Source organism: Lethenteron reissneri, chromosome 10 (genome assembly GCF_015708825.2).
Source record: "Lethenteron reissneri isolate LAM-NWPU_2019-01 chromosome 10, ASM1570882v1, whole genome shotgun sequence".
NCBI classification, from domain to species: domain Eukaryota; kingdom Metazoa; phylum Chordata; class Hyperoartia; order Petromyzontiformes; family Petromyzontidae; genus Lethenteron; species Lethenteron reissneri.
In genome coordinates, this window is record NC_083788.1 from 5,427,417 (window position 1) to 5,499,505 (window position 72,089).

General features: G+C 50.3%; 1 protein-coding gene across 1 annotated transcript; it reads left to right on the forward strand.

Annotated features, from left to right (window-relative positions):
* The first annotated feature begins 8,518 nt into the window (after positions 1-8,518).
* Positions 8,519-55,959, forward strand: LOC133340721 (matrix metalloproteinase-21-like). Its single transcript, XM_061549111.1, has 12 exons — positions 8,519-8,669; positions 12,383-12,428; positions 13,068-13,155; positions 40,342-40,762; positions 40,951-40,957; positions 42,233-42,483; positions 42,716-42,855; positions 44,162-44,251; positions 44,321-44,369; positions 48,786-49,040; positions 54,202-54,374; positions 55,588-55,959. Exons 1-12 carry the CDS (start codon positions 8,519-8,521, stop codon positions 55,957-55,959), a joined length of 2,043 nt encoding a protein of 680 aa, XP_061405095.1.
* The last annotated feature ends 16,130 nt before the right edge of the window (positions 55,960-72,089 follow it).

Here is a 72,089-nt window from a genome sequence, read left to right on the forward strand (position 1 = left end):
TCTCCTAGCCACCGTGATGATGATGAGAGAGAGACACGCAGACTCCAAATATACAGCAGCAGGAGTCAGGATCGGGATGGAACCCACGACCTCCTGCACACCAGGCGAGGTAGTTAACATCTCCTAGCCACCGTGATGATGATGATAGAGAGACACGCAGACTCCAAATATACAGCAGCAGGCGTCAGGGTCGGGATCGAACCCACGACTTCCTGTATACCAGGCGAGGTAGTTAACATCTACTAGCCACCGTGATGATGATGAGAGAGAGACACACAGACTCCAAATATACAGCAGCAGGCGTCAGGGTCGGGATCGAACCCACGACCTCCTGTATACCAGGCGAGGTAGTTAACATCTCGTCAACGCAGGGCCCATCAATCACGCACGCACACTCAGCCAGTGTGACAGGGGTACGATGAATGTGGCCACGTGTCAGCATCAGATAGCCCCATCAATGCGCATGGCCACGACGCCCCGTTGTACGGGGGCGGCACGGTTCAAATCCCGGCACAGGTCTGAGCGTATCGGACCAACGTTTCATTCCCGCATTACCCCAGGTCTTCTTTGCTCAAGACATGTACGTGTCGTATCGGTCCAACGTTTCATTCCCGCATTACCCCAGGTCTTCTTTGCTCAAGACATGTACGTGTCGTATCGGACCAACGTTTCATTCCTGCATTACCCCAGGTCTTCTTTGCTCAAGACATGTACGCGTCGTATCACCTGGTGGTAAAGGGCGTGCGTCTGTGTGCAGATAATTCGGGCAGCGCTGACTGCGATCCATCCGGGGATTTACCAACCGGACTGCGTTCCAGTGTCAGGAGCTCACGTATCTCGATTTAAAGCTTTCGTGACTGCAGGGATTCATCTTCTTGGTTCTTTCGGTAAAGTCACGTAGAAGGGAAATAATAAAATAATAAAAATAAAACATAATAAAATAATTTTCACGATGTTTAGGACGGCTGCTTGCGTCGTGGCCGAAACGTCGTGAGAATTATTTTATTATGTTTTATTTTTATTATTGTATTATTTCCCTTCTACGTGACTTTACCGAAAGAACTAAGAATATGAGCTCACATATCGTTTGAAAAGTCTGGACACAGTCCCCGTCGTTGATCAGCTTCTCCGGCAAGCGAAGCTCTGTTGGCTGGGTCACGTAGCCCGCATTTCCAGCCACACGGCATGGCCAAGCAGCCTTTGCTTGGCCGGATATGGGGGACTAAGCAGGCGCGGCACGGGCTAGAGAAGTGATGGACTGATTGGATCTGGGCACTCCGTGGGCTTGCCCATGACTGATACCAGCGGTGTCAATATCGGCCTCCGCAGAGGAGGCTCGTGGAGGACGCTACTGGGGAGTTGGAGGCAGGCGACCCTCAACAACAGCGGAGGGCGGAGGAGTGACGCTCACAACAACGAGCGGAGCGCCGGTCGGATAAAACACAGCACGTTGGCACAGTAGGGGGCACAGGTGGTGCATCCGCCAGTCATCTGAGTCAGTCGACCCGTGGCACCTGCCGGGCCTGTCCCGTGAGCTCCTGACGGCGGCGAGCCGTCAACACTTCACGTGGCCTCAAGGTGCACCTAGCCTGGCACAACGGGCCGTGGTGACGTCACCGCCCCTTAGTGTTGTATATTTTAAGTGCGCAGATGACTTCATATAGCGGTCGTGGCTGTCCCCTCGGTCGACTCAGCTCGCCAACACGACGTAACCCGAACAGTCTGCTAAAGCAAAAACCAGGCTACATGGGTGACATCTTCTTGGTTCTTTCGGTAAAGTCACGTAGAATTGAAATAATAAAATAATAAAAATAAAACATAATAAAATAATTCTCACGACGTTTCGGCCACAACGCAAGTAGCCGTCCTCAGGTGGAGAACATGTCTGTCGAGGAGACAGAGTCTGTCTCCTCGACACCTGAGGACGGCTACTTGCGTTGTGGCCGAAACGTCGTGAGAATTATTTTATTATGTTTAATTTTTATGATTTTATTATTTCAATTCTACGTGACTCTACCGAAAGAACCAAGAAGATGAATCCCTGCAGTCACGAAAGCTTTAAATCGAAATTTTACATGGGTGACCTTTGTCTTTGTAGATGGTTGGGGAGCGGCAGTGTTTCTGATTAGCGCACTGCGCGACGGACCCGGCCAGACCCGAGTTCGATTCTCAGTTGACGATCGAAGTCAAGCACTCACTTAAGGCTGAGTCGACCTAGGGTAGGCAGGCCCACGACTGATTGAGATGTTATCCGCGAACGGGAATCGACTATAGGAACCGGTCCTGGGCTTCCCCTAGGTCGACTCAGCCTTCAAACTGGTGCGGTCTGCGAACATGAGCACTCGGGCGAGCGGGCGTGGTTTTCGATCAGTGGTTCTTAACCTTTTACTGCAGCATTGCACCCCTTTGGATCTCAATTATTAATACATACACAGGGTTTGATTAAACAAAGTAAGTTGTAGCTTAACGCACCCGTGCCTGAGTTGTGTTTTCGATTATTTACCTTCTCAAAAAAATTCTGCTACGTCTCGCACCCCCAGAAAGGGCATCTCGTACCCCGAGGGGGTTCACGCGGTCTAACACCAAAAAGACTATATTATGGATGATATTGGTCGCGAAAGCCTACGTGTTAAACTGTGAACCACTGTTCGAGAGTAACATGAACATCTTATTACGCTTTCTGTTTAAATGTCGTGGTTTTCAAAGTTTTAACTGGAGGATAACCAGTGCCGGATTAAGCTAGTGCGAGGCCTGTAGCATTATGTTATAAAGGGGCACTAAATTAAAAAATAGGTAAATATTAAAAACACAAAAAAATTTTACTTGCATAGTAAATTGCATTTTTTCATTTGCTATACAGCCGGATAATACGACAAATCGCTCACCTTAAACACCCAGTCGTCCATACAAGTTGAAGGCAGTATAGTACTATAGTAATAGAGCAAGTGCAGAATCACTGAACCGGAATTGATAGCTTGAAAGCGTTTAGCGCGGGGCCCTTGAAAGTGCGGGGCCCGTTGCTACTACATGTGTTGCTACTACACGTGTAGTAGCTACTACATGTGTAGTAGCTACTACACGTGTAGTAGCTACTACATGTGTAGTAGCTACTACACGTGTAGTAGCTACTACATGTGTAGCTACAACATGTGTAGTAGCTACTACACGTGTAGTAGCTACTACATGTGTAGTAGCTACTACACGTGTAGTAGCTACTACATGTGTAGCTACAACATGTGTAGTAGCTACTACACGTGTAGCTACAACACGTGTAGTAGCTACTACATATGTAGCTACTACACATGTAGCTACTACACGTGTAGTAGCTACTACATATGTAGCTACTACACGTGTAGCTACAACACGTGTAGCTACTACAACGTGTTGTAGCTACTACACATGTAGCTACTCCATATGCAGCTACTTGTGCTACTGGGATAATCCGGCCCTGATGATAACAATGCGTGTAGAGGGTTCTTGGCTTCGAATAAAGGCGCCTTAAAGAAATGAATGTTGATTTTCATCCACCCCACTCCCTCGACAAACCTCCATGCCTTGTCGAATGTTGTTTCAAACACAGTGTGTTACCCCCCTTGTTTGCTCCAACATGGTTTCTGAGAAATAAATGTTTTGAATAATGAACCTCAACAATTTCACCAGTTGCCCATTTTGTGAGGTATCCAGACTTAGCAAAGTGACTCCAAGCGAATAAAACAACAACAACAACAATTCAACGGGCATTGTTCCCGCTCGCTTGTTAATCTTGGCAGCCAACAAAATTGCTCACGATCAATGCGTTTAGAAAAGGTCTTTTATAGCGTTCGAGGTTACCACGTGGTTTTTTTTTAAATCGTAGATATTCTTTGGGTTATTTCAGTAAAGTCACCGTGTGTCTTTTGTGTGTGTGTCTCTCTCTCTCTGCACGTGTCCCCGTGTCTGTGTTTCATCATTCATTCTCACCTGACGACGGTTGCATGTGTTGCAACCGAAACGTCTCGTATTCTATTACTATTTGATGTTATTTTCTACGTGACTTTTACCGAAAGAACCAAAGAGTAATTCATGCAGTCACGAAAGCTTCATAAATCGAGTTCGTAGCCGTTTGATATTGGCAGATTCGCACGTGAATCGTGTACCGATGACTCTCACGTACGATGCCATTTCACACGTTGAGACATCACCACACGGATCCACTGGGGTCCCCAGTTGAGAACCACTGGCTTGGAGCACTTTCCTCAAAAGTGTGTTGAGGCTATACGGGGGGGGGGCTTTATCTTTGTATGGAGGCTGTAGGCGGGGCATCAGAAGCTCGGGCGACGTGAGTCAAAGAGCCCCGAGGGTGATGAACCCTGTGGGGGGGGGGGGGGGTGATGAACCCTGTGTGTGGGGGGGGGGTGATGAACCTTGTGGGGGGGGGGTGAACACGGGGGGAGGGTGATGAACAGGGGGGGTGATGTACAGGGGGGGTGAACGGGGGGGGGGGGATGAACATGAGAGGGGAGGGAGCAGCAGCCACGCGACTCGTGCGTCCTTGAAGGCGCGAGTAGCTCTCCCTCGCCTCTCTCTCTCCTCTCCCTCGCCTCTCGCTCGCAATGAGCGAGAGGCGAGGGAGAGAGAGGCGAGCGAGAGGGAGAGGCCTTGGACGCGCTCGTGGTGGAGAGGCGCGGTGCCAATTTCCCCTTTCTGTGTTGCACGGGGGAAGAGCGAATAAAGGAATTCATAACTTTAGACACCTTGAATAGAGTGCGCGTGTGAGAGTGTGTGTGAGAGAGAGAGAGTGTGATAGAGAGAGAGTGTGTGTTAGTGTGCGTGCGTGTTAGTGTGCGTGCGTGTGTGTTAGTGTGCGTGCGTGTTAGTGTGCGTGGCTGTTAGTGTGCGTGCGTGTTAGTGTGCGTGCGTGTTAGTGTGCGTGTGTGTGTTAGTGTGCGTGCGTGTTAGTGTGCGTGCGTGTTAGTGTACGTGCGTGCGTGTTAGTGTGCGTGTGTGTTAGTGTGCGTGCGTGCGTGTTAGTGTGCGTGCGTAAGAGTGTGCGTGCGTAAGAGTGTGCGTGCGTAAGAGTGTGCGTGCATAAGAGTGTCCGTGCGTAAGAGTGTCCGTGCGTAAGAGTGTGCGTGCGTAAGAGTGTGCGTGCATAAGAGTGTCCGTGCGTAAGAGTGTCCGTGCGTAAGAGTGTGCGTGCGTAAGAGTGTGCGTGCGTAAGAGTGTGCGTGTGTAAGAGTGTCCGTGCGTAAGAGTGTGCGTGCGTAAGAGTGTGCGTGCGTAAGAGTGTCCGTGCGTAAGAGTGTGCGTGTGTAAGAGTGTCCGTGCGTAAGAGTGTGCGTGCGTTAGAGTTGCGTGCGTAAGAGTGTCCGTGTGTAAGAGTGTGCGTGCGTAAGAGTGTGCGTGCGTAAGAGTGTGCGTGTGTAAGAGTGTGCGTGCGTAAGAGTGTGCGTGCGTAAGAGTGTGCGTGCGTAAGAGTGTGCGTGCGTAAGAGTGTCCGTGCGTAAGAGTGTCCGTGCGTAAGAGTGTGCGTGCGTAAGAGTGTGCGTGCGTAAGAGTGTCCGTGCGTAAGAGTGTCCGTGCGTAAGAGTGTCCGTGCGTAAGAGTGTGCGTGCGTAAGAGTGTGCGTGCGTAAGAGTGTGCGTGCGTAAGAGTGTGCGTGCGTAAGAGTGCGCGTGCGTAAGAGTGTCCGTGCGTAAGAATGTGCGTGCGTAAGAGTGTGCGTGCGTAAGAGTGTGCGTGCGTAAGAGTGTCCGTGCGTAAGAGTGTGCGTGCGTAAGAGTGTGCGTGCGTAAGAGTGTGCGTGCGTAAGAGTGTCCGTGCGTAAGAGTGTGCGTGCGTAAGAGTGTGCGTGCGTAAAAGTGTCCGTGCGTAAGAGTGTGCGTGCGTAAGAGTGTCCGTGCGTAAGAGTGTGCGTGCGTAAGAGTGTCCGTGCGTAAGAGTGTGCTTGCGTAAGAATGTGCGTGCGTAAGAGTGTGCGTGCGTAAAAGTGTCCGTGCGTAAGAGTGTGCGTGCATAAGAGTGTGCGTGCGTAAGAGTGTGCGTGTGTGTTAGAGTGTGTGTGTGTGTTAGAGTGTGCGTGTGTGTAAATGGGGAGCGGTGGTGCAGTGGTTAGCGCGCTGCGCTCCGAACCCGGCGACCGATCCTGGGCCTCTCCTGGTGCGTTAAAACATCGCCACTGGGGAGACAAAGGCGGTCGGGCGTGGTGCTACCCACCCACCTCCTCGTGTGCCGTGCCGGCCTTCATAGGGTGCTCGCTAACAGCACTTGCCCGAAACAGTCTATGCAGTCTACATGGCGGATCTTTGTCTTTGTGTCAGTGTGTATATCAGGGACATTGCAAAATGTTCCCATTTGCCCAGGAATGTCTCCACGAATGCTCTCGCTCTCTCGTCTTATTCTCTCTCTCTTTTTCTTTCTTCTCAACTCCTTCGATTCCACATTGTTGAGTCTCGGCGATGTGAAGTTTTAATTCCTCGTATCGTTTTCAATTTCCCGTCTCCGGTTTCTCCTGCTCAGTCCGAGAGCCCATTCCACATTCGTTGTCGCGACCTTGATGGATATAAAGGCACGAGAATAATTTACTTTCATTCGAGATATGTACGTATTTTAAGCCAATTATCTCGTTGTGCTGCTGCTGCTGCTGCGTTGACAAACGATACACACGGAGAGTTGAATAACAGCAGCGACGTTTTGGGAAATGTCCCTTCTTCAAAACACGTAGATGGAGAGGGCAGAGAGATGGAGTTAATTAAAGTTGTAATCGCGCGCTTTGTACTATGGGCTCACCCACTCAATCATTCACCCACCCACTTACACACTCACTCACTCACGCACTCACTCACTCAATCATTCACCCACCCACTCACACACTGACAAAGATCCCCCGTGTAGCCTTACACACTCACTCACACACACACTCACACACTCACTCGCACACTCACTCATTCACACACTCACTCACTCACACAATCACTCACTCACACACTCACTCACACACTCACACACCCACACTCACTCACACACATACACTCACTCACACACTCACACACCCACTCACACATTCACGCACTCACTCACACACTCACTCACTCACACCCACACTCACTCACTCACACACTCACACACCCACTCATACACTCACGCACTCACTCACACACTCACACACTCACTCACACACTCACATACACTCACTCACACACTCACTCACTCACTCACACCCACACTCACTCACTCACACACTCACACACACTCACTCACACATTCACTCACTCACTCACTCTCACTCACTCACACACTCACACCCACACTCACTCACACACTCACTCACTCACACACTCACACCCACACTCACTCACACACTCACTCACTCACACACTCACACCCACACTCACTCACTCACTCACACACTCACTCACATACTCACTCACTCACTCACCCACACACTCACTCTCACTCACTCACACACTAACACACTCACCCACACACTCACACACTCACCTGAGAACGCGGTCATCAAGCTCTCGGCTTACGCAGACGACATGATGCGTCGTGCTCAACGACGCGCATCACGTCTCTGCACTCTGCCAGGTGTTTGCCGTGTATGAGAGGGCCTCCTCCACCAGGGTCAACTGGCCCAAGTGCGAGGCCCTCTCTGTGCTTGGGGTCACGAGGCGGCGTTCGCTCTGTGCTCCTCCCAGGAGAAGTCGTTTGGGGGGGCGACGGAGTCAAGTACCTGGGGAAACCCCCACGACGTCGCTCTGAACAATTGGACCGAGCTGGCCGACACAATCGAGGCTAAATTACTAACATGGGCGCACGCCTCGCTCCGCAGATGTCATTCAGGGGCCGAGTGCTCGTCGCTAACACCCTGGCTGCATACTGCGTGCTGTGGCACAAGACCAAGGCCCTCCAGCCTCCTGCTTGGCTACTCACCAGAGTTATCTTCTCACTCGCGCACACTTCGTCTGGCACGGGAAGCACTGGCTCAGGCCGGGCGTTCTCTGCCTGCCGGTGGGCGAGGGCGGTCAGGGTCTGGTGGACGTCGCCGCCAGGGTCATGAGCTTCAGGGTCACGAGTTTCAGGTTCATGGCAGTCAGGCGGCTGCTGTACGACCGGGAGGAGCTACACTGGTAGTCGCCGGCCCTCGCCCTGCTGAGGAACGCAGGGGGGTTCCCGGGGTACGGAAAGGAGCTCTTCCTGATGGACCTGAGCCTGGTCGACTACACGAGGCTGCCAGGTTATCACCAGAGCCCCTTAGACGCGTGGCGGAGCTTCGAGAGGAGCAGAACGTGCGTGGCACCCTACGACCTCGCGCAGTTCCTGAACGAGTCCTTGTTCTGAAACGGACTTTTCCAGGGAATCAGAGGGGAGAGGGCCCTGGCTCTACGCCTCACATCGGCAGGGCTGCGGACAGTCTTCCACCTCGTGCAGGGCCACCAGCCCAAGTGGAAGACCGCAGCTGAGATCGCCAACACCGCTAGGGGACACCGCTCCATGCTCGCCGGGGAGAAACCGCTGTGGGACATCGCTCCGCGCCATGAAGGAGCTGCTGCAGGCACCAGGGGATGGCGGTGCCCCCCCCTCCTCTTCTTTCCCGGAGTTGTGCTTCCCCTGCGCGCAGCCCCCCGTCCACAGCGACTCCGGCAAGCTACTGAAGCTCCGAGGCTGCAGGAACGTGCCCCTGAAGAGTGCCCAAGCAAAGCGCTCTACACGTGCTGCGTCAAGGCGCTCTACACGTGCTGTGTCAAGGCGCTCTACACGTGCCGTGTCAAGGCGCTCTACACGTGGCTGTGTCAAGGCGCTCTACACGTGCTGTGTCGAGGCGCTCTACACGTGCTGTGTCAAGGCACTCTACACGTCCTGTGTCAAGGCGCTTTACACGTGCTGTGTCAAGGCGCTCTACACGTGCTGTGTCAAGGCGCTCTACACGTGGCTGTGTAAAGGCGCTCTACACGTGCTGCGTCAAGGCGCTCTACACGTGCTGCGTCAAGGCGCTCTACACGTGCTGCGTCAAGGCGCTCTACACGTGACTGTGTCAAGGCGCTCTACACGTGCTGCGTCAAGGCGCTCTACACGTGCTGTGTCAAGGCGCTCTACACGTGCCGTGTCAAGGCGCTCTACACGTGGCTGTGTCAAGGCGCTCTACACGTGCTGTGTCGAGGCGCTCTACACGTGCTGTGTCAAGGCACTCTACACGTCCTGTGTCAAGGCGCTCTACACGTGCTGTGTCAAGGCGCTCTACACGTGCTGTGTCAAGGCGCTCTACACGTGGCTGTGTAAAGGCGCTCTACACGTGCTGCGTCAAGGCGCTCTACACGTGCTGCGTCAAGGCGCTCTACACGTGCTGCGTCAAGGCGCTCTACACGTGACTGTGTCAAGGCGCTCTACACGTGGCTGTGTCAAGGCGCTCTACACGTGCTGTGTCAAGGCGCTCTACACGTGCTGTTTCAAGGCGCTCTACACGTGCTGTGTCAAGGCGCTCTACACGTGCTGCGTCAAGGCGCTCTACACGTGCTGCGTCAAGGCGCTCTACACGTGCTGTTTCAAGGCGCTCTACACGTGCTGCGTCAAGGCGCTCTGCACGTGCTGCGTCAAGGCGCTCTACACGTGCTGTTTCAAGGCGCTCTACACGTGCTGTGTCAAGGCGCTCTACACGTGCTGTGTCAAGGCGCTCTACACGTGCTGTGTCAAGGCGCTCTACGCGTGCTGTGTCAAGGCGCTCTACACGTGCTGTGTCAAGGCGCTCTACACGTGCCGTGTCAAGGCACTCTACACGTGGCTGTGTCAAGGCGCTCTACACGTGCTGTGTCAAGGCGCTCTACACGTGCTGTGTCAAGGCACTCTACACGTGCTGTGTCAAGGCGCTCTACACGTGCTGTGTCAAGGCGCTCTACACGTGGCTGTGTCAAGGCGCTCTACACGTGCCGTGTCAAGGCGCTCTACACGTGGCTGTGTCAAGGCGCTCTACACGTGCCGTGTCAAGGCGCTCTACACGTGCTGTGTCAAGGCACTCTACACGTGCTGTGTCAAGGCGCTCTACACGTGACTGTGTCAATGCGCTCTACACGTGCTGTGTCAAGGCGCTCTACACGTGCTGTGTCAAGGCGCTCTATACGTGCTGCGTCAAGGCGCTCTACACGTGACTGTGTCAAGGCGCTCTATACGTGCTGTGTCAAGGCGCTCTACACGTGACTGTGTCAAGGCGCTCTACACGTGACTGTGTCAAGGTGCTCTACACGTGGCTGTGTCAAGGCGCTCTACACGTGCTGCGTCAAGGCGCTCTACACGTGGCTGTGTCAAGGCGCTCTGCACGTGCTGTGTCAAGGCGCTCTACACGTGCTGTGTCAAGGCGCTCTACGCGTGCTGCGTCAAGGCGCTCTACACGTGCTGCGTCAAGGCGCTCTACACGTGCTGTGTCAAGGCACTCTACACGTGCTGTGTCAAGGCGCTCTACACGTGCTGTGTCAAGGCGCTCTACACGTGCTGTGTCAAGGCGCTCTACACGTGGCTGTGTCAAGGTGCTCTACACGTGCTGTGTCAAGGCGCTCTACACGTGCTGTGTTAAGGCGCTATACACGTGCTGTGTCAAGGTGCTCTACACGTGCTGTGTCAAGGTGCTCTACACGTGCTGTGTCTAGGCGCTCTACACGTGCAAGGCGCTCTACACGTGGCTGTGTCAAGGCGCTCTACACGTGGCTGTGTCAAGGCGCTCTACACGTGCTGTGACAAGGCGCTCTACACGTGCTGTGTCAAGGTGCTCTACACGTGCTGTGTCAAGGCGCTCTACACGTGCTGTGTCAAGGCGCTCTACACGTGATGTGTCAAGGCGCTCTGCACGTGCTGTGTCAAGGCGCTCTACACGTGCTGTGTCAAGGCGCTCTACACGTGCTGTGTCAAGGCGCTCTACACGTGCTGTGTCAAGGCGCTCTACACGTGCTGTGTCAAGGCGCTCTACACGTGCTGTGTCAAGGCGCTCTGCACGTGCTGTGTCAAGGCGCTCTACACGTGCTGTGTCAAGGCGCTCTGCACGTGATGTGTCAAGGCGCTTTACACGTGCTGCGTCAAGGCGCTCTACACGTGCTGTGTCAAGGCGCTCTACACGTGACTGTGTCAAGGCGCTCTACACGTGCTGTGTCAAGGCGCTCTACACGTGCTGTGTCAAGGCGCTCTACACGTGCTGTGTCAAGGCGCTCTACACGTGCTGTGTCAAGGCGCTCTACACGTGCTGTGTCAAGGCGCTCTACACGTGCTGTGTCAAGGCGCTCTACACGTGCTGTGTCAAGGCGCTCTGCACGTGCTGTGTCAAGGCGCTCTACACGTGCTGTGTCAAGGCGCTCTGCACGTGATGTGTCAAGGCGCTTTACACGTGCTGCGTCAAGGCGCTCTACACGTGCTGTGTCAAGGCGCTCTACACGTGACTGTGTCAAGGCGCTCTACACGTGCTGTGTCAAGGCGCTCTACACGTGCTGTGTCAAGGCGCTCTACACGTGCTGTGTCAAGGCGCTCTACACGTGACTGTGTCAAGGCGCTCCCCACGTGACTGTGTCAAGTCGCTCTACACGTGACTGTGTCAAGGCGCTCTATACGTGCTGTGTCAAGGCGCTCTACACGTGACTGTGTCAAGGTGCTTTACACGTGCTGTGTCAAGGCGCTCTACACGTGATGTGTCAAGGCGCTCTACACGTGCTGTGTCAAGGCGCTCTACACGTGCTGTGTCAAGGCGCTCTATACGTGCTGTGTCAAGACGCTCTACACGTGCTGTGTCAAGGCGCTCTACACGTGCTGTGTCAAGGCGATCTACACGTGCTGTGTCAAGGCGCTCTACACGTGCTGCGTCAAGGCGCTCTACACGTGCTGCGTCAAGGCGCTCTACACGTGCTGTGTCAAGGCGCTCTACACGTGCTGCGTCAAGGCGCTCTACACGTGCTGTGTCAAGGCGCTGCATTCCCAGGACCTGGCCGACCTACCGGACACAAAATTGGACAGAACATTTTTCTCCTCTCATTGTGGCCGCCCCTCAGTGGAAACTAATGTACAAGTCTCCCCCTGTAGCCAAACGCTGCGGTAACCGCCAGTGGAGGTTGGCACACTGCACCTTGCCATCGGCCGTGTGGCTCAGCCGAATCTCTTGCCAGGGGTAACAGACTCGTGCATTTCCTGCGGTGCGAGGGAGGATCTGCCCCACCGGTACTTACGCTGCCAGCGGCTCAAACCAATGTTCCGCCTTTTGGGGGACATCTTCAGGAAACTGGGGGTACCCTTCTACAACAGCAGCTTCGTATATGGGGGGTGCCTTACCTGGCTAGCAAGCGCCATGACCTCGCCAACTTCGCCTGTGCTCAGGCGAAGATGGCGGTGTACATGCTGGAAGGTGACACTGACGGCTGCTCTGTGCTTCCAGTGTTCAGGGGCCCCCTCAAGGCGCGGCTGCGGCTGAAGCACGCCATGTACCACACATATGTCGGTGATGTGCACGTCTTCTTCGAACGCTGGGGAGCTGGAAAAGCCCCTCTCTGCACCAGCGTGGACGGCACCCTCGTGGTGTTCACCTTCTGAAGCGCTCGCTCGTCACCGTGGCGTGCGTGATGACCACCACAACCACCACGTGACTTTTCTTTCGTGTTGTGCGTGGTGCTTTTAGCGCCACAGCGCGTCGATTTGTAGCGTTTGTTTTATTTTGTTGACTTCATGTATTTCATATTGAAATCGCCTCCAGTGCTTTTTGCTGCTGGCGGCAATAAAAGTTGTTTTAAAGTCAAAAGTCTCTACCTCCTCTCTTCCTACTCCGTGTCGCTCTCTCTCTCTCGCTTTTTCTCTCGCTCTTTTTTTAACTAGGACAAGTGCTGCATCTGCACGCAGCCCTTCTCGCAAGTCCAACGGCCTCCGACGGGTAGCTCATATCAGCATGCAGAGCTCCCCGTCATCTGCCACCGAGCACACGGCCTCCTCCATCGCCCACTGCTCCTTGAAGGCCGGCACGGCGTGGGTCAGCCACGCCGCATGGCGGAACTCCAGCCCACACACCCCCTGGCTCCAACCAGAGCGCGGAAGATGCCCAGGCTGCTGGCCGGACGTTTCCCCTCCAGGGTCACCTTCCTCGCCCTGTGCATGGCGAGCGTAGCCGACGAGCACGTTGACCAGACCCTGAAGATGTTGGAGTCCGTCGCCCTTCGGGTATCCAAAGATGAGGACCGTCCGTCGGGTAGAAGTGGAGGCTGTCTCTCTCCTGTTACTCGCTCGCTCTCTTCTCGCTCTCTCTGTCGCCTTCTGCGTTTCTTTCACTCATCACCGCCTTTGATCGCAACGGCGATTCCCTTCCCGATCCCACTCACCCCCCTCGGCTGAATCGGACGCGGTGACCTCGTGTATGTGTGTGTGTGGTACCATTGTGTGTGTGTGTGTGTTCTCTCTCTCATCTCTCTCCTCTCTCTAATGTGTGTTTGCATTGTGTTGGAAATATAAATAAATACATTTCCCAAACCCACCCAACAGTTTGCATAACGAATTGTGTGCCAGTGACGTTCGCTGTCCTTGTACAACACAATGCGCGTTTATGTAACGTGTCCACTGGGGGTGTTTTGGCTGCGTGCGCGTGTGTGTGTGTTGTGCTCGCTAACAGCACTTGCCCCAACAGTCTGTTAAGGCTACACGGGGCGTCTTTGTCTTTGCGTGTGGTGGTGTTCATCGCGGCGGTGCGGCGGTGAGCGTTTCAGCTGCGAACCCGAGTTCCATTCCCGCTCACGGCCGCCGACGCCAGCGGCGATTTACAGCAAAACCCCGGTTTACGTGGGGGATGCGTTCCTCCAATGTCCTACGATGACGAATGTCGAAGCGAACTCGATCAAAGCGAACTTGGAGGGTAGTGGTGGGTGGTGGGGGTGGTGGTGGGTGGTGGTGGTAGTGGTGGGTGGTGGTGGGTGGTGGTGGTGGGTGGTGGTAGTGGTGGGTGGTGGTGGGTGGTGGTGGGTGGTGGGTGGTGGGTGGTGGTTGTGGGTGGTGGTGGTGGTGGTGGTGGGTGGTGGTGGTGGTGGGTGGTGGTGGTGGTGGTGGGTGGTGGTGGTGGGTGGTGGTGGTAGTGGTGGGTGGTGGTAGTGGTGGGTGGTGGGTGGGTGGTGGTAGTGGTGGGTGGTGGTGGTGGGTGGTGGTGGTGGTGGGTGGTGGTGGTGGGTGGTGGTGGTAGTGGTGGGTGGTGGTAGTGGTGGGTGGTGGGTGGGTGGTGGTAGTGGTGGGTGGTGGTAGTGGTGGTGGGTGGGTGGTGGGTGGTGGTAGTGGTGGTGGTGGTGGGTGGTGGAGGTGATGGAGGTGTAGGCTGAGAGGCGACGGATAACGAGAAACGACGGACGACGCTGCTGTCAGCGACGTAAGTGTGGGGCTGTGGCGAAGCAAATCGGGTAGTGGTGGTGGTGGGTGGTGGTGGTGGTGGTGGGTGGTGGGTGGTGGTGGTGGGTGGTGGTGGTGGTGGGTGGTGGTGGTGATGGGTGGTGGTGGTGGTGGTGGGTGGTGGTGGTGGGTGGTGGTGGTGGTGGGTGGTGGTGGTGGTGGGTGGTGGTGGTGATGGGTGGTGGGTGGTGGTGGTGGTGGGTGGTGGTGGTGGTGGTGTCAATAAAGTGACGACGTACAGAGGGGGAGGGAGGGGAGAGATGTAAATCGACGTTTTGCTGCGTCCGAATCAATCCTGGGGCTCACCCTGGGTCCACTCCGTCTCAAATGTGAGTATCGCTTGCGGTGTGTGGACATTGCCGCTCTGGAGACCGCGTGAGTCTGCGGCGAGGTGTGGACTCATCTCCATCTGTCTCGGGTGTGGACCACAATCAACTTCAAGGACAGTGCATGTCATTATCATCCTAGATTTGAAGCTTTCGTGACTGCAAGGATTCATATTCTTAGCGTTTTTCGGTAAAGTCACGTAGGTAAAACATTAAAATTAATAAAAGTAAAATAAAATAAAAATCACGACGTTTCGGAGGCAACACGGAAGCTTGTGTTGCCTCCGAAACGTCGTGATTTTTATTTTATTTTACTTTTATTAATTTTAATGTTTTACCTACGTGACTTTACCGAAACAACCTAAGAATATCATTATCATCATCAGGGTTGTTTTTTTTTGTTTGCATTTTGACTTCTTGTGTTGAGGTTATTGCAAACATGATGCCTTGTATAAAGGTGTCAGATTTTGTACCAGTTAAAAGGGTAAAAACCTATTATTATATTTTGCCACTGGTAAAGGATGTCTCATATTGTAAATGCTTACCCCGAGCTCTCAATACTCTGATAGTGCGCTGTCTTTGAGTTGTACGCCTTTTGGCGTCACCTGGTCCAACACCAGTGGAGACTAGGCTCTAAAGAAATCTGTCTCGGGTGTGGACCAATCAACTTCAAGGACAGTGCATATCATTATCATCATCAGAGTTGTTTCTTTTTGTTTGCATTTTGACTTCTTGTGTTGAGGTTATTGCAAACATGATGCCTTGTATAAAGGTGTCAGATTTTGTACCAGTTGAAAGGGTAAAAACCTATTATTATATTTTGCCACTGGTAAAGGAGGTCTCATAGTGTAAATGCTTACCCCGAGCTCTCAATACTCTGATAGTGCGCTGTCTTTGAGTTGTACGCCTTTTGGCGTCATCTGGTCCAACACCAGTGGAGACTAGGCTCTAAAGAAAGCTGTCTCGGGTGTGGACCAATCAACTTCAGCACAGTGCATGTCAATATCATCATCAGAGTTGTTTCTTTTTGTTTGCATCTTGACTTCTTGTGTTGAGGTTATTGCAAACATGATGCCTTGTATAAAGGTGTCAGATTTTGTACCAGTTGAAAGGGTAAAAACCTATTACTATCATCGCCATCTGTTGCACTCCGCGAGGCGTGAGGGCGGTTTTGTCCGGGATGCTCCGCGTGTCTTAGCACACTAGAAGAATGAAGACGGCTCAGCGGCAGCAGCAGCAGCGGCGGCGTAATCGTCGTCGTCAGTAATACAATTAAACTGGTCAACAACAAAAAACACGTTTTTTTTCTGGCCTGGACTTTGCAGCTGTTTTAGACAAATTTCAGGGCGCTGATTCCAAATCTGATCTCAGATTTGCTCTATCACATCTCATTTTTATGCTATCGGCATACCCCATTTTCATTGATTTTACCCGAAATTAACTCTGTCACTTATAAATGCAAGTTGTTGCGAGTCAGTGACTGCTTTAGTGTTAAAATACGGTGCTGTATTTTTAGGATAGTGTGTTTATAGTATAATTGTATGTAGATATCCACATTTATTTAATATTTTTCTTCTGCAGTTTTAATTGAAAATGCAATATTTGATATAGATAAAAACTGATGCCAGATTTGGAATCAGCACCCCAAAATTACCTTGAAACCGTTGGGATACCTTATGCCAGAAAAAGTGTGTTGACCAGTATTATTAGTTGGCCGGATAAAAAACACAAAACGCCAAGGCGGCAGAGGCAGGAGCCCCTCCTGACAGTTGCGACTCTCAGTGCTAAATGAGTAAATGATTGCATACTAGTTATTGCTATGTATGTATACTGTAGTATTGTATTATGGCTTGCCTGATGTTACGTAATGGTCATTATCATCAGCATTGACCTTGGAGTAGGTGGCGTCGTGGTTGGGTTGGGTGGGCATGTCCACCCCACCCAGCCTTCCTCCCCCCACCAACCTGGACAATTTAGTAATCTTTTGAAGAACGTAATCAACCAGGTGGGGTGTTGACTCTTGTGTAGGCCGACTCTCTGTGTTGTATCGCATTATATTTCCAAGTTTACGATGTTTGTTTTTTCATTTATTTGTACCTGACGATGGTTGCTTGTGTTGCAATCGAAACGTCGTATTCTATTATACCAAACCATCTTCATCCTACCACTTGTAATAAAGCTCTTTGAGACGACTTCTGGAATCCGTCTTTTATTCACTTTGGGTTACATCTACTTCACGCTGCTGATAGACAACGTGAAGGGACAGATAGACCGAGAGAGACGCACTGCCACGTGGCAACTCGGAGCCCCGCTCTTGCGTGGCCCCTTCCTCCGTTGTTTCCCGTTCTGACCACGTGTCGTTCCTCTATACCCCTATTTAATACCCGGGTCACGTGGTACGCTCAGCCAATCCTCGTTAGCCTGCATCGAATCTTCCAGGCTCCCTCGTCAGCTCCCGGGACCACGCCCCTGACTCATCTCCCCATTGGCTGAGGCCAAAGCCAGCAGAACCAATCTCCATAGCTGTCACCTTTCCATCACGTCAGGGCCATGCCCCCAGGCTTCCCCCCATTGGCTGTAAGCCAGGACCGGCAGAGCCAATCACCATGACAAGGTGTGATACGTCAGTGAGCCGGATATATTCTCATATTACACAGGCAAAGCCTACTGAGGTGTTAACTTCATTTTCAGAAACGACCTGGCCACAAATGATAGCGGAAAAAAGTGTCTTATCACGTGGAGATTTATCGCAGCCTAAATCATCTAAATAATATCAATGTATGTTTCTAAATGTGGAGGGGAAAACCCTGAGAAAAAAAAATCCACGCGACCACGGAAAAAAAGACACCACAAACTCCAAATATACAGCAGGCGTCAGGGTCGTGATCGAACCCACGAACTCTTCCGTACCAGGCGAGGTAGTGAACATTACACCACCGTGATCATGATTATGATGAGAGAGAGACACGCAAACTCCAAATATAGAGCAGCAGGCGTCAGGGTATGGCTCGAACCCACGTCCTCCTGCATACCAGGCGAGGTAGTTAACATCTCCTAGCCACTGTGATGATGAGAGAGAGATGCAAACTCCAAATATACAGCAGCAGGCGTCAGGGTCGGGATCGAACCCACGACCTCCTGCGTACCAGGCGAGGTAGTTAACATCTCATAGCCACCGTGATGATGATGAGAGAGAGACACACACACAAACTCCAAATATACAGCAGCAGGCGCCAGGGTCGTGATCGAACCCACGACCTCCTGCGTACCAGGCGAGCTAGTTAACATCTCCTGGCCACCACAAACTCCACGTTTGAGGCCGCCCTCATCCAGCAGTGGACTGACAAGCCGGTTCGCGTGGCTCTCGCGAGGAACGAGGACAAATACACGACGGTGTGTCCGTCCTTGGAGGTATCCGACGGAGATAATTTGCCGCTCCACATGGGCGCATTGTCGACTCGAGACAGAAGGCGATGGTTTGAGAATGGGGGTTGAGTGGATGGGTGGGAGGCTGGGAGAGGGTTCCTGTATGGATGGGTGGGATACACAGAATGGGGGATGGGTAAGGGGGGGGGCGGTGACCTTCACGTGGGTTACAGAAGGGCCGAACCTTCATTGACAACGCGGCAACCCACGAGAGAAGGACCGGAAAAGCTTCAATGATTCGGTGAATGATCAGACCTTCGAGGTTTCTTTGTGTGGACTTTTCGAGCGATGATGATGATGGTGGTGGTTTGGAAGTGTGTGTGTGTCAATGTGTGTGTGTGTCAATGTGTGTGTGTGTGTGTGTGAATGTGCGTGTGTCAATGTGTGTGTTAGTTTGTGTGTGTGTCAATGTATGTGTCAATGTGTGTGTGTCAATATGTGTGTGTTAATGTGTGTGTCAATGTGTGTGTGTGTCAATGTGCGTGTGTCAATGTGTGTGTGTCAATGTGTGTGTGTCAATATGTGTGCGTGTGTGTGTCAATGTGTGTGTGTCAATGTGTGTGTGTCAATGTGTGTGCGTGTCAATGTGTGTGTGTCAATGTGTGTGTGTCAATGTGTGTGTGTGTTAATGTGTGTGTGTGTCAATATGTGTGTGTCAATGTGTGTGTGTGTCAATGTGTGTGTCAATATGTGTGTGTCAATGTGTGTGTCAATGTGTGTGTCAGTGTGTGTGTCAATGTGTGTGTGTGTCAATGTGTGTGTGTGTCAATGTGTGTGTCAATGTGTGTGTGTGTGTGTCAATGTGTGTGTGTGTGTGGTGTGGGGAGCGGTAGTGTAGCGGTTAGCGCGCTGCGCTATGAACCTGGCGACCCGGGTTCGATTCCCGCTCACGGCTAACACCAGTGACGATTATCTGAACCGGTCCTGGGCCTCCCCTAGGTCGACTCAGCCTTAAATGAGTACCTGGTGCGGTGTGTAAACATCGCCACTAGGGAGACAAAGGCGGTCGGGCGTGGTGCTGGCCACCCACCCCCTCGTGTACCGTTCCGGCCTTCATAGGTGCTCGCTAACAGCACTTGCCCCTACAGTCTGTTCAGGCTATACGGGGGATCTTTGTCTTTGTGTGTGTGGTGGGGGAGCGGGAGTGGTTTGCGCGCTGCGCTACGCACCCGGCGAGCCGAGATCGATTCCGGCTCACGGCTAACGCCAGGCGACGATTGCCTGAACCGGTCCTGGGCCTCGGACTAGGTCGACTCCGCCTCAAATGAGTGCCCGGTGCGATGTGTGTTGTGAAAAGAACGAAAACATCGACGCTGGGGAGACAAAGGCGGTCGGGCGTGGTGCTACTCACTCTCCCCCTCGTGTGCCGTGCCGGCCTTCATAGGTGCTCCTCTACAACAAGAACAACCGCCATTCGCCACTAAGTGTCGGTGACGTCACCACGACGCTTGTGCCAGGCCATGTGCACCTTGAGGCCACGTGAAGTGTCGAACGCCCGCTGGCTGGAGGTCACGGGGCAGACCCAGTTGCCACGGGTCGACTGACCGAGATGACCGAGATGACTGGCTGATGCACCACCTGTGCCCCCTACTGTGCCAACTTGCTGTGCTTTAGACACCCGGCACTCCGCTCGTTGTTGTGAGCGTCGCTCCTCCGCCCTCCGTTGTTGCTGGAGGGCGACTGCCTCCAACTGCCCAGTAGCGTCCTTCACGAGCCTCCTCCACTGAGGCCGATCTTGACACCGCTGGTAGCAGTCATCGGCAAGTCCACTCAGCTCCACGTCCTCCTGTACCACATCACTCCATCTCTTCTCTAGCCCGTGCCGCGCCCGTTTAGCCCCCTCAATCCGGCCGAACAAAAGCTGTTTAGGCATGCGGTGGCTGGGCATGCGGGCTACATGACCCAGCCTCTACAATGACACTTGCCACCAACACAGTCCGTCGAAGCTAAAATGGGTTTGTCTGTGTGAGTGCTAACTCGGGTTAGGGTTTTTAAAACTGTATTTTGTCTTCATCTATGAATGGGAGATTGATGTCGGCACCGTTCCACAATTAATAGATTTCATTTTTACGTTAGACAACAAGTAACAAAATATATATAATCGTATTATATATATATAATCATCAAATATATAAAGTCAGTTTAACACGCAGTAGGCTTTCGCGGCCACTATTATCGATTAGAGGTTTTTTTTCGGGATTGATCGCGTCAATATGAATGTGCCGTTTACGTGACAGACCTTGCTTAACTGGCTGCTTCAACGACACATTTAGCTTTACGCGATCTCACCCCCCCACCCCACCCCCTCTATTATGGATGGTAAATAAGGCACACAACACCCACAATATCACGGAATTGATCAACCGGTTAACCCAACCGATGTCTCGCCATGCCCCGAGTCGGCCAGCTGTTTCCCATCGCCAAATCCTCCCACCCACCCGTCTCTCCACCAGCCACAAAGTAGCCTCCTAGACACAGACCACCCTCGAACCCCACGGGACATCCCATGGGGCACGACTGGCTACGCGCGTTGAGAAAGACGTTCCAACATACAGTGATGGAAAAAAGTATTTGATCCCCTGATGATTTTGTACGTTTGCCCACTGACAAAGAAATGATCAGTCTATAATTTTAATGGTAGGTTTATTTGAACAGTGAGAAACAGAATAACAACAACAAAATCCAGAAAAACACATGTCAAAAATGTTATAAATTGATTTGCATTTTAATGAGGGAAATACGTATTTGACCTCCTCTCAATCAAAAAGATTTCTGGCTCCCAGGTGTCTTTAATACACGAGCTGAGATTAGGAGCACACTCTTAAAGGGAGTGCTCCTAATCTCAGCTTGTTACCTGTATAAAAGACACCTGTTCACAGAAGCAATCAATCAGATTCCAAACTCTCCACCATGGTCAAGACCAAAGAGCTATCCAAGGATGTCAGGGACAAGATTGTAGACCTACACAAGGCTGGAATGGGCTACAAGACCATCGCCAAGCAGCTTGGTGAGAAGGTGACAACAGTTGGTGCGATTATTCGCAAATGGAAGAAACACAAAAGAACTGTCAATCTCCCTCGGCCTGGGGCTCCATGCAAGATCTCACCTCGTGGAGTTGCAATGATCATGAGAACGGTGAGGAATCAGCCCAGAACTACACGGGAGGATCTTGTCAATGATCTCAAGGCAGCTGGGACCATAGTCACCAAGAAAACAGTTGGTAACACACTACGCCGTGAAGGACTGAAATCCTGCAGCGCCCGCAAGGTCCCCCTGCTCAAGAAAGCACATATACTGTACGTACAGACATACGGCACGTCTGGGAGCTCATCGTTCAATCAGCATTGGTTCGGCACAAGCTGAGACTCTGTAATCGGTGTCTCATTTGGCAGCGGAGTCAGACTTGTTCGAATCAACGCTGCGTGGTGAACTGCCCGGATGTTTAGAGTCAACATTGATCGATTTCGACGTTCAGTTTTTCATCAGTGATGTCCGGCTCGCTTGAATCAACGCAGAACCGCCGGGTGTTTATAGCTGCAGACCGGTTTTCGACGTTCAGTTTCTCATCAGTGAAGCCAGGCTCGCTTGAATCAACGCTGGTGAATTTCCAGATGCAAAAAGTCGCGGGCCGGTTTCGATGTTCAGTGTCTCATCAGTAAAGTCAACGGTGGTGACCTTCCAGGTGTCAAGACCGTCTGTGCAGGATCGCGGTCCGAGCAGGACTCAACATCGTCCAAGACATCGCAACGGACTATTGTTGTCCACAACATCACTCACCAACACGTGGCTTGCTCGTGGTAACCCAGCAGAAACAGCTGCAGGGTCCCGCTTCTGTGGTGATGATCAGTTGTTCCATCGGTTGCCCGAGATGATGTCACCATTGTGAGTGTTTACGAATGCTGCGTGTTGATTTTTTTTGGACGAGTAAATGCTTATTCTTAGGTTTTTTCGGTAAAGTCACGTAGGTAAAAAATTAAAATTAAAATTAATAAAAGTAAAATAAAATAATAAGAATAAATAAAAAGAATAATAATTAAATAAAAACAATTTCCAATTTTTTACCTACGTAACTTTACCGAAAAAACCTAAGAATATGAATCCTTGCAGTCACGAAAGCTTCAAATCTAGCATCGAGTAAATGCTTTTTAATTAATTGCACGCCGGTTTAGTTTCATATATCTGCGTGTGTATGTATGTACGCGTGTGCAGCGTCGTCATTTTGTGGGGAGCGGTGGTGCAGCGGTTAGCGCTACGCTGCGCTATGAACCCGGCTACCCGAGTTCGATTCCCGCTCACGGCCAACACCAAGTGACGATTATTTGACCCGGTCCTGGTCCTCCCCTAGGTCGACTCAGCATCAAATGAGTACCTGGTGTGTCGTGTAAACATCGCCACTGGGGATACAAAGGCGGCCGGGCGTGATTGTCGGCCACCCCACCCCCTCGTGTGCCGTGCCGGCCTTCATAGGTGCTCGCTAACAGCACTTGCCCCTACAGTCTGTTACAGGCTACACGGGGGATCTTTGTCTTTGCTATTGCTGGGTAGCGGTAGTGTAGTGGTGGACGCACTGCGCGTCAAACCCGGCCACCCGAGTTCGATTCTAGAGCCGTGACTGCCGTCGGTGGCGATTCCCTCCACCGGTCCCGATGCCGGCCCTAGGTCGACTCAACCCAAACCTGCCAACCGGTGCGGTTTACCCCGTGTTCTCGTACAGGGACATTGAGTTGAAACACGGTGTTTTTGTGTCTATGTGTTTGTGTTTCTCCCTTGTTGATGGGACTTTGTAGGATGAACGTTGAGGTTGACAAGGGGGCACGGGTTGACCAATAAGGTCTGAATTGGTCCTGTAAGAAGGTCGGGGCACTGATAAGGGGTTGACAGTGATGTCGACCTTAAATGAGCACCTCCCGTGGTGCGGTCGCGTACATTTTTTGCGTTAGATCGTGTACATTTGCACGTGCGATCTAACCCGAAAAACTCTATCATGGAAAATTAAAAAGATAAACGGAGTAGCGAGGGCATGGATTCAGAGTGGTGGGGCTGGCCGCACACACACACACGCCACGTGACTTGCGGAAGGCTTGAGCTGATTTTGATGAAGACGTGGAGATGCGAGAGGCAGGGGTGCATCATGGGGGCGGCCCAAGGAAGCCTTGGGCTCATTTAGATCGAGAGATGGAGATGAGAGGGGAGGGATTCAGAGTCGGGGGGTGGCCACATACACACACACAGAGAGAGAGAAGTCACGTGACGCACGGGAGGCTTGAGCCGTATTAGATGTGAGGCAGAGGTCGCAAACGGGTTTTGATTCCTTACCCGTACCCGGCCGCACCAGGGTCGCAAATGGGTACCCGTGTTGAGTAGTAGACGGAGGTACTCGGAGACGGAGGTGAGTTAGGGGCTTCCGCCAGGGTTTATTAACACGTATCACTATCCCAGGTTCCCTCTTTACCCCTTCTATTATCCCCGTTCCTCCAGTGACCCCGCTTACGTCACGGGGTCTCCCTTAAATACCCTCTGAGGCGTGACGTCACGTGCACTGCCCAGCGCGCGCGACCCCACGTCCCGTGATGTCACCGCACCGGACAGCGCACACGACGCCACCATTCTCCTCTACTCCTCTACACCCGTACCCGTACCCAGCCGGGTACGGGTAGCCGTTCCCTACCCGTACCCTACCCGAAATGAGTGACAAACAGTTACTCACCAGTGACTCACGGCCTACCCGTACCCGTACCCGGCCGCACCAGAGTCGCAAACGGCTACCCGTACCCATACCCGGCCGGGTACGGGTAGCTGGGTATCGGGTAGGGTACGGATATCAGGTACCCGGTTGCGACCTCTGATGTGAGGACAACAACAAAAGAAAAGGCGAGATGAGATGGATGTCGCCGGGTGTCGAGATAGTTACCGGAGCGGCGTTTCGGACTGTTCCAGCTGAACCTCAGCACCGCTTTACATCAACATCAATATAGATAAAGACACACTAGCTTTACTAGCCGGCTTCGGACGAGACTTGGATTCTTTTCTTGGATTAATCCACGGCCTATGCGGTGGGGGGGAAGGGGTGACGTCAGCAGGCACACTGCGTGACGTCAGCAGGCACACTGCGTGACGCTGCCGCATGCGGGTGACATCACAGATGTGACGTCACCGCTCACTTGCCGTGCAATATATTATTTCTATTATTGCGCCACCAAATGCAAAAGTCTATTTTTATACGTTTTGCATTGTGTAGAGTCTGGAAGCTACCCACATGCCACATTTCAAGGTTGTAGCATGTTGGGAAGTACGCTAAACATTGAAAAAAGACACACATATTCACAAATTTCCCTTTTATATATATAGGTTATTGTTGTTACCATCATTGTATTCTTGGTTCTTTCGGTAAAGTCACGTAGAAGGGAAACAATACAATAATAAATATATAAAACAATAAAATTGTCACGTTTTATAGTTTTATTATTTTATTACTTGCCTTCTACGTGATGACTTTACCGAAAGAACCAAGAAGATGAATCCCTGCAGCCACGAAAGCTTTACGTCAAAAAGTTACCATAATTAAATTTCGATTTAAAGCGTTCGTGACTGCAGGGATTCATCTTCTTGGTTCTTTCGGTAAAGTCATCACGTAGAAGGGAAGTAATAAAATAATAAAAACAAAACATAATAAAACAATTCTCACGACGTTTCGGCCACAACGCAAGCAGCCGTCCTCAGGTGAAAACCAGGTCTGTCGAGGCGACAGCGTCTGTCGTGGTGACAGCGTCATTCAGACGCTGTCACCTCGACAGACCTGGTTTTCACCTGAGGACGGCTTCTTGCGTTGTGGCCGAAACGTCGTGAGAATTGTTTTATTATGTTTTATTTTTATTATTTTGTTACCATCATTGTTTGGGCTGAGAGCTCGCCGCGCGGGGCCAGGGATCGAACCCAGGTCTCCCCGTGCTGGCGGCCCGGTGTGTCCAAAGCGATGTCCCCTCGCGGTGAACGGGGGAGAGAAAAATGGAATTATTGACTGTAACCTCTCCCAATGCCAAGAGGTGACTACTTTGCGAGGCTGCCATTAAGCAGAGACACGCGGTGCCTTTGTATTGCGCGCGCGCGCGTGTGTGTGTGCGAGCACGTGGGTGTGTGTGAGCACGTGGGTGTGTGTGTGTGAGCACGTGTGTGTGTGTGAGCACGTGGGTGTGTGTGTGCGAGCACGTGGGTGTGTGTGTGCGAGCACGTGAGTGTGTGTGTGTGAGCACGTGGGTGTGTGTGTGTGTGTGTGAGCACGTGGGTGTGTGTGTGTGTGAGCACGTGTGTGTGTGTGAGCACGTGGGTGTGTGTGAGCACGTGGGTGTGTGTGAGCACGTGGGTGTGTGTGAGCACGTGTGTGTGTGTGTGTGAGCACGTGGGTGTGTGTGAGCACGTGTGTGTGTGTGAGCACGTGTGTGTGTGAGCACGTGGGTGTGTGTGTGTGTGAGCACGTGTGTGTGTGTGTGTGAGCACGTGGGTGTGTGTGAGCACGTGGATGTGTGTGAGCACGTGTGTGTGTGTGCGTGTGAGCACGTGGGTGGGTGTGTGTGTGTGAGCACGTGGGGGTGTGTGTGTGAGCACGTGGGTGTGTGTGAGCATGTGGGTGTGTGTGTGTGAGCACGTGTGTGTGTGTGTGAGCACGTGGGTGTGTATGTGTGTGAGCACGTGTGTGTGTGTGTGAGCACGTGTGTGTATGTGTGTGAGCACGTGTGTGTGTGTGTGTGAGCACGTGGGTGTGTGTGTGTGAGCACGTGGGTGTGTGTGAGCACGTGGATGTGTGTGTGAGCACGTGGGTGTGTGTGTGTGCGAGCACGTGGGTGTGTTCGACACTTCACGTGGCCTCAAGGTGCACAGGGCCTGGCACAAGCGTCGTGGTGACGTCACCGCCACTTGGTGGCGAATGGCGGTTGTTGTTGTTGTGTGGGGAGCGGTGGTGTAGTGGTTAGCGCGCTGCCCTATGAACCCGGCGACCCGAGTTCGATTCCCGCTCACGACCAACACCAGTGAAGATTATCTTAACCGGTCCTGGGCCTGCCCTTAGGTCGACTCAGCCTCAAATGAGTACCTGTTGCGGTGTGTTGTAAACATCGCCGCTGGGGAGACAAAGGCGGCCGGGCGTGGTGCTGGCCACCCACCCCCTCGTGTGCCGTGCCGGCCTTCATAGGTGCTACTCGCTAACAGCACTTGCCCCTACAGTCTGTTAAGGCTGTCTTTGTCACACCTGTAGACGCCGAACACCCCACCTGTTTGGCCACTAAAGGATGGTGACGTCCCCAATCAGCGCTTGTGCCAGGCTAGGTGCACCTGGAGGCCGTCACGTGAAGAGTGTATCGTACCAGGTAAGGCCACGCTGAGCTTTGTGGGTATTTTCTTCGGCAGCCAAATACGCCACACGCGTGATGATGTTGATTCTAAATGTGGAGGGGAAAATCTGGAGGGCCCGGAGAAAAATCCACGCGACAACGAGGAAAGAGACACGCAGACTCCAAATTTAAAGGCATCGTAAGGGTCGGGATCGAAGCCACGACCTCCTGTATACCAGGCGAGGTAGTTAACATCTCCTAGCCACCGTGGCGCCCACACACACACACGCAGATAGAGACATACGCAGGCACATGGCGACACAAAGACGCAATCACAGAGACACGCAGATAAACTCTCACCGGTGATAGGTTGACCGAGATGACTGGCACGTGTACCGCCTGTGCTTTCCCATTGTGACGTTGGCACGGTAACATATAGACACAGACACACACGTGGCAAAGATCCCCCGTATAGCCTTCAACAATACTGTTGGGGCAAGCGCTGTTAGCGGGCAGCGCCTATGAAGGTTGGCACGGTACGCGACGGGGTGGTGTGGCCAGCACCACGACCCTGACGTCTTATAGACACACATACACACACACACGAGTACAAAGATCTCCCGTACAGCCTTAACAGACTGTAGGGGCAAGTGCTGTTAGCGACCACCTATGAAGGCGGGAACGGTACACGCCCGGCCGCCTTTGTCTCCCCAGTGGCGATGTTTACACACCGCAACCAGGTACTCATTTGAGGCTGAGTCGACCTAGGGGAGGCCCGGGACCGGTTCAGATAGTCGTCACCGGTGTTGGCCGTGAGCGGGAATCGAACCACGAGTACACCCACACACACACAGACTCACAACCCTTGCCGTAGAAATGTGGAATATTCATCAGTGGCCCTGAAAGACGCTTTTGTATGTATAGTTGCCATGATCTGACCCCTAAATGCTCAAGTTGAATGACAACGCTCCACAGCCGCTTGACGTGCAGCCCTCTTTCATGCGTTCGATCTGTTGCGCAGAGAGACCGCTCGGCCCTTATTCATGGAAGCAACTTCAGTCGCCCTCTCATCCCAGCGGCTGGTAACTCAGAGATTCGGGGTTCGGGTTAGGACGAGGGTCAGGGCTATGTGATCTCCTAACGCTGTCTCATGAATGAAGATGCACTTCCACCTTCCCACTCGCTCTCTCTCTCTCTTTTTTTTTACGATCAGTGGAAACAAGAAGATGCTCGGTGTATTCGGCACTTTGATTCGTTCATCATTTCGTAAATATTTTTTTTAACGGGGCTTTATGTAACCCTCGCTCGCTCGCTCTCTCTCTCTCTCGCTCGCTCTCTCGCCCTCTCTCTCTCTCATCCGTTCTCTCTCTCTCTGTTTGTGAGAGCATTTTTAGGGAGCTGAAAATTCCTCCGCAAAAGCGTGGAGGGGAGGGAAGGGGGGACGGGTCGCCATGACCCAGCAGGGCTTCGGTGGTGAACGCCTCTGGCTCACGCACTTTCAACTCAGCGCTCGTGCCGCATTCATATCCAGCGTTCATATCGTCTGGCCCTGTGAGCCGCGGGAGTTGACACTGAACGCCGGATACCGTCCGCAGAACGGCTTCAATGCTCGCGGAATTTTATAGCCGCAGTCAGCCATCGCCAGGGGTATACCGGATGTGGTGTGCCGGGTGCGGTTTTGAGTCACGGTGGCGAGGAGATGTTAACTACCTCGCCTGGTACACAGGAGGTCGTGGGTTCGATCACGACCCTGACGCCTGCTGCTGTATATTTGGAGTCTGCGGTGTCTCTCTCTCTCTCTCATCATCATCACGGTGGCTAGGAGATGTTAACTACCTCGCCTGGTACACAGGAGGTCGTGGGTTCGATCACGACCCTGACGCCTGCTGCTGTATATTTGGAGTCTGCGGTGTCTCTCTCTCTCTCATCATCATCACGGTGGCTAGGAGATGTTAACTACCTCGCCTGGTACACAGGAGGTCGTGGGTTCGATCACGACCCTGACGCCTGCTGTGTATTTGGAGTCTGCGGTGTCTCTCTCTGTCATCATCATCACGTTGGCTAAGAGATGTTAACTACCTCGCCTGGTATACAGGAGGTCGTTGGGACATTCGGATATTCGGACAGGTTTGTTCGTAGATCTGAAAAGTCCGCAAGTCGAGTCTTCGTAAGTGCATACATGCCAGTCGCACCCTGTGAGTCACGCCTTAACGAGCCGTCTAATTAACTTCTCTTGTCCTCCACTTGTCGTCTCCTTAGTGGTTTGTTGGCACAAGTGATTGGCACCCCGCGGGGTGTTAACCTTGTCCCAAACACTGCCCCTTGTTCTACTCGGTTCTTCAGAGGTGGTGGGGAGGGGTGGAGGGGGGCCCTTCTAATTAGAGTGCGAAATGCGGTGGGGCGGGGAACACTGGGTGGGAAATAGGCGATGGAATTGGAGGGGTGGTTGCCTGCCTTGCAGCGGGAAGCGTGTTTACCTGCGGGTGAGATTGAATTTGCAAGCGCTGTGCGTGTTTTTCTGTTTGATTGCCAGAAAGGGGAAAACCTCTTCTAGATTTGAAGCTTTCGTGACTGCAATGATTCATATTCTTAGGTTTTTTCGGTAAAGTCACATAGGTAAAAACATTAAAAAGTAAAATAAAATAAAAATCACGACGTTTCGGAGGCAACACAAGCTTTATTTACTTGATACAGCTGTCGTGGCTGTGACGGTTCCACCTGAAGACGGAAGCTTGTGTTGCCTCCGAAACGTCGTGATTTTTATTTTATTTTACTTTTCAATGTTTTTACCTACGTGACTTTAGCGAAAAAAACCTAAGAATGGGAAAACCTCTTCTTATTTTTCATCGATACCGGCAAAACGCTTTCCCATGATGCAGCCGCTCACCCCGAGCTATAAGCGCTCCGATACGTGTGGCATTGACTTTGTGCTGTTCGTCTGTTGGCGTCGTTCTCTGGTTCTGACACTGGTGGTAGCGAGATTGGGCCCTCAAGAAAGTTGTCTCCGGTGTCGCCAATCAGTTTCAAAGGCAATGCAAATGTGATTATCAGAGCATGTTCGTTTGCATGTTCAGCACAAGTAGCGCGTGTGGTTAATGCAGTTCTTGATTCCTTGCCGAAAGGTTTCTATTTGGTATTGTTTGGGTCTTTCGGTAAAGCCACGTAGATAGAAAAAAAGAATCAAAATAATAATAACAATGATAATTGTGTTTTTTACCCTTCTATCTGGCAACAAAACTGACACCTTTTTACAAGGAGTCATGTTTGCATAGACCGCAATACCTGCAGTCATAATACAAACAAAAGACATAACTCTGATAATGTGTACTGCCAAATGAGGTTCCCATGGTGGAATAATAACAATATCACGACGTTACGATCGCAGGTGAAGACGATTACTTGTGTTGTCGTCATATTGTGAAAATTTTGATTATTTTTTTCTGTCTCCGTGGCTTTTTTGAAAGACCCATGGAATATGAATTCCTGCAGTCACGAAAGCTTTAGGTTCAAGATTCATCTATTTGGTGTTCGAACATCTTAACACCTAAATTTCGATTTAAAGCTTTCGTGACTGCAGGGATTCATCTTCTTGGTTCTTTCGGTAAAGTCACGTAGAAGGGAAATGACAAAATAATAAAATGATAAAACATAATAAGAACAGGTCTATCGGAAAGGCAGCGTATGAATTCAGACGCTGTCTTTCCGACAGGCCTGTTCTTCACCTGAGGACGGCAACTTGCGTTGTGGCCGAAACGTCGTGAGAATTATTTTATTATGTTTTATTTTTATTATTTTATTATTTCCCTTCTACGTGACTTTACCGAAAGAACCAAGAAGATATTAACACCTCCTGTTTTATTGGCAGAAAGGGTTAAAAACAAACGTGTTTTTAAATCCTTTATATTAAGTTCGCATGCTTGCTTGCTTGCGTGCTTGCGTGCTTGCTTGCTTGCTTATGACCGTGTAAATCTTTCGGTCGTTTTTTAACCCACTTCCCGTGATCCAATCGAGTTGACATTTTGCACACAGACTCGTTGTGCGAGACAATTAATGTTCGTGAAAACATTTTTCCAAAATTTTACACTGTTTAGGGAAAACAAATTAAATATTTAATTACCAATTGCTTAATACTGGCAGACAATCATCTGATCCATAGGTGGCAGCCATCTCAAGCCAGAGGACGAGAGGACTCTAGCCGCCACGCATATAAAAGATTTATAGTGAAAAACTTTGTTTTTACGGGTTATACTTATTATTTCTCGTGCTCTGCGTTTGTGTGTGTTTACGGGCAGCAATGTGGGTTCGTGTGATTATCATTCTGGCGACACAAACAGAGGCAGACGATTTGCCTCCAACGACCCATGTCCGATGATTGTTACGGGCGATGTGATTACACGTTGAGCTCGCTTCATGCGGCAGTCGTAGTAGCCGTAGTAGATGCGTTTTAAAAACACACACACAGGGGCGCACATAGTACACGCACACAGTACACGCACAGTACATACACAGTACATACACAGTACACACACAGTATACACACAGTATACACACAGTACACACAGTACACACACACAGTACATACACACAGCACACACAGTACATACACAGCACAGTACACACACATGTCGTCCCACGTCCGACCGCATAGCCGCATCTAAGGGAATTCAAACCGCACAGATCGAATGATAATTCCAGATCGATAACAGAGGTTAGCCCCAAGCGGGGGGATCGGCAAACAAAACACAACATGAAGAGGCATATATTTTTTTTTATTGCGAATCCGGTAAACACACACACACAGACAAAAAAAATAGACGCTCCAAGCCTAGGACGTGTCATTCAGACTCTGTCTTATCGACAGACATGTTCTTCACCTGAGGACGGCTGCTTGCGTTGTGGCCGAAACGTCGTGAGAAATATTTTATTATGTTTTATTTTTATTATTTTATTACTTCCCTTCTGCGTGATGACTTCACCGAAAGAACCAAGAAGATTTCAAGAGCCGCCAAGCCACGCGAATCCTTGCGGAGTGGACGCGTCGAAGAGTCACGGAGTCTGTGACAGAGGGAGTCGCAGGTTGCGAAATGGTACGAACGGCACCCTCACAGAACGAGGGGTACCCTGTGGTGATGATTGTGATTGTGTTTGTGAACGAGACTCATTGATTTGGTGGTTCTGCTGCTGCTGCTGCGTTCGCTGTGGCACGCAAACAGCAACACGACTCGTTCCGTGTCAACAACAACAACATCAGTTTAAAGCTTTCGTGACTGCAGGGATTCATCTTCTTGGTTCTTTCGGTAAAGTGACGTAGAATGGAAATAATAAAATAATAAAAATAAAACATAATAAAATAATTCTCACGACGTTTCGGCCACTACGCAAGCAGCCGTCTTCAGGTGGAGAACAGGTCTGTTGAAACGTGGTGAAAATTATATTATTATGTTTTATTTTTATTATTTTATTTTTTCCATTCTACGTGACTTCACCGAAAGAACCAAGAAGAACAACATCAGTGTGTGTGTCTGCGTGTGTGGCCTTAAACATAAAAAGGCGACGTTTCGGGCAATGGTCCTTCTTCACATCACATGGAGAGGCCGGAGAGGTGAAGAGGACCACTGGTAATGCCCGAGCCTTCAAGGCTATACCGGGGTGGGATCTTTGTCTTTGTGTATCACTGCGCCACCCGAGTTCGATGCCAGCTCACGGTCAACGGTGGTGACGAATATCTGAACCGGTCATGGGCTTCCCTCCCCTAGGGCGACTCAGCCTCAAATGAGTACGGGGTGCGGGTGTGGTTCTGGTCACACCACTGCCTCGCTCGTCATTTCGGCTTTCATATGTGCTACTCGTTAACAGCACTTGCCCCATGAGTCTGTCAAAGGCTCCACTGGGGACGTTTGTCTTTGTGTCTGTTGACAGCCAGCTTGAGTGTGCCTCTGTGTGTCTAGGTGTGTGTGTCTCTCTCTCTCTCTCTGTCTTTATAATAAAATAATCATTATCAGGAAAATGCTCCAAAGCAGTTTCAGAAGAAGATGATCTCACAAATAACAGGAGAGAACTACGGGACAGGTAAATGCCTTGACTTGAGTGTTGGTCTCACATTGTTGTTGTTGTTATTATCACCACGCAAATCGACAAAAGCGGGGACTTTTCAATGTCTCCTGGGAACTTCTTACGGGATTTCCCGGGACGATCCGGGGAAAAGCAGGGCCAGGTGGCAACCCTATTACAGCCACTCCATCCCAGTCAGTGAACCAGGTAGGTTCGCATGCTGCCTGTCGGAGCGTGACGCTCAATCGGTCACACAGTTGACGTGCAGCAAATATGACTGCTCCTATTTGCTGCTGGTGGCCAGTGCTGGATTGTCCCAGTAGCACAAGTAGCTACATTTGTAGCACAAGTAGCTACATATGCAGTAGCTACATATGTAGCACAAGTAGCTACATATGCAGTAGCTACGGGCCCCGCACTTTCAAGGGCCCCGCGCTAAATGCTTTGAAGATATCAATTCCGGTTCAGCGATTTTGCACTTGCTCTATTACTACAGTACTATACCGCCTTCAACTTTTGTGAACGACTGGGTGTTTAAGGTTAGCGATTTTTCGTATCATCTGGCTGTATAGCAAATTAAAAAAATGCAATAACTTCACTATGCAAGTGAAAATTTCGTGTTTTTGTATTTACGTGTGTTTTTTTATTATTTAGGGACCCTTTAATAATATAATGCAACAGGCCCCGCACTCGCTTCATCCGGCACTGCTGCTGGTGCTGCTGCTGCAAGGAAACTGACGCCGGGCTGCAAATTCAGACGGCATTTGCGTCCGCGTGTTCTGCCACGTTTGCCGGCGAGGCGCTCGGACGGAAATGACATTTCCCCGTTGATTCGATGGCAAATAGTTGTTGTTGCTGCTGTTGTTGCCGCCACTGTTGTGTGCTTTGCGCGTTGAAGAGAATTATAAAAAAAAAACACCACCCTCGCGGGTAATTGCGAAGTCTCGTAAGCGCGATTTAAGGCGAGGTTTGTCAAAGAGGGGGGAGCGTGGAGCGGCAGAGGTGACGAAGCCCTCTGGGGCAGGGCCCGATGAAGGTTATTGTAGGTCCGAGGCACTTCTGTTTCGTCGGCCATCGGTGATAAACTTTCAAAAACAAACTCTTTGGTTTTTTCGGTAAAGTCACGTAGGTAAAAAAATGAAGATAAATTGAATCACGACGTTTTGGAGGCAACACAAGCTTCCGTCTTCAGGTGGAACCGTCACAGCTAAATGTTGCCTCCGAAACGTCGTGATTTTATTAATTTTAATTTTATAAAAACAATCTTGATTTGAAGCTTTCGTGATTGCAGGAATCCATACTCTTTGGTTCTTTCGGTAAAGTCACGTAGGTAGGAAAAAATAATAGATGACGACGTTTCGATCGCAACACAAGCGACCGTCTAACAATCTTGATTTTTTTTATTTAAAGTTGTTTACTTTTGCTGCCCCATGTCACTACCGCTACTACCGCCGGTGTCACTCCGCTTGTCGCACGCGTAGCACAGCCACGCCGCGCACTGCTCTCTGTTGAGAATGAGATCGCGTGCGAAAGACACAATATGAAGGTGTTATTTTCTTACTTTGCAATGAAAAAAAAACATCTCAAAAAGTGCATCTCCAGTTGTTAATTTGTCGCTCGATGTGTGAGAAAAAAAAACTGATTCACATGCCTCTTTGAATGTACACTGTTGCACTATCCTTGCAATATATTTATTGAAAAAGATATCTGGAGTTTTGTTTATCATATACAAACAAAATAAAACATGGGTCAACAATTATTATTTTTCGTAGGCCCATTCAGTTTTCGTAGGTCCTAGGCACAGTGCCTGCTATGGCCTCTTGGACAACGTGGTCCTGCTCTGGGTGCAGTGCCGGACTAAGCTGGTGCGGGCCTGTTGCATTATGTTATAAAGGGGCCCTAAATAAAAAATAAAAAATATCTATAAATATTGAAAAACTAATGTTTTACTTGCATAGTAAAGTAATTATATTTTTTCATTTGCTATACAGCCAGATAATGCGACAAATCGTTACCCTTAAACACCCAGTCATTCATAAAAGTTGAAGGCGGTATAGTACTATAGTAATAGAGCAAGTGCGCTTGAAAGTGCGGAGGCCGTAGCTTCTACATATGTAGCTACTTGTGCTACGAGGACAATCCGGCCCTGCTCTGGGTGTCAGCGAAGGAGTTTAGGGCGTCGAACTGAGTTGTGTTTAAGTTGTCACGATGCGTTCAGCCGAATGCGTTGATTCGAATTGCGTTGTTGGAGGAGATGAGAGAGAGCCCCGTTTAGATTCACCCACGTGACGTCGCTTTACGGAACCCCGGTTATAGTGAAACACAACGCGGAGGTCGTCTTCACTTTATTTAACACGAATAAGAGATCGATTTATTGTCGATTTTAGTTAAACACTGGAGAGGTCATAATAGAGGGTTTCCCCGTTTTTCTGGCAACAAAACTGAAACTTTTTACAAGGAATCATGTCTGCATTAACCACAACACTCGTGGTCAAAATGCAAACAAAAAACACACTCTGATAATGTATGCATTGTGCTTGAAACTGATTGGTCCACACCAGAGACAGCTTTCTCTTGAGCCTCGTCTCAATTGGTGCTAGACCAGAAGACGCCAAAAGGCGTACAGCTCAAAGACAACGCACTATCAAGCCCTCATTACTTTGATAGTGGCAAGGCTCAAAAGAAAGCCGTCTCTGGTGTGGACCAATCAGTTTCAAGGACAATGCACTATATTATAAGAGTTTGTTTTTTGTTTGCATTTTGACCACAAGTATTGTGGTTAATGCAGACATGATTCCTTGTAAAAAGGTTTCAGTTTTGTTGCCAGAAAAAAGGGGAAAACCCCTATTATTATATTTTGGTACTGGCAAAGGAGGTCTAATGACTGGAGATATCGTTTAGAACGAATTGGCTCTTTATTTAGCCACGTGAGAGAGGTTACTGAGGTTGCATCGTTAAGAGTACTTTATCCAACCAACTCAAAGCTCATTGTATAGATGCTCAACTTCTTTCGCACCGTACGTAGCCAACCGCGGTTAATTAATCGGAGGTGCGGTGGAAAGACAGCTAAACACAACAACAAGAAGCAGTTCTAAAGAAACGAGTTTGTCAATCATAATGACAATTTTAAAGGTGGATAGCTCCCAGTGGCTTCATAACATCGGAAGGGAAGAACGTTCCAGACGGCCGCAGAAGCGCATCTGAAAGCTCCCCGCGATGCGGTGACCACCACCGTCTTTTTTGTTCGATGGCTCGCAGCCCAAAAGCCGCCGCCGCTGCTGCTGCTGCTGCTGCTGCGAGGGTGACCCCCGGAGTTCGCGTGCCTGGTGGTTTATTCTCCTGGACGAGATCAGCGAGGTACATGTGTATGTTGAACTTCTTTCGCACCGCACATCGCCAACCGTGCTCATCGGAGGAGCAGGAGAAGGACAACAAACTCAACACAACAAAAGCAGTTCTAAAGAAATGAGTTTGCCAATCTAGATGATGATTTAGAAGTGCATAGCTCCAGTGACTTCATAACATCGGAAGGAAGAACGTTCCAGACGGCCTCAGAAGCGCATCTGAAAGCACCCGCGATGCGAGGATGACCCCCGGAGTTCGCGTGCTGGTGGTTTGTGCTCCTGGACGAGACCAGCGAGGGTGTTGTGGTTCATCTGTGGCATGCGCTTTCTGTGCGCAAACTTTATTTGCACCGAGCTCGTCGCTGTATGCATTGCCGAAGCGTGTGAGAGTTCATGTGCGTGCGTTGTATGTGGCTGTCGATTCACGCTCACAACCACCGACACCGCTGACGATTATGCGAACCGGTTCCGGGCCTCCCCTAGGTCGGCTCAGCATCGAACGAGTACCTTATGCGTGGTGTCAGCCACCCTGGCCCTAACCCACGTGTGCCGTGCCTGGCCTGCATAGCTGCTGGTTAACAACACTTGCCCCGACAGTCTGTTGAGGGCTATGCGGGGGATCTTTGCATTTGGTGTGTTATCCCATGTCTGTGTGTACGTGTGTCTGTTGATAGCCTGCGTGTGCCTGTGTGTACGTGTGTGTGTGTGCACGTGTGTGTTTACGCGTGGCTTTGTTTGCGTGTGTGCACGTGTGTGTGTGCACGTGTGTGTGTGTGTTTACCCCTGGCTTTATTTACGTGTGTGTGTGTACGTGTGTGTTTACACGTGTGTGTGTGTGGTGACGTCACACATCTTATTTCTTGTCGTCTTCTCTCGAACCCTCCCGGTCACGAGAAGACGCAAACGGAGAGGTGGGCGAAGCGAGCGAGCGAGCAGGTCAGTCAGTCCCTGACACCACCATCATCATTAGCAGCAGCAGCACCAACACCACCATCACTAATGCTATCACCGCCACTAACACTATCATCAACACTTATATTATCATTTGCACAAAGAAGAATATCATCATCATCATCATCATCACTCAAACTACCATCACTTAGACTATCACGATCAGCACTTACACTGTCGTCAGCACTTAAGCTATCGTCACTAATGCTTCCACTATCAGCACCAACACTGTCATCATCGGCACCAACACTATCATCATCATCGCGAATACCACCACATCACCATTATATCATCAGCAGTAAGCACGATAACTGTGGTGATGATGATGATGATCATCATCATCATATCGCACCACTAACAACACCACGATCATCATTCACACTCACACCATCGCCATCACAATGAATACTATCACCATCACCATCGTCAAGAACACCACGACTTCCATCACGATAATCATCATCAGCAGCATCACTGACACCATCATCACTAACACATTCATCACCACCATCATCATCAGCAGAAGCATCACTAACACCATCATCACGGACACATTCACCACCACCATCATCATCAGCAGCGGCATCACTAACATCATCAATATCACAGCCATCATCATAAACAGGACCGCCATCGCCATCACCAAACACCACCATCATCACCACTTTATGATTATCGTCATAATCATCATAATCAGGTGCGTTTCGCGCGTATAGACGCGTGCGTGTGTGCGCATTTGTGTCCACGTGTGGGGAGCGGTGGTGGAGCGGTTAGCGCTGCGCTACGAACCTGGCGACCCGAGTTCAATTCACGCTCACGGTCAACACCAATGATGATTATCTGAACCGGCCCTGGGCCTCTCCTAGGTCGACTCAGCCTCAAACGAGTACCTGGTGCGGTGCGTAAAAACATCGCCGCGGGGGGAGACAAAGGCGGCCGGGCGTGGTGCTGGCCACCCACCCCCCTCGTGCGCCGTGCCGGCCCTTCATACGTGCTCGCTAGCAGCACTTGCCCCAACGATCTGCCAAGGCTACTCGGGGGATCTTTGTCTTTGTTTTGCTGCCCACGTGCCATCGCCTGCACGCGCGCGTTTGCGCCGCTGCCGAGCACATGAGCCCAAGCGTTCGTGACGCCAGGCGGCCAGCAACTAGCATCGGCAATCACTCGTTCACAGCTGCGATCGATAAAGGATGAATGACCGTTTGCAAAAGTGGCGCACTTCATTCCCAGATCCCAACAATGCGCCACCGCCGTGTGCGTGGTTGTTTGGTCGTCGTCAAAATTGTTGTTATATTCTTCGGGTTTTTTCGGTAAAGTCACGTAGGTAAAAAATTAAAATTAATTAAAGTAAAATAAAAATCACGACGTTTCGGAGGCAACACAAGCTTCCGTCTTCAGGTTGGAACCGTCACAGCACGATAGCTGTATCAGCTACCGTCACAGCTATCGTGCTGTGACGGTTCCACCTGAAGACGGAAGCTTGTGTTGCCTCCGAAACGTCGTGATTATTTTAATTTTATTTTATTTTTATTAATTTTAATTTTTTACCTACGTGACTTTACCGAAAAAACCTAAGAATATGAATCCTTGCAGTCACGAAAGCTTCAAATCTAGAATTACTGTAGTTGTTGTTGTCGTGAGTGTGGAGGAGCGGTGGCGCAGCGGTTAGCGCGCTGCGCTACGAACCGGTTCAAATCATCGTGACTTGTGTCGTTGGCTGTGAGCGGGAATCGACGGCCACATGCACGCGCGCACACACACACACACACAACACTGAGATGCTGCGATAACAATGAGCTTCGTGCGTTTAAAGTATTAAAGTAGCACTCGTTGCACACGAAGTGCTTGCCACAAATGAACCACAACGCCCTGCTGCTGATCTCGTCAAGAAGCACAAACCACCAGCACGCGAACTCCGGTGATCATCCCCGCAGCAGCAGCAGAGCGGCGGCTTTTGTCTGCGAGCCATCGGACAGAGACGGCCGTGGTCACCGCATCGCGCGGCGCTTTTAGACGACGCTTCTGCGGCCGTCTGGAACGCTCTTCCTTCCGATTTTAGGGAACCACTGCAACTCTGCACTTTTAAATCATCATCATCATCTAGATTGACAGACTAATTTCTTAAGATCTTTTTCATATTCTTAGGTTTTTTCGGTAAAGTCACGTAGGTAAAACATTAAAATTAATAAAAGTAAAATAAAATAAAAATCACGACGCTTCGGAAGCAACACAAGCTTCCGTCTTCAGGTGGAAGCTTGTGTTGCTTCCGAAACGTCGTGATTTTTATTTTATTTTACTTTTATTAATTTTAATGTTTTACCTACGTGACTTCACCGAAAAAAACCTAACAATATGAATCCTTGGCGTCACGAAAGCTTCAAATCTAGAATTCTTAAGATCTGCTTGTTATCTTTAGTTTATTGTCTCTTCTCCCGCGCCTCCGATCAAGGCGGTCGGCTGCGTACGGTGCGAAAAAAATTTCGATGTAAAGCTTTCGTGACTGCAGCGATTCATCTTCTTGGTTCTTTCGGTAAAGTCACGTAGAAGGGGAATAATGAAATAATAATAATAATAAAAAACATTGTATTGTATTTTATTATGTTTTATTTTGTTTATTATTTCCCTTCTACGTCACTTTACCGAAAGAACCAAGAAGGTCCTCTTCTTGGTTCTTTCGGTAAAGTCACGTAGAACGGAAATAATACAATAATAAAAATAAAACATTATAAAATAATTCTCACGACGTTTCAGCCACAACGCAAGCAGCCGTCCTCAGGTGGAGAGCAGGTCTGTCGAGAAGACAGAGTCTGAATGACACACTCCAGGCTTGGAGCGACTATTTAAGCTGGGATGGAGGGGGGAAGTGCGCCTTGACAAAATAATTTGCATATCAAGAGGAATTTAGCATATTTATGGGAAATGCAGATATGCGATTAGTACTACTTGTGAAATGCGTAGGTGGTGCGAAAGAAGTTCAACACTACACACGGGGCCTCCACCACCTCCACGTGACCTCATGTCTCGTCGCGACTCGAGCCTCTGCTGGGCCTCCCTCGGCGCCTCCTGCCTGCCCCCCCTACTCCTCCTGCTCCTCCTACCGGGTCTGGGTTCGACCCCGGGGGCCGCTGACAACGCGGCCCCAGGCCTAGGCAGGGATCTGAGTGAGCTCCGAGGGCTCCGTCTTGGCCTGCGACCTCCGAGACCGCCCATCTCTGCACGCGCAGCTCAGGTGAGGAGCAAGGGTCAAGGTTCGACCCACCCCCACCCACCCCACCCACCCCACCCACCCCACCCACCACCCCTACTATAGCCGGTGCTTGATACGTAACATTTCGACACCACGCGAAATGAAATATGCCGATTTATAATAAAGTTTTTTTTTGGGTCAGATCGCGTTAATTTGACCAAATTCCGCCTCTCGCAATCAAACCCTATATTCACATACCGTGTCGACTGCCTTTGCGAACAACAATGATGCCGTCACGTGGGCACTTCGAGAGATGTGATCTCCAAAAGCCAAACAATCGCGATCTGAACTCCGAACTTGTTCGCGGGCAGATCTTCCTGGCTCGGTACGGCTGGCTGGACCCCGTGCCGTGGAGAGAGGGCTCTGGACACGCTGACGCCGACCCCGCCACCGCCCCCTGGGATGACCTCGACTTTGCCAACCCCGTCCCGGACGAACTCCCCGTGGAGCCCGACTCGGAGCCAGCCCACTCGGACTCCGCAGAGCTGCCCGCTTGGGGAGCCGAGGCGGGTGCCGGGCCCCAAGAGGAGGCGTCACGGCGGGGCGAGCGAGCGGGGGGGCGAGCGGGGGTGGCGTTCTTCGTCGGCGTAGGCCCAGCCGTGGCCGATGCCCTGCGCAGGTTCCAGGCGGCGCACGGCCTCGAGGTCACGGGCCTCCTGGACCCCGGGACCAGGGAGGCGATGAGCCAGCCGCGTTGCGGTGTCCCCGACAGGCAGACCGGAGAGGCAGCAGGTGATTGGGGTGCTACTCGCTAACAGCACTTGTCACAGGCTATACGGGGAGATCTTTGTCTTTGCCTTTGTCTTTGTTTCCAATGTCACCTGCGATGTTGCTGGATGTGTGGACGATCGAAAGGTCTCGTTGCTCCACTTTTGCCGTCGCTGCGTTCCGCTGACACCGACTCTCCCGCCTTCCTGCAGCTGATCGGTTTGCCGCCTCGATCTCCTCCAGCGAAGCGACCGCCACCACCTCCACCATCACCTCCACCACATCCACCGTTAACGTCACCCCCAACACTATCACGAACACCTCCACACCGTCTTCCTCCGCAGTGAACACCACCGCTACGCCACATACCTCAACCACCGCCACCGCTGCCACGACCACCGACCCCAATACCATCACCTCCCCATCGCCTCCCTCCGTCACCATAATCGCGAACACCTCCACATCACCGGCTTCCACCACAGCCACCATCACCCCCAGCATCTCCGCGAGGGCTCACACTCCTGCCAACACCATCACCAACCACTCCGCGTCACCTCCCTTCATCACCACCGCCAACATCATTAACGCCACCAACACATCCGCGCCACGTTTCTCCACCACCACCACCACCACGACAGCCAACAAGAACCTCACGGCCTACGACCGAAGCCGCACTCATTCACCATCCACGCCGCTCGTGCCGAACACTCAAACCACCACAACCACAACCACCACCACAACCACCATCAACCCCAAAATCTCCACAACCACTCACACTTCTGGCAACACCATCACCAACCGCCCCACGTCACCTGCCTTCATCACCACCGCCACTATCATCACCAACGCATCCACGCTACGTCCCTCCACCGACACTACCACCATCACCAACCGCTCCACGTCACCTGCCTTCATCACCACCACCACCAACATCATGGACACCACCACCATCATCACCAACGCATCCACGCTACATCACTCCATCACCACCGCCACCATCACCAACCGCTCCACGTTACCTGCCTTCATCACCACCGTCACCAACCGCTCCACGTCACCTCCCTTCATCACCACCACCACCACCACCAACATCATGAACACCACCACCACCACCAACGCATCCACGCTACGTCCCTCCACCGACACCACCACCATAACCAACCGCTCCACGTCACCTGCCTTCATGACCACCACCACCATCACCACCATCATGAACACCACCACCACCAACGCATCCACGCTACGTCCCTCCACCGACACCACCACCACCATCACCAACCGCCCCACGTCACCTCCCTTCATCACCACCACCACCACCATCACCACCACCACCACCAAATCTGACGTCGCCCGCAGCGCCGGGCGCTCGAGGCGGGCCCTCCCGTCACGTCCCAAACGCCGCCTCCCTCGTCGCCTCCACGAGTTCGAGACGAGGCGACGTCGCGACCTCCGGGGCCCGGTCGACGGTCCCGGGGGGCTCGCGTCGACCTCCAGGGCCTCTCCCGAGGAGGAGGAGAAGGAGGAGGGGGGGGAGGCCGCGCCGCCGCCGGCGGCCGCCTTCGCGGCCCGCGTGGTGCGCTGGAGGCTCCTGAGCGAAGGCTTCAGCACGAGGCTGAGCGTTGTGGAGCAGAGGGCCGTGGTGCGCCTCGCGTTCCGCATGTGGAGCGAGGTGGCTCCGCTCGTCTTCAAGGAGGACCTCACGTCCCCGCCCGGAGACGTGGACATCCGCTTGGGGTTTGGCACGGGTGAGGGCTCCTCCCCCGTGGGTGACTACCGCCTTGCTCGTGACTACCACACCCCCCGTGACGATCCCGTGACCACCACACCCCACGTGACCATCCCCTGACCGTGACCACCACACCCCACGTGACCACCACACCCCACGTGACCATCCCCTCACCGTGACCACCACACCCCACGTGACCACCACACCCCACGTGACCATCCCCTGACTGTGACCACCCCTCCCCACCCCAGGCCGCCACCTGGGCTGCCCGCATGCCTTTGACGGCTGGGGCCGCGAGGTGGCCCACGCCTGGACTCTGGGGGACGTCCACTTTGACGACGATGAGGACTTCAGGGGCCTCGGGGAGGCCCGGGGCATCAGCCTGCTCAAGGTGAGCGACAGAGACACAACGCGCGCGCGCGGGGAGCGGTGGCGCAGCGGTTAGCGCGACGCTGCGCATCGGAACCCGGCGACCCGAGTTCGATTCCCACTCACGGTCGACACCGCTGACGGTTATCTGAATCGGGCGCTGGGCTTCCCCCGAGGTCGACTCGGCCTCAAATCAGTACCTGGTGCGGTGGTGTGCAAACATCGCCACTGGGGAGACAAAGGCGGCCGGGCGTGGTGTTGGTCACGCCACACCCTCATGTGCCGTGCCGGCCTTCATAGGTGCTGCTCGCTTGCCGCACTTGCCCCAACAGTGTGCTTAGAGCTACACGGGGGACCTTTGTCTCTATCATAGGTGCTGCTCGCTTTGCAGCACTTGCCACAACAGTGTGCCCAGGGCTACACGGGGGATCTTTGTCTCTATCATAGGTGCTACTCGCTAGCAGCACTTGCCCTAACAGTGTGCTAAGGGCTACACGGGGGATCTTTGTCTCTATCATAGGTGCTGCTCGCTTGCCGCACTTGCCCCAAGGGTCTGCTAAGGGCTACACGGGGGACCTTTGTCTCTATCATAGGTGCTATTCGCTTGCAGCACTTGCCCCAACAGTGCGCCAAGGGCTACACGGGGGATCTTTGTCTCTATCATAGGTGCTATTCGCTTGCAGCACTTGCCCCAACAGTGCGCCAAGGGCTACACGGGGGACCTTTGTCTCTATCATAGGTGCTATTCGCTTGCAGCACTTGCCCCAACAGTGCGCCAAGGGCTACACGGGGGACCTTTGTCTCTATCATAGGTGCTATTCGCTTGCAGCACTTGCCCTAACAGTGTGCCAAGGGCTACACGGGGGACCTTTGTCTCTATCATAGGTGCTGCTCGCTTACAGCACTTGCCCCAACAGTGTGCTTAGGGCTACACGGGGGACCTTTGTCTCTATCATAGGTGCTGCTCGCTTTGCAGCACTTGCCCCAACAGTGCGCCAAGGGCTACACGGGGGACCTTTGTCTCTATCATAGGTGCTGCTCGCTTTGCAGCACTTGCCCCAACAGTGCGCCAAGGGCTACACGGGGGACCTTTGTCTCTATCATAGGTGCTGCTCGCTTACAGCACTTGCCCCAACAGTGTGCTTAGGGCTACACGGGGGACCTTTGTCTCTATCATAGGTGCTGCTCGCTTTGCAGCACTTGCCCCAACAGTGCGCCAAGGGCTACACGGGGGACCTTTGTCTCTATCATAGGTGCTGCTCGCTTTGCAGCACTTGCCCAACAGTGCGCCAAGGGCTACACGGGGGACCTTTGTCTCTGTGCGCCAGGTGGCCGTGCACGAGATCGGTCACGTGTTGGGGCTGCGCCACGCGCTGCTGCGCGGCTCCGTGATGCTGCCCGAGTACCCCGGGGGAGGGGCCGGCGGGGGGGAGGGGGGGGCCGGGAGGGGGGCCGGGGGGGAGGGCGAGGGGGGGGCCGAGGGGGAGGTCTGTGAGCTGCACCCCGAGGACAGACGTGCCGTGCAGCACCTGTACGGTGAGAGGTGACATCACCATCACCAACATCACCAACATCACCAACATCACCACCATCACCATCACCAACATCACCAACATCACCGCCATCACCAACATCACCAACATCACCACCAACATCACCACCAACATCACCACCAACATCACCATCATCACCATCACCAACATCACCATCACAAACATCACCACCAACATCACCATCACTACCATCATCATCACAGACGCGCCGTCCAGCACCTCTACGGTGAGACGCGACACCACCAACATCACCAACATCACCACCAACATCACCAACATCACCAACATCACCACCAACATCACCAACATCACCACCAACATCACCAACATCACCATCACCAACATCAGCAACATCACCGAGATCACCAACATCACCATCACAAACATCACCACCACCAACATCACCACAAACATCACCACCAACATCACCAACATCACCACCAACATCACCATCACCAACATAACCATCACAAACATCACCATCACCACCAACATCACCATCACCAACATCACCATCACCAACATCACCAACATCACCAACATCACCATCACCAACATCACCACCAACATCACCACCAACATCACCACCAACATCACCATCATCACCATCATCACCATCACCAACATCACCAACATCACCACCACCAACATCACCACCAACATCACCAACATCACCATCACCACCAACATCACCAACATCACCATCACCAACATCACCAACATCACCATCACCAACATCACCAACATCACCACCACCAACATCACCACCAACATCACCACCAACATCACCAACATCACCATCACCAACATCACCACCAACATCACCATCACTACCATCATCATCATAGACGCGCCGTCCAGCACCTCTACAGTGAGACGCGATACCACCAACATCAGCATCACCAACATCACCAACATCACCAACATCACCATCACCAACATCACCAACATCACCAACATCACCATCACCAACATCACCAACATCAGCATCACCAACATCACCAACATCACCAACATCACCATCACCAACATCACCAACATCACCAACATCACCATCACCAACATCACCAACATCACCATCACCAACATCACCAACATCACCACCATCACCAACATCACCAACATCACCAACATCACCATCACCAACATCACCAACATCACCAACATCACCATCACCAACATCACCAACATCACCAACATCACCAACACCACCAACATCACCAACATCACCATCACCAACATCACCAACATCACCAACATCCCCATCACCAACATCACCACCAACATCACCATCACTACCATCATCATCATAGACGCGCCGTCCAGCACCTCTACAGTGAGACGCGATGCCACCAACATCAGCATCACCAACATCACCAACATCACCAACATCACCATCACCAACATCACCAACATCACCACCATTACCAACATCACCATCACCAACATCACCAACATCACCACCATTACCAACATCACCAACATCACCAACATCACCAACATCACCATCACCAACATCACCAACATCACCAACATCACCAACACCACCAACATCACCAACATCACCATCACCAACATCACCAACATCCCCATCACCAACATCACCAACATCACCATCACCAACATCACCAACATCACCAACATCCCCATCACCAACATCACCAACATCACCAACATCACCATCACCAACATCACCACCAACATCACCTTCACTATCATCATCATCACGATCACCAACACCAACATCACCTTCACTATCATCATCATCACGATCACCAACATCACCTTCACTATCATCATCACGATCACCAACATCACCATCACCACCAACATCACCACCAACATCACCTTCACCAACATCATCACGATTACCAACATCACCACCACTACCATCATCATAATCACAGACGCGCCATCCACGGCGGAGGTGACGGTGGCACGGATGGAGGGACGGTGAGGCTGGGAATGGAGCCGCGTGATTTCCCAGCGGGTCGGTGAAGGAGGAATGACTCTATGGTTCTTTCGGTAAAGTCACGTCTAAAGATAAAATAATAAATTAAATAATAACATACGACGTTTCGATTGCAACACAAGCAATCATCATCAAGTATAAATGAAATAGCAACAAACATTTTAACCAGAAAACTATAGACAGACATATAGGCAGACAGATATCACCAAGATACATAGAGAGAGTAACACAGGCACAGAGAGGGAGATCGTCTCTGTGGCGAGGCCTTAAATAGACAGAGGGGACGGTGTCAGAGAGAGTTGGAGGGGTTAGAGAAAAAATTAACATGTCAATGAATACGAAGCACGCCTGGTAAAGTAAGTTGCTTGTGTTGCAATCGAAACGTCGTATGTTATTATTTAATTTATTATTTTATCTTTAGACGTGACTTCACCAAAAGAACCATAGAGTAATTCCTGCAGTCACGAAAGCTCCAAATTCAAGAAGGATGAATGAGTTGGAGCGTGATGGTGGAACGAGGACGCACGGTTGGGTGCGGCGTGGACGAGAGGCGACGGGGTACGGGGCACACGCGTGATGTGTTCGGGGGTCAATCTTGATTTGAAGCTTTCGTGACTGCAGGAAATCCATACTTTTTCGATTTAAAGCTTTCGTGACTGCAGGGATTCATCTTCTTGGTTCTTTCGGTAAAGTCACGTAGAAGGGAAGTAATAAAATAAGTAATACAATAATAAAATAAAACATAATAAAATATTATATTATATTATTTTATTATGTTTTATTTTTATTAAAATAATAAAAATTAAACATAATAAAATATTATATTATTTTATTTTATTATGTTTTATTTTTATTATTTCATTACTTCCCTTCTACGTGACTTTACCGAAAGAAACAAGAAGGAGAAATCCATACTCTTTGCTTCTTTCGATAAAGTCACGTAGGTACGAAAATAAAATCAATCTTGCGCAACACAAGCATCCGTCACCTGATGACGGACGCTTGTGTTGCGCCCGAAACGTTGTGATTTATTTTATTTTTTACCTACGTTACTTTACCGAACGAACCAACGAGTATGGTTGGGGGTCATCCATTCAGTGCGTACGCATGGAGGGGGAGGGGGGGGTTTAAACCAAATGCGTTCGCGTGCGTGTGGGGGGGTGTACTGACAATGTACGCATAGGAAACGGGGGGCTAGGGGGTGAAGGCTCGATAATAATGTGTCTACATTGGCCTTCAAATGAGTCAAATTGTCCGGCGGTGTGGACTATCTGTTTGCTTAAACACGTTCATATTACACTGGTCAAAAACAAAAACAAAATTCTGGCCTGGACTTTTGCAGCTGTTTTAGAATAATTTCAGGGTGCCGATTCCAAATCTGATCTCAGATTTGCTCTATCACATCTCATTTTATGCTATCGGCATACCCCATTTTCATTGATTTTACCCGAAATTAACTCTGTCACTTATTATTGCAAGTTGTTGCGAGTCAGTGACTGCTTCAGTGTTAAAATATGGTGCTGTATTTTTAGGATGGTGTGTTTATCACGTTTTAGCTGTGACGGTCCCACCTGATGACGGAGACTTGTGTTGCCTCCGAAACGTCGTGATTTATTATTTTATTTTATTTCCATTATTACTTTTATTAACTTTAATTTTTTTACCTACGTGACTTTACCAAAAAAACCTAAGAGTATGAATCCTTGCAGTCACGAAAGCTTCAAGAATCTAGAAATAAAATAACTCAATTAAATCACGACGTTTCGGAGGCAACACAAGTCTCCGTCTTCAGGTGGGACCGTCACAGCTAAATTTACTGTATCAGTAAATTCACTTGATACAGTAAATTTATCTCTGACTGTCCCACCTGAAAACGGAGACTTACTTGTGTTGCCTCCGAAACGTCGTGATTTCATTGAGTCATTTAATATTTATGTATTATTATTATTATTTTACCTACGTCACTTTACCGAAAAAACCTAAGACTATGACTCCTTGCAGTCACGAAAGCTTCAAGAATCTAGAAGTTAACATCTCGATAATTGTTTTTTTACCCTTCTATCTGGCAACAAAACTGACACCTTTTTACAAGGAGTCACGTTTGCATAGACCGCAATACCTGCAGTCATAATACAAACAAAAGACCATAACTCTGATAATGTGCACTGTCCTTGAAGTTGATTGGTCCACACCCGAGACAGCTTTCCTTAGAGCCTAGTCTCACATGGGTTGGTGGACCCGATGACGCCAAAAGGCGCACAACTCAAAGACTGCAGGCATTGCGGTCTATGCAAACGTGACTCCTTGTAAAAAGGTGTCAGTTTTGTTGCCAGACAGAAGGCTAAAAAAACAATTATCATATTTTTACTGGCAAATGAGGTTCCCATAGTAAAGTTAACATTTCCTTAACCCCCCCCCCCCCTCTAGGCGTGTGCGAGGGGCGCTTTGACGTGGTGCTGGACTGGGTCCGCCGTTCGCCCGACGACCCCACGGGGCCCCCACGCTACAACACGTTCTTCCTGCGCTCCGCCTGGTACTGGCTCTACGAGAACCGCAGTCAGCGCACTCGCTACGGAGACCCGCGGCCCATCGCAGCCGGCTGGCGGGGGCTGCCACCGGGCGGTGTCGACGCCTTTGTGCACGCGTGGACCTGGAGCCAGGACTGCGCCTATTTCTTCAGAGGTTCCATGACCAACATCACAACCATCATCATCACCATCATCAGTTTAACACGTAGGCTTTCGCGACGAATATTATTCATAATCAACGTTTTTGGGTTTAGATCGCGTTATTTATAAATGTGTCGTAACCCTCCACCACCCGACACGGCCAATCAGTAAAAAAGTGTCACGTTGACAAAAGACAAATAGTTCACTGCTTTAGCCCACCGGTGTGTTGAAGCGTGAAACCACAACATTTACAATTTGAGTAGTACGACGTTTCGCTGGTAATTGCATCCAGCATCATCGGGCAATTCGCCAGAATGGTGAGGCTCTGCTGTGTCTCCCGTTCTTATATAGAGCAGCAGCAGGGTGACGTCATCATTAACTCATCAGGTGCAAAGATTTGAGGGGGGAGTTATTGTAATTATATACTAGAACTAGCTGTACTACCCGGCTTCGCCCGGGACTTGTATCCACCACGGCTGGCCGCCTTTGTCTCCCCAGTGGCGATGTTAATACGCCACACCAGTTACTCGTTTTGCGGCTGAGTCCCTCCCTCACCACTCTCCCTCCGTCACCACTGTCCCTCCCTCACCACTCTCCCTCCCTCACCACTCACGCACGGCCGCCTTTGTCTCCCCAGTGGCGATGTTAATACGCCACACCAGTTACTCGTTTGAGGCTGAGTCGACCTAGGGGAGGTTCAAATAATCGTCACCGGTGGTGGCCGTGAGCGGGAATGGAACTCGGTTCGCCGGGTTTGTAGCGCAGCGTAGCGTTAACCACTACACCCACCGCTCCTCACACACCACACACGCACAGACACACACACAGACACACACAGACACGCGCAGACACACACAGAAAGACACACACACACAGACACACAGACAGCACGCTAACCACTACACTACCGCTCCCCACACACCACACACGCACACACACAGACACACACACAGACACACACACACAGACACACACACACAGACACAGACAGCACGCTAAGCACTACACTACCGTTCCCCCTACACAACACACGCGCGCGCGTCCATAGGTACACATACACGCGCTTGCTGCAGACACACACGACTTTCAGGGTGCGTAAGGCAGTAAACGACTGAAATAATAAAGCGGCAATGCTGTGCGAGGAACGCCTTAGACCTGCAACACATTTGTGTAATGCGAGCGTAAACACACAAACACATACAAACACATACACACACATACATACACACATACACACAAACACATACACACACATACACACACATACATACACACAGACATACACATAAACACAAACACACACATACATACACACAAACACATACACAATACACACACACATACATGCAGACACACAGACAGACACATAACACACATACATACACACACATACATACACAGAAACACATACACACATACATAGACACACACATACATACACACAAGCACATGCACACACGTACATACACACATACATACAGACACGCAGACATACACATAAAGACATAGAAAAAAACCCACATGCATACACACACACACAAACACATACACACACATACATACACACATACATAGACACACAGACATACACATGAACACATACACACATACACATGACCCGGCTTCGCCCGGGACTTGGATCCACGATGCCCGGCCGCCTTTGTCTCCCCAGTGACGATGTTCACACACGACAGCAGTTACGCGTTTGAGGCTGAGTGGACCTAGGGGAGGGCCAGGTCCGTTTCAAATAATCGTCAGCGGTGGTGGGCGTGAGTTGGAATCGAACTGGGGTCGCTCAACCAGCTTAATGACTATTTGTACAAAGAACATATAAAGAATCGATTATAATAACCAGGCTACAGTCCACATTATAGACTGCCAGTACACGCAATCAGCTTCATAAGCAGGCTAGAGTGTACATGATAGAGTGGCAGTACGCTCACCGAGCTTAATAAGCAGGCTACAGTCTACATGATAGACTGGCAGTGCGCTGACCCAGCTTAATGACTATTTGTACAGTGAACATTTAAGTAATTGATTGTTGGCGCGTTGGGTTTAAAAGTAATATTAATTGCACACATTGTGGTGGGGGTGGAGTGAAGAGTAGGAAAAACTTTGATGAATTTACCTCAGAGTGGCGTGGTGGGTGTCGAGGCCTAGTAGCGTGCAGAGCCTGCGGCCTCGCCTAAATTGTCCACCCGGCAGAGGCAGGGTACGGGTGGCGTGCCTTCCCCCCCCCCCCCTCAGCGCTCCAACAATACTGTGTAATGGCTATTATTTAATTATTTACGGAGCCTATGAAAGTGGCGAAGGCGTGGCTAGCCGTTGGTAGGGGCAACCGCCGTCCAATGAAACTGCAGCCCTTGGCGAAGGCGTCGCTAGCCGTTGCCAGGTCCAATGAAGCGGCGAAGGCGTCGCTAGCCGTTGCCAGGGGCAACCGCCGTCCAATGAAAGTGCGTATGGTCCGAAATCCACACACACACACACAGACGGACAGACAGACATTCACGATTTTATATATATAGATTGCCCGATGATGCTGGATGCGATTACCAGCGAAACGTCGTACTCAAATTGTAAATGTTGTGGTTTCACGCTTCAACACACCGGTGGGCTAAAGCAGTGAACTATTTGTCTTTTGTCAACGTGACACTTTTTTACTGATTGGCCGTGTCGGGTGGTGGAGGGTTACGACACATTTATAAATAACGCGATCTAAACCCAAAAAAGTTGATTATGAATCACCATCATCACCATCGTCACCGGGGTTTCCGTGTGTGTGTGTGTGCCTGTGTCTCGCTAACAGCACTTGCCCGTACATTTCAGTTTCATTTCATTTATTAGGTATAACCCTAAATTTCGATTTAAAGCTTTCGTGACTGCAGGGATTCATCTTTCTTGGTTCTTTCGGTAAAGTGGTCACGTAGAAGGGAAATAATAAAGTAATAAAAATAAAACATGATAAAATAATTCTCACGACGTTTCGGCCACAACACAAGCAGCCGTCCTCAGGTGAAGAACAGGTCTGTCGGAAAGACAGCGTCTGAATGAACACCAACAGGCTTGGCAGCGTATATATATATAATATGGGTTGGAGGGGGAAGAGCGCCTTGACAAAGGAATTTGCATATCAAGAGGAATTTAGCATATTTATGGGAATTATTATTTTATGATGTTTAATTTTATTATTTTATTATTTCCCTTCTGCGTGACTTTAACGAAAGAACCAAGAAGAAGAGGTATAACCCTGTGAGCCATGCGGCTCTTGACTCGGGTGCAACCGCAACAAAACAAAAAACATGAACAAGAAAACATCTTCAAAATGACTACACGCAACATAAAAAAAATCCTGGAAAAAACAGCAAAGTCCTACAGCGTGTTAAGGCTATACGGGGGATCTTTGTCTTTGTGTCTGTCCGTGTCTGGCTTCAGGACCAGCTCAGATAATCATGAATCGTCGCTGATGTTGACCGTGAGTGGGAATCGAACTCGGACAAACACGAGCGCATTGGTATTTAGAGCGTTACGTGTGGCCGCTGTCCGCTGAATGGAGAGTCATCAGCAGAACGTATTATACGGTCGGAATGAAAGGGACGCACGAGTGCGAGCTGTAATATGCTACTCGACGGAGGCTCGCTGCGATTAATGAGTTGATAGGAATCCAGCCGTTTGTGCTCTCGCCAAGGACGTGAATTGTGATTTCTTGATACAGATACAGATGGCGGGGGGTGGGGGGGTGACACTGCCGGAACAAGGCGTACACGCACGGGTATAGACACGTGCGCGCGCACACAGCATTCGTACGTGAAGGCAAAGACCTCCCGTATAGCCTCAGCAGACTGTTGGGGAAAGTGCCGTTGGCGAGCACCGCCCGGCCGCCTTTGTCTCCCGAGTGTTTACACGCCGCTACACCAGGCGCTCATTTGAGGCCGAGTCGACCTAGGGGAGGCCCAGGGCCGGTTCAGATAAACGTCACTGGTGGTTAGCCGTGAGCGGGAATCGAACTCGGGTCGCCGCTTTTCGTAGCACCAGCCGCTCCACCACCAGCACCATCATCATCATCAAGGTTATTATCATCATCAACACCAGCACAATCATCATCATCAAGGTTATTCTCATCATCAGCAGCAGCAGCATCATCATCAAGATTATTATCATCATCATCATCATCAACACCAGCACAATCATCATCATCAAGATTATTCTCATCATCAGCAGCAGCATCATCATCAAGATTATTCTCATCATCATCATCAGCAGCAGCAGCAGCAGCATCATCATCAAGATTATTCTCATCATCAGCAGCAGCACCATAATCATCATCAAGATTATTCTCATCATCAGCAGCAGCATCATCATCAAGATTTTTATCATCATCATCAACACCAGCACCATCATCATCATCAAGATTATTCTCATCATCAGCACCAGCAGCATCATCATCATCAATATTATTCTCATCATCATCATCAAGATTATTCTCATCATCATCAGCACCAGCATCATCATCAAGATTATTATAATCATCATCACCATCAGCAGCAGCATCGCTATCATCTTCAACATCACAAAGGCGGCCGGGCGTGGTGCTGGCTACACCGCCCCCTCGTGCGCCGTCGGACTAAATCGGTTCTCGCCTACCGATCTTTGCCCTGCCACCAACAGTCTGTTCAATCATACTTGGGGCAAACGTATTTGTGTTTATATATTTGTTTGCGTGAATACGAGCGTCCGTCACATGTACGTTGGTGTAACGTCGTTGCACGTGTGCAAGAGTGTTTAACGTGTGCCTGTGTCTGTGTGTCTCGGTGTGTGCCTGTGTGTGTATCTGTATCGGTATGTTCCTGTGTGTCTGTGTGTATTGTGGGGAGCGGTAGTGTAGCGGTTAGAGCGCTGCGCTACGAACCCGGGTTCGATTCCCGCTCACGGCGAACACCCAGCGACGATTATCTGAACCGGTCCTGGGCCTCCCCTAGGTCGACTCAGCCTCAAATGAGTACCTGGCGCGGTGCGTAAAAACATCGCCACGAGGGAGACAAAGGCGGCCGTGCGTGGTGCTGGCCCACCCACCCCCTCGTGTGCCGTTCCAGCCCTTCATATGTGCTACTCAGGAACAGCACTTGTCCCAACAGTCTATAGCTAAAGGCTATAAAGGGTGATCGTTGTCTTTGTAGGGTCCTATTACTGGCGCTACGACAGCGAGCGAGACCAAGCCTTCGTGCGAGACCCCCAAGGGGTCTCCTACCCCCGACTCATCTCAGAGGGATTCCCAGGGGTCCCGTATCCCCTCGACACGGCCTACTTCGACCGCAGGGACCAGAACATTTACTTCTTCAAAGGGAGTGGAGTGAGTTTCTTCAAATCTCCCCCACGCACCCAAACCCCCTACACTCCCCGCAGTGCCGGATGATCCTAGTAGCACAAGTAGCTACATGTGTAGTAGCTACTACTAGTGTAGCTACTGCATGTGTAGTAGCTACATGTGTAGTAGCTACTACATGTGTAGCTACTGCATGTGTAGTAGCTACATGTGTAGTAGCTACTACATGTGTAGCTACTGCATGTGTAGTAGCTACATGTGTAGTAGCTACTACATGTGTAGCTACTGCATGTGTAGTAGCTACTACTAGTGTAACTACTACATGTGTAGTAGCTACATGTGTAGTAGCTACTACTAGTGTAGCTACTACAGGTGTAGTAGCTACATGTGTAGTAGCTACTACATGTGTACTACATGTGTAGCTACTACACATGTAGTAGCTACATGTGTAGTAGCTACTACATGTGTACTACATGTGTAGCTACTACACGTGTAGAAGCTACATATGTAGTAGCTACATGTGTAGTAGCTACTACATGTGTACTGCATGTGTAGCTACTACATATGTAGCAGATACACATGTAGTAGCTACGGGCCCCGCACTTTCAAGGGCTCCGCGCTGTGGACCGATCAGTTTCAAAGACAATGCACATAGTATTATTATGATCAGAGCATGATTTTTGTTTGCATGGTCACCGCAAGTACGTTGTCGTTCACGCAGACAGGATTGCTTGCAAAAAGGATTATGTTTAGTGTTTTAACATCTTAACAGCTGTTTTATTTGCCAAACCTCCTGTCACATCTCTTGTATATACACTATGTTGAACTTCTTTAGTACCTACATTTCGATTTAAAGCTTTCGTGACTGCAGGGATTCATCTTCTTGGTTCTTTCGGTAAAGTCACGTGGAAGGGAAATAATAAAATAATAAAAATAAAACAATAAAATATTTCTCACGACGTTTCGGCCACAATGCAAGCAGCCGTCCTCAGGTGAAGAACAGGTCTGTCGAGAAGACCGTCTGAAACATTCAGACAGTGGTGGAAATTCCAACATTCAGACGCTGTCTTTCCGACAGCCCTGTTCTTCACCTGAGGACGGCTGCTTGCGTTGTGGCCGAAACGTCGTGAGAATTCTTTAGCACCGTACGTAGCCAACCGTTGACTCGTTCCCCCGTCCCCCCACTTCTCTTCCCGACGTCCCCCACCCCCCCGCACCCCTCGCCTCTCGCCGTCCCCAGGTGACGGTGTTCAACGTGCGCTTGGGCCGCGTGTCCCCAGGCCCTCCGCGGGCCCTGCGCTCCGTGTTCCCGGCCCTGCTGGGCCCAGGCGGGGACCACCCCGGGGGAGGCCTGGATGCGGCCTACTACTCGTACGCCCACGGAGCCCTCTTCCTCCTGAAGGGCCCTCACGCGTGGAGGGCCCTCACGGACGCCGAGAGGCGCGCCTGGGCCTCGGGCGGGTCGACGATAACGATGAAGGAGACGATGAAGACGATGCAGGAGACGATGCAGGTGAAGGCGACGCTGCCGCCTAGGAATGCACTGCTGCCCCGGCAAGCGACGGCGCAGATCTGGCGGGACATCTGTGATGCCGGTGCGGCCGGGGTTTAGCGGATGGGTGCACGAGGTGGTGGTGGAGGAGGAAGAGGTGGAGGAGGAGGAAGAAGAGGTGGAAGAGGATGTAGAAATGGTGTTGAAGGGGTGGTGGAGATAATTGGTCTTTTACCCTTCTATCTGGCAACTAAACTGACACCTTTTTTTGTTGCCAGATAGAAGGGTAAAAAAACAATTATCATATTTTTACTGGCAAATGAGGTTCCATTGGTGTAGGTGGTGGAGAGACAAGGGAAACAAATATATGGAAGACTTATGAGAGAGATGAAGATGATGATGATGATGGAGGAGGAGGGTGGAGGGGCAGAAGATTTAGAGGAGATGTAGGTAGAGAGATGAATGGAGGGAATGGGAGGTGGAAGTTAAAGGTGGAAGAGAAATGTGGAGGATGGGAGGTGCATGGGGGTAGAAGAGGGGTAGAGGAGAGTTGCAGCAGGAGGGTGCGAGCGTGGGTGGTTGAGAAGAGGTGCTGGAAATAGACGAGTAGCAGAAGGGATATTGACGAGGTGGATAAGGAGATGGGGTGGAGGTGAGAATGGACGGTGAAGGAGGTGAATGAGGTGGAGGAGTAACAAGGCGATAGGAGGTGGAGGATGTTGAGAAAGGAAGTGAAGTGGACGGGTTACAGAGATGTCGGAGGAAGAGGAGGAGGCATGGACGGTTGGTGTGGAGGAGGAGGTAGCAGGAGGCAGTGGAGGAGATGGAGGTGAGGTCAGAGGAGGTGGAGCGTGGCGAGATGAAGGCGGATGAGGTGGTGCAGAACAGCCTGGCAGAAGAGGTGGAGGGATGAGTCGGGGCCTACAGTAGACGGAGGTCAGGAGGTCAACGAAACAGATGAATTTCGATTTAAAGCTTTTGTGACTGCAGGGATTCATCTTCTTGGTTCTTTCGATAAAGTCACGTCGGGGAGGCAGCGTCTGACGCTGTCTTTCCGACAGACCTGGTCTTCACCTGAGGACGGCTGCTTGCGTTGTGGCCGAAACGTCGTGAGAATTGTATTTTATTATGTTTTATTTTTTTATTTTATTATTTCCCTTCTACGTGACTTTACCGAAAGAACCAAAAAGATGGAGCAGATGAAGTTGAATTAATGAGGTGAGAGAAAGCGAAGAGCGATCGATGTTAATCAATTCTAGATTTGAAGCTTTCGTGACTCCAAGGATTCATATTCTTAGGTTTTTTCGGTAAAGTCACGTAGGTAAAAAAATTTAATTAATAAAAGTAAAATAAAATAAAAATAAAATCATATAATTTTATTTTTATTTTACTATTATTAATTTTAATCTTTTACCTACGTGACTTTACCGAAAAAAACCTAAGAATGTGATGTTAATCAAGTTAACGCGTCTCGTGAGATATGGAGACAAGTCTGGCAACTAAAATATTATAATCATTTTACTTTATTTATTTACGATGACGATGACAATTTTGTCAGATGTTTTTTTTATTTTTTATTTTACAATGAAATTGCCTCAAAGTCTCAACCCAGCGTTGGACAGTGGTGGCAATTCCACATTGCTATGGCAAGGAATAGTTTACACAAAGGACAATAGTCACTGTTGGGTTTTCAACGTAGTGGTTCTATTAATTATATTGAGTTCGGAGCGATTGAGATTAAGAGGACGAAGCCACCAAATATCTGGGAGACTCAACCCGTTCTAGATTTGAAGCTTTCGTGACTGCAATGATTCATATTATTAGGTTTTTTCGGTAAAGTCACGTAGGTAAAAATTTAAAATTTAAATTAATAAAAGTAAAATAAAAATTAAAAAAAAATCACGACGTTTCGGAGGCAACACAAGCTTCCGTCTTCAGGTGGAACCGTCACAGCACGATAGCTGTATCAGGTAAATGAGAGATTTCAAGAGATATTTTTATTTTACTTTTATTAATTTCAATTTTTTACCAACGTGACTTTACCGATAAAACCTAAGAATATGAAGACTCAACCCGGACACACGGTGAGCTGATTGCCACGCCCATTACGGTGGCTAGGAGATGTTAACCACCTTGCCTGGTTTTCAGGAGGTCGCGGGTCCGATCCCAACCCTGATTATGCCAGTACATTTGGGGCCGCCCATACATGACGTCACGCGATTTTGGACGATTTTTTACCCCCCCCCCCCCCCTTCGTCACACGGCGTCACAAAAAGTCAGACCCCCCCCCTCAAATATGACGTCACAAAGCTCTGCCCCCCCCCCCCCAAAAAAAATGCTTCAAATCGCTTTAAACTATTGTCATTGTAGTGCGTATTTAATGTGGCGCTGCACTCTGATGTTGTAGGAGAAAACATTTATTAAAAAGTCTATTTAATTAAGTAGAACGTGTTGTCTATATTTATTTAAAGTTGCCCATTTTGATGTGACGTCACATTTCTCAAACCCCCCGCTCCCCTCGTCACACATCGTCACAAATGTCTGACCCCCCCCCCCCCCCCCAGGTGCGTGACGTCATTTATGTACGGCCCCTTTGGAGTTTGCATGTTCTCCCCGTGGTCGCGTGGATTTTTCTCCGGGTCCTCCGGTTTTTCCCCTCCACATTTAGAATCAACATAACGCGTTTCGAGTGTTGTTTGCCTGCTGTACATTTCCACGTTATCTTCTTGGTTCTTTCGGTAAAGTCACGTAGAAGGGAAATAATAAAATAATAAAAATAAAACATAATAAAATAAAATATATTATATTATTATATTATATTATTATATTATATTATTTTATTATGTTTTATTTTTATTATTTTATTACTTCCCTTCTACATGACTTTACCGAAAGAACCAAGAAGATGAATCCCTGCAGTCACGAAAGCTTTAAATCGAAATTTCCACGTTACTTCTGAAAAAACAGCAAAAAAAAATGTTGTATACAGGCACTCCTCTACTTACGAACACTCGACATACGAACTTACAGAGATACGAACAAACCTGTGCGTATGTCCAGTCGCCCGTTCGGAGCGAGAGTCGTAAGTTCAACCGCGGTCGTGGCATCTACATCTGCATGAACGTGAAAAACCAGTCGGCATCTATATCTACAGGAGAATTATACAACTTTAAAAGCCATCCCCCGTGTTTGGTGTCCATGCCCGTAGCACAATGTGTTTGGAATCGATAGGAGTAAATTTGGGACTTACGAACAGATCGACTTACGAACAGACCTCTGGAACCGAACTCCCTGCAGTTTCATATCCACCCCGTTATTAATGTAGCCCCGCCTACTACCCAGGTGGCCCCGCCTACTACCCGGGTGGCCCCGCCCACTATCAGTGTGGCCCCGCCTACTACCCAGGTGGCCCCGCCTACTATCAGTGTGGCCCCACCTACTACCCGGGTGGCCCCGCCCACTATCAGTGTAGCCCCGCCTACTACCCAGGTGGCCCCGCCCACTATCAGTGTAGCCCCGCCTACTACCCAGGTGGCCCCGCCTACTATCAGTGTGGCCCCGCCTACTACCCAGGTGGCCCCGCCCACTATCAGTGTAGCCCCGCCTACTACCCAGGTGGCCCCGCCTACTATCAGTGTGGCCCCGCCTACTACCCAGGTGGCCCCGCCTACTATCAGTGTGGCCCCACCTACTACCCGGGTGGCCCCGCCCACTATCAGTGTAGCCCCGCCTACTACCCAGGTGGCCCCGCCCACTATCAGTGTAGCCCCGCCTACTACCCAGGTGGCCCCGCCTACTATCAGTGTGGCCCCGCCTACTACCCAGGTGGCCCCGCCCACTATCAGTGTAGCCCCGCCTACTACCCAGGTGGCCCCGCCTACTATCAGTGTGGCCCCGCCTACTACCCAGGTGGCCCCGCCTACTATCAGTGTGGCCCCGCCTACTACCCAGGTGGCCCGCCCACTATCAGTGTAGCCCCGCCTACTACCCAGGTGGCCCCGCCCACTATCAGTGTGGCCCCGCCTACTACCCAGGTGGCCCCGCCCACTATCAGTGTAGCTCCGCCCACTATCCTGCTGGCCCCGCCCACTATTCCGGTGGCCCCGCCCACTATCTGTGTAGCCCCGCCCACTGTGAGTGTAGCCCCGTCCACTATTCTCGTGGCCCCGTCCACTATCTGTGTAGCCCCGCCCACTGTCAGTGTAGCCCCGCCCACTATCCCGGTGGCCCCGCCCACTATCAGTGTAGCCCCGCCCACTATCCCGGTGGCCCCGCCCACTATCCCAGTGGCCCCGCCCACTATCAGTGTAGCCCCGCCTACTGTCCCAGTGGCCCCGCCCACTACCCAGGTGGGCCCCGCTCTTTGCCCGGCATCTTCACGATTCGGAGTAGAAATATTTTGAACTCGGCGGCAAAGATCCCAGATCTTTGAAAAATCTTCCGAGGAGAGAGGGTGGGGATGGCCCTTTACAAACCCACCGGGACTGTCCAGGACAGTCTGTGCAAGTTGATGATGATGATCTTAGATTTGAAGTTTTCGTGACCGCAGAGATATATAGTCTTTGGTTCTTTCGGTAAAGTCACGTAGGTATAAATAAGTATAACCCGTAAAAACAAAGTTTTTCACTATAAATCCTTTATATGCGTGGCGGCTCGAGTCCTCTCGTCCTCTGGCTTGAGATGGCTGCCACCTATGGGTCAGATGATTGCATTGCACCATTAAGCAATTGGTAATTAAATATAATATTTTTGTCCTAAAAAGTGTAACATTTTGAAAAAAAAGTGTTCACGAACATTAATTGTCACGCACAACGAGTCTGTGTGGAAAATGTCAGCTCGATTGGATCACGGGAAGTGGGTTAAAAAACGACCGAAAGATTTGCACGGTCCTAAGCAAGCAAGCGAACTTAATATAAAGGATTTAAAAATAGCTTTGATCTCCGAGCTGGGAGTTGAACTCGCGCTCACCGCCGTGTCACCGAAGCCGATGTTTTCATTGCACGGAATTAATCCCACGTGTTCATTTGACTCGGGGAGGGGGGGAAGGGGTGATTTAAAGGTATTTATTAAATCGCGCGTCTTACTTTCATGAAAGGGGCACTGTCTACTGACGTGTACATTAAAAATAAATCAATATTGATATTTTACAGCACATGTGTCAAATCCACTGCTGGATGATGGGCTGTCTGCGCCGTGTCAAGTCACGTGGGAGTGGGAGTGGGGGTGTGGGTTATTTGACCATACTTCACCACGCTGGTCAGTCAGTGAGGGTTGGGGAAGGTGGTGGGCAGAGGAGGAGAGGTGACCCCGTTTCAGGTTCAGTTTCAATTCACCACGCCCGGCCGCCTTTGTCTCCCCAGCGGCGATGTTCACACACACCACACCAGTTAATTGTTTGAGGCTGAGTGGACCTAGGGGAGGCCCAGGATCGGTTCAAATAATCGTCACCGGTGGTGGCCGTGAGCGGGAATCGAACTCGGGTCGCCGGGTTCATAGCGCAGCGTAGCGCTAACCACTACACTACAATGCGTGACGCTTCCACATGCGAGGGTCACGTGACAGATTTGACGTCACAGCTCACTTGCTGTGCTAAAAATAAATGCATTATTGAGCTCCCCCCCCCAAAAAAAATGTATTTTAATAATTGTTGCATTGTGTACAGTCTGGAAAGTACCCACATGGCAAATTTCCAGTTTGTTGCATGTCGGGAAGTACGCTAAACATTTTGAACAGACACACATATTCACAACATTGCCTTTTATAAATATGGAGATAACCCTGTGAGCCATGCGGCTCTTGACTCGGGTGCAACCGCAACAAACAAAAACATGAACAAGAAACATCTTTAAGTGACTACACGCAACAACAACAAAAAATCCTGGAAAAGACATCAAAAGTCTTGCAGAAAAAAAAACGCATTTCAACGCTGTGTGCAAAAATCCCAGTGGGATGCAAATCAAACAATAACAACCATAAGACATATCACTCACTACCGATGTCAGCCGTGGTCGAGATTCTAACTGGGCTGGGCAGCTTTGGTATCACGCAGTGAGCAGTGCACCACGTGGGCGCCGGATCGATTGTATCTCCCGGAGCGGCAGTTGAAGAAAATTAAATGGCCAGCGTGCATGGAGGATGAATGGATAAACACGTGTGGTGGGGTAAAGTGTGGGTACCTCCTCCAAGTGTCCAAGAGGTGTGGCCAGCAATGGAAGAGTAGGCCGAATTCACGTATTGGCGGTACACTGCAGTGGTGCGCGGTTATATTCGCAATAATTATTATTTATTTCCCTCCCCCCCCCCCCCCCCCGATTCGCAACCCCCGATAGGAAAATCTCACGGGGTTGGTGGTGATGGTCAAAATCACGTAGGAAGAAAAATAATAGATCACGACGTTTCGATCGCAACACAAGCGATCGTCATCAGGTGGGATAACCACAGCAAAGAAAAAACTGCTGAAGTAGCATATTCTTAAGTTTACTCGGTAAAGTCACGTAGGTAAAAAAGTAAAATTAATAAAAGTAGCAAATGAAAATTTAAATTAATAAAAGTAGCAGTTTTTTCTTGCTGTGATGCGATCTAAACGTCGTGATCTATTATTATTTTTCTACCTACGTGACTTTAGCGAAATATCTTCTTGGTTCTTTCGGTAAAGTCACGTAGAAGGGAAATAATAAAATAATAAAAATAAAACATAATAATAAAATGTTGTATTTGTATTATTTCCCTTCTACGTGACTTTACCGAAAGAACCAAGAAGATGAATCCCTGCAGTCACGAAAGCTTCAAATCAAGATTGTCGGTGATGTCGAATCGGTCGCAAGAAGGAACGTCTAACACAGAGGTCGCAACCGGGTACCCGATACCCGTACCCTACCCGATACCCGGCTACCCGTACCCGGCCGGGTACGGGTAGGGTACCAGTTTGCGACCCTGGTGTGGCCGGGTACGGGTACGGATAGGCCGTGAGTCACTGGTGAGTCACCGTTTGTCACTCATTTCCCAACGTCTTGTCTCTTCTCACAATTCAAGTTCCTAGAATCAACCCACCCGCGCCTGCAACATGGCTTCATCCCAGAGGTCGCAATCAGGTACCAAATACCCGTACCCTACCCGATTCCCGGCCGGGTACGGGTAGGGTACGGGTACCCGTTTTCGACCCTGGTGCGGCCGGGTACGGGTAAGGAATCAAAACCCGTTTGCGACCTCTGGTCTAACATGAGCGGCTGAACACGGGGACACTTCCCGCCGTCTGTTGCCGTAGAGCAGCAGCGCCCCGGCCTGACGACGATTGTCTCGGCTCCCGTGTTCCAAAGGGCGACGTTTCCTACTCGTTGCCTCCAGACGTGATCGGAACTCGTCCTCGATCCGTCTTCCCGGTGCCATCAAAACGATTGCGACTCGTGGTGGCGTCACCACCGTCGCACAGTCGAACGGTGAAGCGTGCCGCTGAATCTGAGCGCAGCTCGTGTGATGGAGACTACTTGTGTTGTGGTTCTAGATTTGAGGCTTTCGTGACTGCAAGGATTCATATTCTTAGGTGTTTTCAGTAAAGTCACGTAGGTAAAACATTAAAATTAATACATCAAGTGATGCAGCAAATCTGGCTGTGACGGTTCCACCTGATGACGGAGGCTTGTGTTGCCTCCGAAACGTCGTGATTTTTATTTTATTTAACTTTTATTAATTTTAATGTTTTACCTACGTGACTTTACTGAAAATACCTAAGAATATTGTGTTGTGGTTATTGCAAACATGATGCCTTGAAAAAAGGTGTCAGTTTTGTACCAGTTTAAAAGGGTAAAGACCTACTACTGTTGTGATGGAGAGGTCTGCAGCTCACGGCGGTCACCGTGAGGTCCTGCTTCAATGAGGATCCCCCGGTGCGTCGTCACGCTGTACGCATGCTGCCAGCTATGGCTGCAGGTTCTTAGGTTTTTTCGGTAAAGTCACGTAGGTAAAACATTAAAATTAATAAAAGTAAAATAAAAGAAAAATCACGACGTTTATTTTATTTTACTTTTAGTAATTTTAATGTTTTACCTACGTGACTTTACCGAAAAAACCTAAGAATATGAATCCTTGCAGTCACGAAAGCTTCAAATCTAGAATTATGGCTGCACGGTTTTGGTGGTGCATGTTGTTTATGCCATTTATTGTGAAAATTCCGTCACAGTTCCTATGATCACTGTTTCATTGCTTTCATGGCTTTATTTTGGTGATTTCGAAAAGTGTATTGGTTTAGCCATCTTCTTGGTTCTTTCGGTAAAGTCACGTAGAAGGGAAGTAATAAAATAATTAATATAAAACATAATAAAATAATTCTCACGACGTTTCGGCCACAACGCAAGCAGCCGTCCTCAGGTGGAGAACAGGTCTGTCAAGTAGATTCCGTCTCAGGTGGATCTGTTCTCCACCTGAGGACGGCTGCTGGCGTTGTGGCCGAAACGTCGTGAGAATTATTTTATTATGTTTTATTTTTATTATTTTATTACTTCCCTTCTACGTGACTTTACCGAAAGAACCAAGAAGATGAATCCCTGCAGTCACGAAAGCTTTAAATCGAAACATAACATGTACTTAACATGCGCGTGGCTTCATTTGTGTGTTCGATGATTTGCCTTCTGATAAAATGTGTCCGTGTCTCGCATCCCCCGGAAAGGGCATCTCGCACCCACAGTGATCCCAGGCTCAGAAGAATAAGTATAACCCGTAAAAACAAAGTTTTTCACTATAAATCCTTTATATGCGTGGCGGCTAGAGTCCTCTCGTCCTCTGGCTTGAGATGGCTGCCACCTATGGGTCAGATGATTGTCTGCCAGTATTAAGCAATTGGTAATTAAATATTTAATTTGTTTTCCTTAAACAGTGTAACATTTTGGAAAAAAAAATTCACTAACATTAATTGTCTCGCACAACGAGTCTGTATGCAAAATGTCTGCTCGATTGGATCACGGGAAGTGGGTTAAAAAACGACCGAAAGATTTGCACGGTCGTAAGCAAGCAAGCACGCAAGCACGCAAGCAAGCAAGCAAGCGAACTTAATATAAAGGATTTAAAAAGATGAACCACTGCTCTAAATTCTAGATTTGAAGCTTTCGTGACTGCAAGGATTCATATTCTTAGGTTTTTTTTCGGTAAAGTCACGTAAGTAAAAAATTGTAAATTAATAAAAGTAAAATAAAACAAAATAAAAAATCACGACGTTTCGGAAGCAACACAAGCCTCCGTCTTCAGGTGTGTCGTGGCTGTGACGGTTCCACCTGAAGACGGGAGGCTTGTATTGCTTCCGAAACGTCGTGATTTTTTTATTTTGTTCTATTTTACTTTTATTAATTTAAATTTTTTTACCTACGTGACTTCACCGAAAAAACCTAAGAACACTGCTCTAGAGCTTCCCTCTTGTCACGAGGCCATCCGTCGACGGTGGCGTCAGCTTGACATTACACGGCTGCGCCTTTCCCCTTTGCTCGTCGCTTGGATCCACCACCAGATGGCAATGTCGCTCCATCTCTTCGCGTGCGTTCAAGACCCGCGCGGTGAAGTATTCGCGTGGGGTGGCGCTCATCCCCGTTGGCTGGAGGCCAGTCGCACGACACATCCCACGTGTAATACTCGTTGGGAGCCGTGCTCGGTCCACTGCTGGATGAATGCCTCCTCCCCCCCCCCCCCCCCGAAGTCGCGTGGATTTTTCTCTGGGTCATCCGGCTTTTCCCCTCCACATTTCGAAGGCACGCGTTTAGAGTATTTGACTGCTATAAATGTCCACGTGATAAGCTACCTTGTATGAGCTATCATTTGTGGCCAGGTCGCTTGTGAAAAACTGAACCCGTAAAAACAAAGTGTTTCACTATACATCCTTTATATGCGTGGCATCGGTTTTATTTTATTATTCATTTCTGTTTTTCTTGAGTAAGAGTTTCATTTTTATCACATTGGTATTTTAAATTAAATATGACATTTTTTTTTCCTAAAAAGTGGAAAGTATTGGAATGTTTTTTTCAGAAAAATAACTTGTCACGCACAACGAGTCTGTGTGCAAAATGTCAGCTCGATTGGATCACGGGAAGTGGGTTAAAAAACGACCGAAAGATTTGCACGGTCGTAAGCGCGCAAGCAAGCAAGTGAACTTAATTTAAAGGATTTAAAAAGAGCTATATGGCTCAGTTGTCCTTACCTGGTGAAATAAAAAGTAGTTTATGGGTTTTTAATGGGTTTTACTTCGGTGTGTGAAGCTCTACGTCAGTTTTAGGAGCTATGTCAGTGCTAGGGGCGATGTCACCATGAATCGCTGCGGCAGTGTTAGAAACAGGATCTACAGTGAGGGAAAAAAGTATTTGATCCCCTGCTGATTTTGTACGTTTGCCCACTGACAAATAAATTATCAGTCTATAATTTTAATGGTAGGTTTATTTGAACAGCGAGAGACAGAATAACAACAAAACTATCCAGAAAAACGCATGTCAAAAATGTTATAAATTGATTTGCATTTTATTGAGGGAAAAAAGTATTTGACCCCTCTGCAAAACATGACTTAGTAATTGGTGGCAAAACCCTTGTTGGCAATCACAGATGTCAGACGTTTCTTGTAGTTGGCCACCAGGTTTGCACACATCTCAGGAGGGATTTTGTCCCACTCCTCTTTGCAGATCTTCTCCAAGTCATTAAGGTTTCGAGGCTGACGTTTGGCAACTCGAACCTTCAGCTCCCTCCACAGATTTTCTATGGTATTAAGGTCTGGAGACTGGCTAGGCCACTCCAGGACCTTAATGTGCTTCTTTTTGAGCCACTCCTTTGTCGCCTTGGCCGTGTGTTTTGGGTCATTGTCATACTGGAATACCCATCCACGACCCATTTTAAATGCTCTGGCTGAGGGAAGGAGGTTCTCACCCAAGATTTGACGGTACATGGCCCCCGTCCATCGTCCCTTTGATGTGGTCAAGTTGTCCTGTCCCCTTAAAAGAAAATCACCCCCAAAGCATAATGTTTCCACCTCCATGTTTGACGGTGGGGATGGTGTTCTTGGGGTCATAGGCAGCATTCCTCCTTCTACAAACACGGCGAGTTGAGTTGATGCCAAAGAGCTCCATTTTGGTCTCATCTGACCACAACACTTTCACCCAGTTGTCCTCTGAATCATTCAGATGTTCATTGGCAAACTTCAGACGGGCATGTATATGTGCTTTCTTGAGCAGGGGGACCTTGCGGGTGCTGCAGGATTTCAGTCCTTCACGGTGTAGTGTGTTACCAACTGTTTTCTTGGTGACTATGGTCCCAGCTGCCTTTAGATCATTGACAAGATCCTCCCGTGTAGGTCTGGGCTGATTCCTCACCGTTCTCATGATCATTGCAACTCCACGAGGTGAGATCTTGCATGGAGCCCCAGGCTGAGGGAGATTGACAGTTCGTTTGTGTTTCTTCCATTTGCGAATAATCGCACCAACTGTTGTCACCTTCTCACAAAGCTGCTTGGCGATGGTCTTGTAGCCCATTCCAGCCTCGTGTATGTCTACAATCTTGTCCCTGACATCCTTGGAGAGCTCTTTAGTCTTGGCCATGGTGGAGAGTTTGGAATCTGATTGATTGATTGCTTCTGTGAGCAGGTGTCTTTTATACAGGTAACAAGCTGAGATTAGGAGCACTCCCTTTAAGAGTGTGCTCCTAATCTTAGCTCGTTACCTGTATAAAAGACACCTGGGAGCCAGAAATCTTTCTGATTGAGAGGGGGTCAAATACTTATTTCCCTCATAAAAATGCAAATCAATTTCTAACATTTTTGATATGCGTTTTTCTGGATTTTGTTGTTGTAATTCTGTCTCTCACTGTTCAAATAAACCTTCCATTAAAATTATAGACTCATCATTTCTTTGTCAGTGGGAAAACGTACAAAATCAGCAGGGGATCAAATACTTTTTTCCCTCACTGTATGCTCGCAGGAGCTACGGCAGTTAGGAGCCGTGCCAGTGTTCGTAGCCGTGCCAGCACTAGGACCCGTGCCAGGACCCGTGCCAGTGTTAGGACCCGTGCCAGTGTTAAGAGCCGTGCCAGTGTTAAGAGCCGTGTCAGTGTTAGGAGCCGTGCCAGTGTTAGGAGCCGTGCCAGTGTTAGGAGCCGTGCCAGTGTTAGGAGCCGTGCCAGTGTTAAGAGCCGTGCCAGTGCTAGGAGCCGTGCCAGTGTTAGGAGCCGTGCCAGTGCTAGGAGCCGTGCCAGTGTTAGGACCCGTGCCAGTGTTAGGAGCCGTGCCAGTGTTAGGAGCCGTGCCAGTGTTAGGAGCCGTGCCAGTGCTAGGAGCCGTGCCAGTGTTAGGACCCGTGCCAGTGTTAGGAGCCGTGCCAGTGTTAGGACCCGTGCCAGTGTTAGGAGCCGTGCCAGTGTTAGGAGCCGTGCCAGTGTTAAGAGCCGTGCCAGTGTTAAGAGCCGTGTCAGTGTTAGGAGCCGTGCCAGTGTTAGGAGCCGTGCCAGTGTTAGGAGCCGTGCCAGTGTTAAGAGCCGTGCCAGTGCTAGGAGCCGTGCCAGTGTTAGGAGCCGTGCCAGTGTTAAGAGCCGTGCCAGTGCTAGGAGCCGTGCCAGTGTTAGGAGCCGTGCCAGTGTTAAGAGCCGTGCCAGTGTTAAGAGCCGTGCCAGTGCTAGGAGTCTTGCCAGTGTTAGGACCTGTGCCAGTGTTAAGAGCCGTGCCAGTGCTAGGAGTCTTGCCAGTGTTAGGACCTGTGCCAGTGTTAAGAGCCGTGCCAGTGTTAGGAGCCGTGCCAGTGTTAAGAGCCGTGCCAGTGTTAAGAGCCGTGCCAGTGCTAGGAGCCGTGCCAGTGTTAGGACACGTGCCAGCGTTAGGACCCGTGCCAGTGTTACGACCCGTGCCAGTGTTAGATCCCGTGCCAGTGCTAGGAGCCGTGCCAGCGCTAGAACCCGTGCCAGTGTTAGTACCCTTGCCAGTGTTAGGACCCGTGCCAGTGTTAGGACCCGTGCCAGTGTTAGGACCCGTGCCAGTGTTACGACCCGTGCCAGTGCTAGGAGCCGTGCCAGTGTTAGGACCCGTGCCAGTGCTAGGACCCGTGCCAGTGTTAGGAACTGTGCCAGTGCTAGGACCCGTGCCAGTGTTACGACCCGTGCCAGTGCTAGGACCCGTGCCAGTGTTACGACCCGTGCCAGTGCTAGGAACTGTGCCAGTGCTAGGACCCGTGCCAGTGCTAGGACCCGTGCCAGTGTGAGGACCCGTCCCAGTTTTAGGAGCCGTGCCACTGCTAGGACCCGTGCCGGTGTTAGGACCCGTGCCAGTGTGAGGACCCGTCCCAGTTTTAGGAGCCGTGCCAGTGCTAGGACCCGTGCCAGTGTTAGGACCCGTGCCAGAGTTAACAGCCGTGCCTGTGTTAGATCCCGTGCCAGTGCTAGTACCCGTGCCAGTGTTAGGACCCGTGCCAGTGTTAGGACCCGTGCCAGAGTTAACAGCCGTGCCTGTGTTAGATCCCGTGCCAGTGCTAGTACCCGTGCCAGTGCTAGGAACCGTGCCAGTGCTAGTACCCGTGCCAGTGTTAGGACCCGTGCCAGTGCTAGGAACTGTGCCAGTGCTAGTACCCGTGCCAGTGCTAGGAACCGTGCCAGTGCTAGTACCCGTGCCAGTGTTAGGACCCGTGCCAGTGCTAGGAACTGTGCCAGTGCTAGTACCCGTGCCAGTGCTAGGAACCGTGCCAGTGCTAGTACCCGTGCCAGTGTTAGGACCCGTGCCAGTGGTAGGAGCCGTGCCAGTGCTAGGAACCGTGCCAGTGTTAGGACCCGTGCCAGTGTTAGGACCCGTGCCAGTGTTAGGACCCGTGCCAGTGTTAGGACCCGTGCCAGTGTTAGGACCCGTGCCAGTGTTAGGAGCCGTGCCAGTGCTAGGAACTGTGCCAGTGCTAGTACCCGTGCCAGTGTTAGGACCTGTGCCAGTGTTAGGACCCGTGCCAGTGTTAGGAGCCGTGCCAGTGCTAGGAACTGTGCCAGTGCTAGTACCCGTGCCAGTGTTAGGAGCCGTGCCAGTGCTAGGAACTGTGCCAGTGCTAGTACCCGTGCCAGTGTTAGGAACCGTGCCAGTGCTAGTACCCGTGCCAGTGTTAGGAGCCCGTCAGTAGCTCTGCGAGTGTCGGGATCCACGACTGCGATCGTGAGCCGCGTCCGTGATTCCGGAGGCGACGGGCGGGATCGAGACCCCGTGCCACCCAATCCATCAGATCCCATCTCCGCTCTAATCCCGTCGCCTTGTTAACATCTCCGCTCGCGCTGCGTGTTCTGTTTGTTAACTCCATTGGGGGGGGTCTGGGGGGCAGGGGGGGGGGGCACAAAGGGGGGGGGGGGTATCGGGGGGGGTGTCGTCATGGTAACAAGACAAATGAAGAGAGTGCAGTGCGCGTTACCGGCGTGATGCGATTTGATGCGATTCGGGAGCCTCTGCGTACGTACCGCGTCTGTCCATCTGTTGTTCTCCCGAATCGGTCCCGGGTCTGCCCCTAGGTCGGCTCGGCCTAAAAATGAGCGCCTGAAAGCCACTTTCGTTGAGGTGTCGTTTTGTGACGGCTTCTGCAAAAATAAGCTCATAGCTCCGTGAGCCTTTTTACCGGGTAAGATACAAAAAAGAAAATGTTTAGTTATTTTCGTGTCTATTTTAAAGTGATTTGTTTACCTAGCCTATACTTTGCACTCCCGTCGTGTTTTTTTATGTCGCGTTCGTTGTTGTTACGTTCTGAACCCGATTTACGGCTCATCGGATTCCTCCAGTGTTAATGTTCACATTCTGGCGCGGTGTGCAGTGAACATCGCCACTGGGGAGACAAAGGCGGTCGGGCGTGGGTGGTGCTGACCACCCACACCGCCTCGTGTACCGTGCCGACTCACGGCACCTGGCCAAACATTCTGTCGAGGCTATACGGGGGATCTTTGTGCGTTGGATTAAATAATAGAATGTAAATAGCAAGCTGGACTGACTTTGCATGCAATGTCAGCCCGATGTACACAGCCGAGTGCAACGGCAAAGTCTAATCAGCAGCATCATCAGCATCATCGTCATCAGCAGCAGCAGCAACAGCAGAATTCCAACTCGAAGCATTATAATCATCAGGGACATCAGCAGCAACGGCGTTATCATCAGCAGTGTCAGTCGCCGCGTTTCAACTATCATCAGCAGCAGTAGTATTATTATGGCAGCAATATTCATTATCAGTTTATCAGGAACAGAAGTAGATTTATAACCACAGATCATTAAAAGCAACATTATCATCAGCAGCGTCAGATTTATCTGCGGCAGCGTTCTGACTTAATAGTATCTTCATCAGTATTAGCAATGTTAGCCGCAGTAGAATATATCCTCTTTAGCAGCATTATCAACAGTTGTATTATAACTACTGCCTGAACAATTTCATGAGCCACATTACTGTCATCAATAACAGCAGAAGCATCATCATCATAATTAAATCAGCAGCATTATAACACAATCATCAGCAGCATCAGCAGCAGCAATGTCAGTAGTATCATCATCAGCCGCAGCGTCAGCAGTGCCATCATCAGCAGCAGTATCATCAGCGGCAGCAGTGTCAGCAGAATTTGTATTATCATGAGCAGCATAACGATCATCATTATCGTGAAGACAAAGGCGGCCGGGCGAGGTGATGGCCACATCAACTCACCCCGCCTCGTGCGCCGTTCCGGCCTTAATGGGAGGCCTTCATCCAGCAGTGGACTGACCATGGCTGATGATGATCGAGGCTTGGAGAGGCCTTCATCCAGCAGTGGACTGACCATGGCTGATGATGATCGAGGCTTGGAGAGGCCTTCATCCAGCAGTGGACTGACCATGGCTGATGATGATCGAGGCTTGGAGAGGCCTTCATCCAGCAGTGGACTGACCATGGCTGATGATGATTGAGGGTTGTGGAGGCCTTCATTCAGCAGTGGACTGACCATGGCTGATGATGATCGAGACTTGGAGAGGCCTTCATTTAGCAGTGGACTGACCATGGCTGATGATGATCGAGGCTTGGGGAGGCCTTCATCCAGCAGTAGACTGACCATGGCTGAGGAAGATCGAGGCTTGGAGAGGCCTTCATCCAGCAGTGGACTGACCATGGCTTATGATGATCGAGGCTTGGAGAGGCCTTCATTCAGCAGTGGACTGACCATGACTGATGATGATCGAGGGTTGGAGAGGCCTTCATCTAGCAGTGGACTGACCATGGCTGATGATGATCGAGGCTTGTGGAGGCCTTCATCCAGCAGTGGACTGACCA

What these genes read in the sequence shown, in the direction of transcription:
- LOC133340721 (XM_061549111.1), top strand. Translation starts at nt 8,519, where the DNA reads ATGAAGGAGCTGCTGCAGGCACCAGGGGATGGCGGTGCCCCCCCCTCC. An exon ending in CTGCGCCTATTTCTTCAGAG is followed by an intron (nt 49,041 to 54,201) that starts GTTCCATGACCA and finishes TTGTCTTTGTAG; the next exon opens with GGTCCTATTACTGGCGCTAC. An exon ending in ACTTCTTCAAAGGGAGTGGA is followed by an intron (nt 54,375 to 55,587) that starts GTGAGTTTCTTC and finishes CGCCGTCCCCAG; the next exon opens with GTGACGGTGTTCAACGTGCG.